The sequence below is a fragment of the Erythrolamprus reginae genome, chromosome 8, assembly GCF_031021105.1.
Source record: "Erythrolamprus reginae isolate rEryReg1 chromosome 8, rEryReg1.hap1, whole genome shotgun sequence".
Classification (NCBI taxonomy): domain Eukaryota; kingdom Metazoa; phylum Chordata; class Lepidosauria; order Squamata; family Dipsadidae; genus Erythrolamprus; species Erythrolamprus reginae.
The window spans coordinates 6,298,982-6,371,070 of NC_091957.1; the positions used below are offsets into that span (position 1 = coordinate 6,298,982).

At 42.9% G+C, this 72,089-nt stretch overlaps 1 protein-coding gene across 1 annotated transcript; it reads left to right on the plus strand.

The window, feature by feature from the left end:
• Window positions 1-9,912: 9,912 nt before the first annotated feature.
• NELFB (negative elongation factor complex member B) lies at window positions 9,913-28,452 on the plus strand. The gene is made up of 13 exons (XM_070758712.1): window positions 9,913-10,177; window positions 11,444-11,607; window positions 11,697-11,796; window positions 14,285-14,515; window positions 17,015-17,200; window positions 18,463-18,575; window positions 20,017-20,119; window positions 21,030-21,125; window positions 21,412-21,554; window positions 22,511-22,617; window positions 25,015-25,156; window positions 26,241-26,349; window positions 27,741-28,452. The coding sequence occupies exons 1-13, from the start codon at window positions 10,076-10,078 to the stop codon at window positions 27,879-27,881; spliced, it is 1,737 nt and encodes a 578-aa protein (XP_070614813.1). The 5' UTR covers window positions 9,913-10,075; the 3' UTR covers window positions 27,882-28,452.
• Window positions 28,453-72,089: the final 43,637 nt, after the last annotated feature.

The following is a 72,089-nucleotide window of genomic DNA, read 5'->3' on the forward strand; positions in this document are numbered from 1 at the left end:
GGGAATTGAAACTTTCCCTTCCCCCTAGGCTTACAGAATTTATACATGGTATGCTTGTATGGATGATTGGTTCTTTAAATTGGTTTTTTTTATATTATTTTTAATATTAGAATTGTTTACATTGTCTTTTTTATTGTTGTTAGCCGCCCCAAGTCTACGGAGATGGACGGCATACAAATCCAATAAATGAATGAATGAATGAATGAATGAATGAATGAATGAACGAACGAACGAACGAACGAACGAACGAACAAACAAACAAACAAACAAACAAACAAACAAACAAATGTCGTAAGCTGCCCTGAGTCTAAGGAGAAGGGTAGCATAAAAATTGAATGAATGAATGAATGAATGAATGAATGAATGAATGAACCTGCGGGCAGGCAGGAGAGCTTTTCTCAAAGCACAGAACGAGGAGAAACCATCCAAACAAAGGGAAAATCAGCCGGAAATTTAGAAAAAAAAATGGCGGCAAGTACAGACCGGCACAGACAGAACCAGATCTATGACGCCAAAATTACATCACCGGCCGGTCACTAACAGTTCGGGCAATGTGGTCCAAACTGGGAGGAACCCCTCCCTGGGCCACCTACCACATTCTTTGCAAAAGAAACCCTGAAGCAACAAATTTAAATCAAGTTGCATTTGGGATCACTCCGTTCTCGGTATCTCGGGACCTTTATATTGTAATCAACATTACACGTGCACCAAAACTGGATCTTACAAGGTCCATTTAATTTTTTTTTTTAATTGTGGGTCAATGACCAGGTTCAATCTCTCGGCTGAGAAGGAAGCAGTAGAAAATCCTTTTAGGTTCTCTTTGCATCCTTTTTAATGCCGCTGTGGGAAGAAATGTCCATCTGGGTTCTGTTCCAAGGGGAGAAAAAGACGCTGGATTCATGGAAGTTGCTTGAAAAGAAGATTTATTGATGAACTTGACTTGAGATCTTGGGCAAAATACTGTCCGTCCATTACCCTGGGGGGGAATCACTAACCCCCCTCAGAGAGGGTCCGCAACTTGGGCGTCCTCCTCGATCCACAGCTCACATTAGAGAAACATCTTTCAGCTGTGGCGAGGGGGGCGTTTGCCCAGGTTCGCCAGGTGCACCAGTTGCGGCCCTATCTAGACCGGGAGTCACTGCTCACAGTCACTCATGCCCTCATCACCTCGAGGCTCGACTACTGTAATGCTCTCTACATGGGGCTACCTTTGAAAGGGGTTCGGAAACTTCAGATCGTGCAGAATGCACCTGCGAGAGCAGTCATGGGCTTCCCTAAATACGCCCATGTCACACCAACACTCCGCAGTCTGCATTGGTTGCCGATCAGTTTCTGGTCACAATTCAAAGTGTTGGTTATGACCTATAAAGCCCTTCATGGCACCGGACCAGAATATCTACGGGACCGCCTTCTGCCGCACGAATCCCAGCGACCAGTTAGGTCCCACAGAGTTGGCCTTCTCCGGGTCCAGTCAATTAAACAATGTCGTTTGGCAGGACCCAGGGGAAGAGCCTTCTCTGTGGCGGCCCCGACCCTTTGGAACCAACTCCCCCCAGATATCAGAGTTTCCCCCACCCTCCTTGCCTTTCGTAAGCTCCTTAAAACCCACCTCTGCCGTCAGGCATGGGAGAATTGAGACTTTCCCTCCCCCTAGGCTTATAAAATTTATGCATGGTATGTTAGTATGTATGATTGGTTGCTGTGAGCCGCCCCGAGTCTGCAAAGAGGGGCGGCATACAAATCTGATTAATAAATAAATAAATAAATAAATGAAAAAGACACATGGGAGACCGAGATAGGGAGGGCGACGGAGAGAGGGAGGGAGGGCGAGGATGAGAGAGAGATGAGTGCATGTTAATAAGGTCAAATGCTTATTTCAGGGTTCACAAAAGTATAAGACAGGGTCTTATTTTGGGGAAACACGGTATCTTTGTCTGTCTGTCTCTCCATCCATTCATCCATCTCCTCTTTTCTGAGAGTGATGCCTTCTTCTTTTTTTCCCCCCAGTAATGTGCAAGCGAGGTTGAAGGTCCACTCTCATTTTGTGCTTCAGTGACCCCAGGAATAACGCTCCGTTAATCCTAAAAGGAGCAGAGAGCGCTCCATAAATGAATGCAAATTGTTTTTTAAAAGCACAACTATATAGAAACACTCCCAAATCTTTCTGGAACCCAGAGAAGGAGGACATCAGCTTGAGTTGTGAGAAAAAGTGACCAGTAACTGCATTATTAGGCACTGCTGCACATCAGTTATTGTTAATCTATTGTTAATCTGGTTTTCCTTCCTTTTCGGAAGGATGGATTACTTAATAAACTCTTGCAGCCATTATGTTTGATGGAGGGTGAGATCCAACAGACAAATGCATCCCCCATGTTGCCAAGGTAACCACCGAACGACAGCTTGATTGGACAATGTCATGGCTGCGGCCACGAGGTTGTATTTATTCTTTAAAAACTCTTGATTTCTTTCCATTCCAGAACTAAAAGCTCTCATTTCTTCCCATTCCAAAAATAAAAACTCTCATTTCTTCCCATTCCAGAAATAAAATACAGTGTTCCCTCGCTTTTCGCGGGGGATGCGTTCCGAGACCGCCCACGAAAGTTGAATTTCCGCGAAGTAGAGATGCGGAAGTAAATACACTATTTTTGGCTATGAACAGTATCCCAAGCCTTCCCTTAACACTTTAAACCCCTAAATTACAATTTCCCATTCCCTTAGCAACCATTCAGATTATTACTCACCATGTTTATTTATTAAAGTTTATTAAAAAATATATTTATTAAAGGCAGATGAAAGTTTGGCGATGACATATGACGTCATCGGGTGGGAAAAACCATGGTGTAGGGAAAAACCCCGCAAAGTATTTGTTAATTAATATTTTTGAAAAACCGTGGTATAGACTTTCCGCAAAGTTCGAACCCGCGAAAATCGAGGGAACACTGTATCTCGTTTCTTGCCATTCCAAAAATAAAACTCTTGTTTCTTCCCATTCCGGAAATTAAATATCTCGTTTCTTCCCATTCCAGAAATATATTTTTAAAAACCCTCTCATTTCTTCCCATTCCAGACCAGGCAGATGGAAATCGGAGGGAGGGGAGAGGTAACAGATGCTTGTACAGTATCAGATAGTGTTAGAATTTTTCTTGTCATATTGGCCCTTATCCAAGTATTAATTAGATCTTGTTTGCTTGTTAGTTTAGATCAGCCCCAGTTGGAAGAGAAAGAGGAAAGCGACAACGATTGAGATCGTTATGATTTTAGGAAGTTGACGAGCTCCTGAAAAACAGGTAAGAGTTTTACAAGAATAAAAAGCGACGTCCGAAACCATTGGTGGATCTGGTTTCCCAGGAACAAAAAATCAATAGAAGCCTGAACAGTGTTGCTGTAAAGTAAGACTTTAGTTATTTTTCTTAATTCCTTTGCTAATGTTCCTTGGCTCGCCACCGCCTTTCTTTCTCTTTCCTTTTTATCCCATGCTTTGCATAACGCGGTTTATCCAGAAAGGAAATAAAAGGATGGGTGGGTTTTTTTGCATACACTCGCCCAGGAATGTTACCAAATGCAGAAGGACAGGTTTAGCACACTGGAAATAAAAGAGGCAATCCAGGTTGTTCTTTCAGCTAAGGAATCTCTCTCTCTTTCTTTCTCCACGTCAGAGGGTTTGAGATCCTGCCGGCCAATCCTAACCGATCCTAACCTAGTTAAAAAGGCTTGGTTTTTCTGAATATTGGGAGTATCCAGGGCTTGGAGACCACCAGAAAAATCCAAGATTGCAAACCAGATTGGAGATTTCCCTTCCAAACACGGTTGTCAAGGAAACTGCCATCACTAACGCTTGATGTAGTAAGACGATTTATTTTCAATGACAATCAGTTCATCTTGCCTTGGTATCTTTATAAATAACTCAAGGCAGCTAACTTGCCTAGTGCCACTTCCTCTTCCTATTTTTTATACAACCACCACCTTGTGAGGTGGGTTGTGCCGAGACTGGTCCAAAGTCGCCCGAATAACATTCCTGCCTAAGGCAGAGCTAGAATTCACCATCTCCTGGCAATTGGCTCAAAATCACCCAGACTTCATGTTTAAGGCCGAACTAGAATTCACCCTCTCATAGAGATTGGCTCAAAGTCACCGGGACGATTTTCATGCCTAAGGCAGAACTATTATTATTATTATTATTATTATTATTATTATTATTATTATTATTATTATTTATTAGATTTATATGCCGCCCCTCTCCGCAGACTCGGGGCGGCTCACAACAGTGATAAAAACAATATACAGTAACAAATCTAATATTAAAGTTTAAAATAACAATTTTACATTAAAAAGCCTAAAAACCTCAGTATATAAAAAAGCATACACACAAACATATCATACATACAGCTACATAGGCTCAGTTCTCCCATGCCTGATGGCAGAGGTGGGTTTTAAGAAGTTTACGAAAGGCAAGGAGGGTGGGGGCAGTCCTGATCTCTGGGGGGAGCTGGTTCCAGAGAGTCGGGGCCTCCACAGAGAAGGCTCTTCCCCTGGGTCCTGCCAGACAACATTGTTTAGTCGACGGGACCCGGAGAAGATCCACTCTGTGGGACCTAACTGGCCACTGGGATTCGTGCGGCAGAAGGCGGTCTCGCAGATATCCTGGTCCGGTGCCATGAAGGGCTTTATAGGTCATAACCAACACTTTGAATTGTGACCGGAAACTGATTGGCAACCAATGCAGACTGCGGAGTGTTGGTGTAACATGGGCATATTTGGGAAAGCCCATGATTGCTCTCGCAGCTGCATTCTGCACGATCTGAAGTTTCCGAACACTCTTCAAAGGTAGCCCCATGCAGAGAGCATTACAGTAGTCGAACCTCGAGGTGATGAGGGCATGATGGAACTAGAATTCACCATCTCGTAGTGACTGGCTCAAAGTCACCTGCTTAAGGCAGATGCCTAAGATGGAACTAGAATTCACCATCTCCTGGTGATTGGCCTACCAGTCACCCAGCTGGTGGGTTTTTTTTGCCTAAGGTGGGACTAGAACTCATTGCCTCCTGGTGTTTGGCCCAAAGTCCACCCGGCCACCTTTCATAGCTAAGGCAAAACTAGAACTCATGGTCTCCTGGCGATTGACCCAAAGTCACCCAGCTGGCTTTCATGGCTAATTTGGGACTATAACTTACCCTTTCGCACTTAGTAGCCTGGTGCCTTAACAATTAGACCATGTTGGCTACCTCTTTATCTTAATGATGGACACATCATTAAGGGTACCTTATTCAGTAGTTAATAATCTCCTGGTTTTAATTCATGTCCGAGGGGTTGATTCTCTCCAGTTCCCGTTACCCAAGTCAGGAGAAAATAAGAACTGTGATTCTATTCATGCTCTAGCCTTCTGCACATATCTGATTCATGATGTTCCCAAGACCTTCCCAACAGTCATGGCGCAATGCCTCTCCCCAGGTGCCCAGGGAGGTGTACTATATGACAGGTTAGAAGACAAGGGGGCGGCTGGTGGAGGCAGGCATTCCCTGACGATAAAGAGACGCATGACGATAAAGAGAGAGGCACATGGCAGGCTCCCTTGAGCGCATAACCTGGCGTCCCCATGGCAACCGCCGGAATGATGGTTTTGCAAACTGACATCCCAAGTACCAAATGTGAACGCATGTGAAAAAATCTCCTAACCAGAGATGTTTTCATACAGTCACTGAAGATCATTCAGGGAACAGGTAGGAACCGAGTAGCAAACACATTTCACGCTGGAAATTATATATACCTCGGTGCTTTCTCTTCAGCATAGAAGAGATCTGAAGCCGAGGTTTTTCCAGCTCGGTGGCCAAACCATCGTTTCCAAAAGCACGCATTTATACTGCTCAAAAAAATGAAGGGAACACTTAAACAACACAATCAAACTTCTGTGAAATCAAAATGTCCACTTAGGAAGCAACCCTGAATGACAATCAATTTCATTTTGTTGTCAGCATATTCAACTTTGTACAGAACAAAGTATTTAATGAGAATATTTCATTTATTCAAATCTAGGATGTGTTATTTGAGTGTTGCCTTTATTTTTTTGAGCAGTGGTTTTTGTTTTTTTTTCAAAATACTGAGAATATTTATTTATTTATTTATTTATTTATTTATTCAATTTTTATGTCGCCCTTCTCCTTAGATTCAGGGCGGCTTACAACATGTTAGCAATAGCACTTTTTAACAGAGAATCAGCCTATTGCCCCCACAATCCGGGTCCTCATTTTACCCACCTCGGAAGGATGGAAGGCTGAGTCAACCTTGAGCCGGTGATGAGATTTGAACCGCTGACCTTCAGATCTACAGTCAGCTTCAGTGGCCTGCAGTACAGCACTCTACCTGCTGCGCCTCCCCGGCTCATATATGTAGCTCAGACTTGTAATGAGGACCCCTTGGTGCCCTCTGAGCTTGATGGTTTCCTTGCGGATGATTTGTTATCCAGCTAATAAACACTGATGAGGTTACGTAGTTGGGTAGTGAAACATTTTCAAGAAAATAACCAAGCACCGAGAAGCTCTCGATTTTTTAAAATCCAAATTTTCCAGCAGTACAGAAAATCACGAGAGACATTATCTGGGTCAGGAAAAAGTAATGGAATTACTGGGCAAAGCTTAGCTCGCTTCTTTTTGCCAGCGGCCAATCCAAATTTCAATCTCTGCGAATCCAAATTTTAATTTTCTACTAATTTCAATCAAAATTGAGCTTGGAGGTCTCCCAGTCCAACCCACTACTCAAGCAGGAGACACTATACCATTTCAGATAGTCTTTTCTTTAAAAGGAGCCGGGGTAGCGCAGCAGGTAGAGTGCTGTACTGCAGGTCACTGAAGCTGACTGTAGATCTGAAGGTCAGCGGTTCAAATCTCATCACATCGGCTCAAGGTTGACTCAGCCTTCCTTCCTTCCAAGGTGGGTAAAATGAGGACCCGGATTGTGGGGGCAATAGGCTGGCTCTGTTCAAAGTGCTATTGCTAACATGTTGTAAGCCGCCCTGAGTCTAAGGAGAAGGGCGGCATCAAAATTGAATGAATGAATGAATGAATGAATGAATGAATGAATGAATAAATAAATAAATAAAAAAAAAGACTTTTTAAAAATCATATCAATTCATAGGTTTCATCTGAAGGACATATTTTTCTTTCTCGATTTCTTTTTCTTATTGCCACAGTCCATTGCCATTGGCAAGGGAACTTATATAATCCTCCTTTTAAATTTCCCCTTGCTTACAACTTTTATTTTATATTTTAATTGGTGGCCTTCATTGACCTAGTTTCAGGAGAGGCTCATTTCTGGTGAACACAACACATCCATCCTGCTCGGCAACCTGTCAGCGATAATCCTACTATTAAACTTTTCCAGGTCAAAGATTCAAATTTCTTGTTGTTCAGGAATGTCCCTGAAAATTTAAAGCATGGGTTATTTTGTTGCAAGAAGGCAATTCCTGGGCCTTCAACATTTGCCTTGAGTGGCTGTTCCTTCAACATCTGTCCAGGCAGAAAAAAACAAATACAAAAATAGCTGCAATCCTTGCACCATAAGACAAGGGTTAGGCTACCCCATGTTCCACCTTAATATAATTCATTAAATCATATACCAAAATGTCCTTCCTGTTAATGACTACTTCATCTTCAACCACAGCAATACACTAGCACGCAATAGATTCAAACAAAATGTAAACCGCTCGAAACTCGACTGCAGAAGATACGACTTCAGCAATCAAGTGATTAACGCCTGGAATGCATTACCTGACTGTGGTTTCTTCCCCAAACTCCAAAAACTTTAACCATAGATTGTTTACAGTCAACCTCTCCCCGTTTCTAAGAGGTCTGTAAGGGGCGTGCATAAGTGCCCCACTGTGCTTGCCGTCCCTGTCCTATTGTCCTCTTTATCGTTACTTTTTACTTATGTTTATAAAAAAACTACTATCCTATACATGTTTGACAAATAAATTAATTTAAAATTAATTAATTAATTAAATAAAATGGGGGATTTATAATAAGTGGCGCGCATAACTGCAACAGAATGCCTTCCGTCCCCTGTCCTAATGTATAAATATTATTATATCTACAAATAAATAAATAAATAAATTTGTAAGAATACATCTGCAGAACAGAGGGGGGGAAATGAGTGGAAAGGGGTCATCGATCAATTAGAACAGATTCACATTCCCCATCCCACACCCTAGATCTCTAAGGAGAAGAAGTGCTCAGAAATTAAATTTAAAGGGTTCTGCTGTAGATTGTAAGACAAGCATTTGGGATATGATTGTCCAAGAAGAGGCAAAGAGTTGCAGACGATAATCAGACAAAGGGCAGTTGGGAGTTGAGAATTGAGTTCTCTCTCTCCTCCCTTTTCCCTTTCAAAGGATCTGCCGCTAAATCCTATGGTTGGTTCAAGAGGCTGGCTCATCAATCCAAAATGCCTGTCCTCCAGGCCCCAGGGTGGAAGAGAGAGAGAGAGAGAGAGAGAGAAAGAGGTGGGCTTGGGGGGGGGGAGAAGATGGAGAAGGGGGCAGGGAGGGAGAGAGGCACTATCTTCTATTGTGTTCCCAGTTCTCTAATTTGTAAATTTCAGCATGAAATATTTAACACTGTTTCTAATCTGCATATAACAGCATGTACTGTATATGCACATAAAGGGTAATGAGAAAGAAAGAAAGAAAGAAAGAAAGAAAGAAAGGGAAGGAAGGAAGGAAGGGAAACAAAAAGAGAAAGAAACAGAAGAGAAAGGGAAAGAGTAAGGAAGAGAGAAAGAAAAAAAGAATGGAGACAGACAGATAGATTAGATAGATAGATAGATAGATAGATAGATAGATAGATAGATAGATAGATAGATAGATAGATAGACAGACAGACAGAGAGAGACAGAGAGATAGATCGATACCAATAGATAGATAGGTAGGTAGGTAGGTTTGGTAGGAAGATAGACAGACAGACAGACAGACAGACAGACAGATAGATGAAGATAGATAAAATAGATAGATATAGATTCTCCCTTAAATGAAGTCACTTTGGCTCTTTAGGAAAGAAAAAGACATATAAGACTAAACATTTTTGTTTTATTTTTAAACTAAACTTTTCAGTAGGAAAAACAAAATTGGAAAAGGAAGAAGAGAAGAGGCAAAAGACAGCCCAGATTAGATTAGATTTGCCAGCCTAACATTAAGTAAACTAAATCCTCATTCTCAGATTATTGTGATTTTTTTGTTCTAAACTCATTGCTTAAACATGAAGGCTTTACAATCCCAAATTTTTTGTTCCACCGAGATGCTTTCCACCATTAATTTCAGGCAGGAAATTTCGAACCACCTCATTTGCTCTCTGGTTTATTGGTCCAGGCAGGCTAATGGAAAGAAAAAGATAATGAAGACACTTGGGGGTGGGGGTGGGGGGCAAGGCAGAGAATGATGATGACGGTGGTGATGATGATGATGATGATGATGATAACAACAACGTTCTCCCAGTTGTCAACCATTTACTGATACAGTACTTCCTTTTTGCAGCATCTCATTGCATGGTGCAAATAATAATAATAATAGTTCACACAATCCTGGACGCTTGGATATTGTGATACGAAATGTAGCATATAAATCTCGTTTGCTGTGTATTACTGTTTTTGTGAATAACAACAACAGAGTTGGAAGGAACCTTCGAGGCCTCACAGTCCAACCCCCTGCTTGTGCTAGAAACCTGCTACACTATATATATCTTCGGAGAGGGGCGGCATACAACAACAACAACAACAACAACAACAACAACAACAACAACAACAACAATTAAAGTTGATTTGAAGTGCTTGACCAGCCTTGGGGGTTAAACCTTCAGACGAAGCCGATGCCGTTTCCCCCAAACAATTATCTTGAGCGTTTTGCCTACTTTTTTCTTTTGACGGAAAGAGAAAATGAACGCGAACCGAAGCGGAACCTTTTACGGCCGGGGCGTGGTTTTCCGGCGGGAAGCCTAAAGCGACGGACCGACGGCTGCTGGGGGGCGCCTTTCGCCGACGCACCGCAGCCGTTACGGGCGGACGGACTCCGCGCGGGCTGCGGAGCTTTGGCATCATGTTCGCCGGCTTGCAAGAGCTCGGCGTGGCCAACGGAGAGGACTTGAAGGAGACGTTGACCAATTGCATGGAGCCTCTGAAGGCCATCGAGCAGTTCCAGGTTGGGGAGGGGGGGTTACCTTCCGCGTTCCGGTTGCCATGGGGACGGGTCCCGGGGTTTAGCATGCAACTTCCCTCTTGGATCTTTCCCACCTTCATAAGGCTTGCAAACCCTGAAAAGTGTGTGTGTGGGGGGGGGGGGGGGGGGGTTGCTCTTAGCACGGTCCAAAACCGCGCAAGTCACGGGGGAGTAGAGAAGATGCTTTGCTCCTTCCCTCCCTCCTTCCTACCTTCCCTCTCTTTCTTTTTCTTCCTTCCCTCCTTCCCTCCCTCTCCTTTCTTTCCTTCCTTCTTTTTTCCTTTCCCTTCTTTGTTTCTTTTTCATCTCTCTCCCATCCTTCCTTTTCTTTCTTTCTTTATCTCTCTCCCCCCCACCCTTCCTTCCTTCTTTCCTCCCTTTTCTTTCTTTCCTTCGTTTGTTTGTTTCTTTTTTCTTTCTGTCCCGTTTTCCTTCCTTATCTACTTCCTTTCCTCTTTTTCCATCTCTCCCTCCCCCCACCCTTCCTTCCTTCCTTTTCTTTCCTTCTTTCTTTCTTTCTTTTTTTCTTTCTTTCCTTTGTTTGTTTGTTAGTTAGTTAGTTTTATCTGTCCTGTTTTCCTTCCTTTTTTATCTTCCTCCCTTCCTTCCTCCCTCTTTTTCAATCTTTCTCTCCTTCCATCTCCCTCCCTCCCAACTTTCTTTTCTCTTTCTCTCTCTTTCCCTTTCTCCTTCCTTCCTTTCTCCTGAATTGCTCCTTAAAATCTCTCTGGGTCTGCTGCAAGCCACTCATTCGGCTATGCATGTATCCATTCACACGCACTGCATCGGGTGCAGGGGGGCTAGCAAGTTTCCCAGCTTGAAAATCTAGGATGAGTTTATGGCCTCCAACTGTCTTCTTCTGCTCTCTCCCCTCCCCACCCCACCATCCCCAATTATTAATAAATAAATAGAGGTTGTCCCTAACTCATAACAGTCCATTTAGTGGTCAAAGGTACAACAGAATGAGTCATTTTTAAATGTTATTAGGATTTTAAATGAATTTTTAGCTAAATTAATTGGATTTTTAGATATATATATTGTATATTGTTTTGTAAGCCGTCCCGAGTCCTTGGAGGGGGGCGGCATATAAATCCAATCAATAGAAAGGGAAAGAAAGAAAGAAAGAAAGAAAGAAAGACTTAGGACTGTTTTCCTACTGTTACAACTGTGGCAGCATCCTGGTGGGTGAGAAATGTGCAAATGATCTGCTTTTAATCTGTTTGAATCCCACCTGTGTTGTGTTGACAGACCGAAAACGGGATCCTGTTGCCCTCTCTTCAGTCCGCCCTCCCTTTCCTGGACCTCCATGGCACCCCTAGGCTGGAGTTCCACCAGTCGGTGTTTGACGAGCTGCGTGAGAAGCTTCTGGAGAGGGTTTCGGCTATCGCCTCGGAAGGAAAGGCCGAAGAAAGGTAGGCCATCTTGACCGCTGTAGAAGGAATCTTTATCTGCACGTGGGGCAAAAAAAATGGACCTCTGGTTTCTGCTTTCTTCTTCCCAGGTACAAAAAGCTGGAAGACCTTCTGGAGAAGAGCTTCCCTCTGGTAAAAATGCCCTCCATCCAGCCGGTGGTGATGTGTGTCATGAAACATCTGCCCAAGGTAGAAACGAAGAAAATCAGTGTTGGTTCTGGATGCCACCTGGGTGATCCGTGGTTTGCTTTGGTTGGAATTTAGGATTATTCTTAGAAGGTTCTGTGACTTCCTCCATCCCTCCCTCCCTCCCTTCCTTTTTTCCTTCCTTTCCTTCCTCCTCTTTTCTCTGTCCCCTCCCTCCATCCCTTCCCCTCTCCTTCTTCCATCCCTTCCTCCTTCCTTTTCTCCTCCTTCTTCCTTCTTTCCCTCTCTCCTTTCTTTCTCCTTCCTTTCCTTTCTCCTCTTTCCTCTATCTCTCCCTCCATCCCTTCCACTGTCCTCCCTCCCTCCTTTATTTCCTCCTCCTTTCTTCATCTTAGTATGATTGTTGAATGAATGTTAATTAGAATTTTAAGGATTGTTTTTTTATGTATATTAATTGGAGTGATCCACTATTGTCTTTTGTATATGCTGTGAGCTACCCCGAATCCTCGGAGAGGGGTGGCATACAAATCCAATTAAACTTAAAACTTGAAACTTCCTTCCTTCCTCCTTCCCTACTTCTCTCTCACTCCTCACTCCCTTTCTTTCTACTTCCTTTCCTTCCTACACATTCCTGTTCTTTCCTGCATCCCTCCTTCCTTCCTTCCTTCCTTCCTCCTTCCTTCCCTTTTATGTAGAAGTCAATTTCCTCCGTTTCTGTTTTTTTTAAACCCTTTACTAAGAACTTCATGTCTTAAATGCAATCATGGCCAGAGGACGTATTTTGCATACAAGAGATTTCTTTTAGGGGCTGCATTCTAAGACCAAGAAGGACTGACATTCTGAATTATGCTTGCTTGGCTCAAACTCATCCTGTGTCAACATCTCTACAGATTGCGCACATCTTTTTGTTAAGGTCTTGACAGGGAAGAGTGAGCTACGGGACTCCGATAGCTCTGCTCCTCTCTAGCTTTAGAAACAGTTTTATCAAGCTCTTTATTGCAGAGAGGCCTAGAAAATGGCGAAGTTTGCATATATTGTGTCAATGATTGATATGGCTGGGTTTAATTTGGCATGTTGTCGGAAGCCAGACATCAACTGGGCTTCATGGGTTAGCAGAAGGTAAACCATGCAGGAACTCGGCCAGTGTGAATGGTGCAAGAAACCATGTTTTTAAAAGGACGTGGCTTGGAACAATGAGATAATCAGTCCAATGTCTACCCACGAAGTTGGTTTTTGGAAGTGGCTGCTTGTTGGGACAAGGAATAAGTGATCCTGGAGTTCTGAACAATGTGGTGTTGTGAAAACATCCTAAGAGTCCTTCTCAAATAGTGGGGTGCTTCCGGGGGGGGACATGGAACAATGCCAGGGGGGGCATGTGTGATCCTGGGGAACATGCATGGTCCCTCTTGATTGATTCCAGTGCGTCTTACAGTCCGAAAAAAAATACAGTAATGGTGTTTGTCTCTTTGATCAAAGCATCAGCTTTTGTAACCGTTCATCCACGGTGGAGATCGAAGTATCATTCGGTTTTGTAATTTACGTGTAATTTTATTTATTTATTTACTTACTTACTTACTTACTTACTTACTTACTTACTTACTTACTTACTTACTTACTTACTTACTTATTAGATTTGTATGCCGCCCCTCTCCGAAGACCCAGGGCGGCTAACAACAGTATAAAAAGACAATGTAAACAAATCTAATATTAAAAAGAATCTAACCCCCCCCCCCATTTAAAGAACCACTCATACATACAAGCATACCATGTATACATTCTATAAGCCTAGGGGGAAGGGAAATTTCAATTCCCCCATGCCTGACGACAGAGGTGGGTTTTAAGGAGCTTGCGAAAGGCAAGGAGGGTGGGGGCCATAGTTCCCTCTAAGCTGAGCAGTGAGCAATCGCTCACTTAAAAATCATCAACTCAGAGTTTTTCAAACCTGCCCAGAAGCCGAGAGGGAAGGAGAGAGAGAGGAAGAGAGAGAAACAGATAGAAAAAAGAGAGGAAGGAAAAGAGAAAGAAAAAGAATTGGAGTAAGGAAGAGAGAAAGAAAATCAAAATCTAGTTTGAAACTAGCTCAACTATTTAAGTGGCATTTTGATATTGATAGAGTTGCCCTATTATGAGCTCACTGTTATAGACACACAGTACAGTATTTTATTTTGAAATTCTCTGAGGCAAAACAGGGTGGGTTTTTTGTTTGTTTGTTTGTTCGTTCATTCATTCATTCATTTATTTATTTAACATTTCTGTGCCGCCCAGTCCCGAAGGGACTGCCGCTCAGACACTATACTTTTCCGCCCACCCCCCAAAAAAATTAGAGGGAATACTGGTGGGGGCAACTCTGATATCTGGGGGGAGCTGGTTCCAGAGGGCCGGGGCCACCACAGAGAAGGCTCTTCTCCTGGGCCCCGCCAAACAACATTGCTTAGTCGACGGGACCCCGAGAAGGCCAACTCTGTGGGACCTAACCGGTCGCTGCCATCCACAGATATAACGCTCCATTTTCTCCCCCATTCAACCCAAGGTTCCCGAAAAAAAGCTAAAGCTCGTGATGGCGGACAAGGACCTCTATAAAGCCTGTGCGGTGGAAGTGAAACGCCAGATCTGGCAAGACAACCAGGCTCTGTTTGGAGACGAGGTCTCCCCGTTGCTGAAGCAGTACATCCTGGAGAAGGAAAATGCCCTGTTCAGTAACGACCTCTCGGTGCTGCAGAACTTCTTCAGCCCTTCCCCTAAGATGAGGCGGCAGGGAGAGGTAAGTGCCAGACGGGATGACCCAGAGTGGTGGTTGTAAGTAATTGGGCCCCTAGTATTCCAGCATGATATCGTGGTTCGTGCACTGCACGGATAAATAACTATGTTGTCCTTCGTATATTGTTGAATGAGGTATAGTGGCCTAGAGGTGGAAGAGCTTGCCTCGCAATCAGGAGGCTGTGAGTTCGATCCTAGGTAGAGGCAGATATTTATATGTAATGAACAAAACTCCGCATTGGCAACAGGGAAGGGCAGTGAGCCAGTAAAACGGTAGCTCCATTCAGTTGCCCAGACTCCACCGAACAAGGGATTATGGGCAGGGGCAGATTGCCATTACCGGTGTGTGTTTAATAATAATAATAATAATAATATATAATGGAATGTAACAGGTAAAAATCTATTATAAGAATTTTAATAGAGATGGTTTATAATCTGTAAAACAGAATAATGTATGATTTGAACTATATGTGAAAACTCAATAAAGAAATTTAAAAATAATAATAATAATAATAATAATAATAATAATAATAATTTATTATTAGATTTGTATGCCGCCCCTCTCTGAGGACTCGGAGCGGCTCACAACAATAAAACATCATATACAAATCCAATGTTAAAACAGTCTTTAAAAAAAACCTATTAAAACAGTCATACAGCCCAAACACACCATCCATAAAGTCAAAGGCAGCTAAGGATATATCAATTCTTCCATGCCTGGTGACATAGATGAGTTTTCAAAAGTTTGCGAAAGGCAAGGAGGGTGGGGACAGTCCTAATCTCCGGGGGGAGCTGATTCCAGAGGGCCAGGGCCGCCACAGAGAAGGCTCTTGACAAAAAAGTGTTTGACAAAAAAGTGTTTGTCATTATCCCAGCACGTTTTTGCTTCTGTGCATGTGCAGGTAGCAAAAACAGGCTGAAATATCACGGCCCAAACTGTGGGGGGGGGGGGGGTGTTTTACGTGTGCATATGCAGAAGCATGAGGGAGGTGCATGAGGCAAGCTCTGCCCGTCACTTCGACCGGGGAGGGGGCTTCACAATCGATCCCAAAGGAACGGGGAGCTTTGGACTCTTCCAGAGCTCTTCATTACACACGGAGTGGCAGAGAAAAGGAAGGGGCGGCTTTAGAGATACAGCAGAAGTGCCCCACATTAAACCAGGGATTCCTACCAAATTCCCATCCGAGTGGGCTTCTTGCATGGCCCCAGACTTCCCTGAAGCCTCCTGGAACTAAAAAATGGGCCGTGTGACTTCCCTACCCCGCGCATGCGTGTGCCTCTCACACCAGGGTGGCGCAGAGTGCAACACTGCAGGCCACTTCACCTAACCTGCTGAGCCGGGGTGGCGCAGCAGGTAGAGTGCTGTACTGCAGGCCACTGAAGATGACTGAAGCAGTTCAAATCTCATCATCTCATCACCGACTCAAGGTTGACTCAGCCTTCCATCCTTCCGAGGTGGGTCAACTGAGGACCCAGACTGTTGGGCGTAATAGGCTGGCTCTGTAAACCGCTTAGAGAGGGCTGTAAAAGCACTACGAAGCGGTATGTAAGTCTAAATGCTAATGCTACATGCTAATCAGCTGGCCGGCAGGAGGCACGCATGCATGCGCTGTAGACCTGACCTGGATGTCGGCTCGTGTCCCCAGAGATGGCCCTGTATGCCACCTGTGGCACGCATTATTATTATTATTATTATTATTATTATTATTATTATTATTATTATTATTATTTATTTGATTTGTATGCCGCCCCTCTCTGTAGACTCGGGGCAGCTTACAGCAATGATAAAAACAATATATAATAACAAATCTAATAGTTGGAATCTAAAATAACAATAATACATTTAAAAAGTCTAAAAAACAAGAAACCCCAATATATAAAAACATACATACAGTCATCATACACAAAAAAACTACATAGGCAGGGGGAGATGTTTCTGTTCCCCCACGCTTGACGGCAGAGGTGGGTTTTAAGGAGTTTACGAAAGGCAAGGAGGGTGGGGGCAGTTCTAATCTCTGGAGGGAGCTGATTCCAGAGGGTCGGAGCTGCCACAGAGAAGGCTCTTCGCCTGGGTCCTGCCAAACGACTTTGTTTAGTTGACGGGACCCGGAGGAGACCAATTCTGTGGGACCTAACCGGTCGCTGGGATTCGCATACCATAGGTTCGCCATCTGGTGATCTAGGGCAGTGTTTCTCAACCGTGGCAACCTGAAGATATTTGGACTTCAACGCTGGCTGGGGAATTCTGGGAGTTGAAGTCCAGATATCTCCAAGTTGCCAAGGTTGGGAAACACTGGTCTTGGGAGACAATAATAGCAGTGTTCCAATATTTGAGGGACTTCTACAAAGACAAGGAAGTTGGCCACTGGGAATTAGCCAATGTGAAATGCCCCTGGCGAGTAGATGCATGGTGATTTGGCCACGGTGAGTTGGCCATGGCAAGTTGGCCGTAGTTAATTGTCCAAGGCCACACTCAGAACCTCGCTCTTCTTTTTTGGCCCAGGTGGTTCAGAAGCTGACCCAGATGATCGGGAAGAACGTGAAGCTGTACGACATGGTACTCCAGTTCCTCCGGACGCTCTTCCTTCGGACACGGAACGTCCACTATTGCACGCTAAGGGCGGAGCTCCTCATGTCCCTCCACGACCTGGACATCAGCGAGATCTGCACGGTGGACCCCTGCCACAAGGTACAACCTCAAGAAACGGTTGTTGTAGCCGTCCAACCCCTTCCGCAGCTGTAGAGTTTTGTTACCATCAGAACATTCCCAGCTGAGAGAAACCTTGTTTGCATCCCAGATCGTTCCCTTCCAAACTAAGTTAGACCACTATAATTTGAAAACAAGCCACTCTATCTAAAGAAACCTTGTTTCCTAAATATTTACCTATGGGTCATTCTTTGTCAAGTGGACCAAGTGAAATTGAAGCCTTATTTGAAAAGAAGCCATCATAAAAGCAACATATATAATAGAAAACAAAGAGCGATAGAAAAAACGTGCTCTTTCTAATGAAGATGATTGAAGGTGATGAAACAGAGCTCTCCGTTTTCTCAGCTTCAATCATCTTCATTTTTATTTCATTAGAGGGAGCACATTTTTTTCCTATCATATATGTTGTTTTTCTGATGGTTTCTTTTCAAATAAGGCTGCAACAATCAGTCAAGTGGACACCGGGTCCACTTGACAAAGAACGACCCTTATTTGTATCCCATCTGTCTTATTTTTAAAAACTCAAGGTGACTGACATATCCAGCACAAAGTCCCCCTCCTATTTTCTGCTCAACAACAACCCTCTGAAATGGGTCAGGCGGTAAAATATATATATATATATTTTTTAAAAGATTTTTTTAAAATAAATTTTAAAAAAGATATACACATTTCGGCTGGCCAGGAAGGACGTCTCCGTGATATCAAAGCTCCGCCCATGCAATTCCCTATTGGGATTCCCCACCTCCGTTTGAGCCTCCCGACTGGCCGACAGCTCCACGGCTCTTTTGCAAAGCTGACAGCCGGGCGGTGGAGCTTCTTGGCGTTCTCCTGAACGCGAACACTGAACCCGAACTTTTGCCGAACTTCTGGGTTCGGCATTCGGGAGAACACCGAGAAGCCCCCTGGCTGTTTCAAAAGGCGACAGCCGGGCGGCGGGGCTTCTCGGCGGCCTCCTGAACGCCGAACCCGGAAGTTCAGCAAAAGTTCGGGTTTGGCGTTCAGGTTCGGGAGGATGCCGAGAAGTCCCCCGGCTGTTTCAAAAGGCGACAGCCAGGCAGCGGGGCTTCTCGGCGGCCACCCGAACCCGAACTTTTGCCGAACCTCCGGGTTCGTAAGGCGGAAAATGTTCGTAAGAAGGGGCAAAAAATTTCTGAACCCCAGGTTCGTATCTCGGAAAGTTCGTATCATGAGGGGTTCGTATCACGAGGTACTACTGTATATATATTTGTTTGCTCCCTTGGCAGTTTACATGGTGCCTTGATGCTTGTATTCGGGAAAGGTTTGTCGACAACAAGCGGGCGCGGGAGCTCCAAGGTTTTCTCGACGGAGTGAAAAAAGGCCAAGAGCAAGTGCTGGGGTGAGTGCGGATGTTTGTGTGGAGGCAGGTTGGGCTTTTGCTGCCACGCAAAAACGCCTAGAGTTCAAGCCATTCACAAAGCACGATGCCGTCAGCAGTGAGGAATCTGCTGTTGCTTTTCATTTTTTTGGGGGGGGGGGGCTTTGTTCTAAACTGCCTGGAGTTGAACGGGGGTTGGATCTTTTCTATGCTGGCACGGATGCCTGAATAAACCCCAAAGCCCTTTACATTCCTAGTCTGTATATATATCAGTCAGGCGTGGCTAACCTTTTTTTTGGTCATGTGCCAAAAGCGTGCCGGCGGCGGAGCGCGCATAATGCAATGCATGTGCGATACCCACATGCACCCCTGCATAAAACCCCCCTGCATACACACGTGACCCCCATCTAGCAGGGCTTCATGCAGCTTCCTGGGCCACAGGTGCGCATGCGCACATAACCCCAACACACACATGCACGTCAGGGGGGCGTTGCTACTTAATGCTGCTACTGGCGCGCTGCTGCGTGCAGCTTTGGGTCACCAGTGTGCAGGCACACATCCCAGTGAGATTTTGCTTCTACACATGTGCAGGAAAGCAAAAGATGCGCTCGAGAGAGACTTCAACGATTTCTTTTGCTTCTGCATATGCGCAGCAGCAAAAAATAGCCAAAATCTCACACGTGCACGCATCCCCCTCGGTGAAATGTTGCTTCCTGCGCATGCACAGAAGCAAAATCTCGCTGGGACACCCTCGCGCACACGCCGGCACCCCGAAGCTACGCGAGCATCTCCCATTTTACTACCGGTGCGCAGTGTGGCCCGTACCAGGTAGGAACCCAATATTGATGCATGCACATCTCCCTCATGCGCCTTGCGCATGCCCAAAACAATTCTTCAGATAGTCCAATTATGGCTTGGTTTGGCTGCCTGGTGACATCACTCCACCTTCCTCTGTCCAGTTGTGAGAATATCCTTGGTTCTCAAGAGAAAGTATTTTGCTTCGCCTACAAAACCCTAGTTATCTAAAATCCCCCATTCCTACCTTTTGGCTCCAGTATGGCAATGCTGAAGCGTCCTAGATGGCTTCGGTCAGGTCAGCTTCAAGGTTGACACATGATTCAGGACCATTTTTCACCCTTAATGACCATTGCCAGCATCCCGCGGTTATGTGATTTGCATTCAGATGCTTGACAATGGACTCACAACTACGACGGTTGTGTTTTGTGACCTTCTGACAAGCAAAGTCAGTGGCGGGATTCAGTTCCCTTACACAACTGCGCTACTCATTTGAGAACTGACGCTATTCACTGAACCAATGCGGTAGGAAAGTCGCAAAGCGAGGCAGAATTCACTTAGCAGCTCATGCGTTGGGCTCGACTGTGGTCGTACGTTGAGGAGCACCCCTAAGGTTGATGCCAAGGTGCATTGGGCGTGTCTCTTTGTTTCTTCTCTCTTTCCTTAGGGACCTGTCGATGATCTTGTGCGATCCGTTTGCCATTAACACCTTGGCTTTGAGTACCATGCGGAATTTGCAGGAGCTGATTGGGCAGGAAGTGTTACCCAGGGTAAGTTAAGGATGGACCTTTCGAATCGTAGATTTTGGCAATCAACTGTTAGTTCTGGATGCCAACAGGACCCTTAAGTAGCTTCATTCCCACTTGTTCGTTGAGCATATAAGAAGCTAAGAAGAGCCATGCTGAATCAGGCCAAAGCCCATCGAGTCCAGCATTCTGTGTCCCACAGTGGCCCACCAATTGTCCATGGGGATCTTGAGCAGAAAGAGAAGGCAAGACCCTCCCTTTCCCTTGACCCCCCAACAAATGGGACCCAAGGGAATCCTGCCTGCCTCAACCAACGTAGAGGCGGCACTTGGATATCTGTTTCAATAAGGGAGACACAGAAGGGATGAAAGGGAGGGAGGGAGGGAGGGAGGAAGGAAGGAAGGAAGGCGGCACTTGGACATCCGTTTCAATCACCACCGATACACTTGGCATCCATGAATCCATCTAATCCTTGAAGCTATCCAGGCTGACAGCTGTCACGACCTCTTCTGGAAGGGAATTCCATAAACCAACGACCCTCTGGGTGAAGAAATATTTCCCTTTATTTGTCCTCTCTTTCTTACCTATGAGCTTTAGGGAGTGCCCCCTTCTCCTAGTATTGTGTGATAAAGAATTTTTCTCTATCCACCTTTTCTATCCCATGCATGATTTTATCCACTTCGATTGAGTCACTTCTTAAACGCCGTCTTTCAAAGGCTGAAGAGACCAAGGCGTTGCAACCTGGTTTCATAAAGGAGATGGTGCATTTCCTTGATCATTCTTGTTGCCCTTTTTTGCACCTTTTCCAGTTCCATTATATCCTTCTTGAGGTGCGGTGACCAGGATAGTTGAACCCAAGCAATTTTAGCATCCGGAGAATTCACTCGTGTGTGTGTGTGTGTTTCCGTGCTCCATGTTGTTGAATTTTTTTCAGGAGAGCCCAGAGCTCTTGTTACTTCTAAGGATGCTGTCACTGGGACAAGGAGCCTGGGATGTGATTGACAGCCAGATCTTCAAAGAACCCAAACTGGTAAGGGGTCAGCATGAAGGTTAATCGCTTACGGCACTGGTCCTTTGCAGATGGGCATCTCGGCCAGGCGCACATGTGGGTGGACGGGTGACAGGCGTGGGAGTGCATGTGTCCTTTGCAAGTGGACCTTCAGGTGTGCGCCTATGTCCATCTCCCCATGGCCCGGTTCCGCACAGATGCGGCCCAGGGGCTGGTGATCTCTGGCTTGTGGTCTTGAAAGTCTGATTCTCGCTAGCCGTTAAGGATAATGTTAGGCGACTCTCGGCTGCCTTTCTCTGTATCCCAGGAAGTGGATTTGATCACCAAATTTTTGCCGATGCTGATGGCCTTCGTGGTGGACGACTACACCTTCATCGTGGACCAGAAGCTGCCCACGGAAGAGAAAGGACCAGCGTCCTACCCCAGCGCCATCCCTGAGATGTTTCCAAAGTAAGTCATTTTCAGAGGGCGGGAAACTTTTGCCCGTCGGTGAAAACCTTCCGGTCAGCAAGACTGAGGAAGCTGGGCTTCTGCCAAAATGTAGGTAGTCCTCGAGTTATGACAACTGGGTCCAGAATGTCCATTGTTAACAAACAAGGCTGCTGTTTTACCCACCAGGCTACACTGAGAATTGTGAGTTACCAAAAAAAAAGTCATTAAGTGGAGGATGAAAGTAATAAAGGCACCTGGCTGGAAAGCAGGAGTCAGTGAATTCTAGTCCCACCTTAGCCATGAAAGCCAGGATGGTGACTTTGGGTCAGTCAAGAGGAGCTGGTGAGTTCTAGTCGTGCCTTAGACATGAAAGCTGACTAGGTGACTGGGCCAATCACCAGGAGACGGTGAGTCCTAGTCCCACCTTAGGCATGAAAGCTGATTAGGTGATCTTGGGCCAATTACCCAAGAGACGGTGAGTCCTTGGGCCAATCACTAGGAGACGGTGAGTCCTAGTCCTGCCTTAGGCATGAAATTCGTCCCGGTGACTTTGAGCCAATCACCAGGAGACGGTGAGTTCTAGTCCCGCCTTAGGCATTAAAGCTGACTAGGTGATCTTGGGCCAATCACCAGGTGATGGTGAGTTTTAGTCCTGCCTTATGTACAAAAGCTGACTGGGTGATTTTGGGTCAGTCATTAGGAGACAAAAATTCTAGTTCTGCCTTAGGCGTGAAAGCCAGCTGGGAGACTTTGGGCCAGCCCCTTTCTATTAGCCCCGCCCACCTCCCAAGGTTGTTGTTGTGGGGAAAGTAGGAGAAGGGAGGTGTGTTGGAGATCTTTGCCGCCTTGAGATAGTCATAAAAGCAATAAAGGCGACTCATTGATGAATGAACGAATGAGCAAAGCAGGGAGTGAACGGACAAACGAATGAACAGACACAGCGACTGAAACCCTTCTCTCCGTCCGGGTCCCAGGTTTCTGCAAGAGCAGCGTCTCGCTTGTGAGATCGGCCTTTACTACGTGCTTCACATCACCAAGCAAAGGAACAAGAACGCCCTGCTCCGTTTGGTCCCCACCCTGGGTAAGCCCCCTTCATCCTTCCCATCACCCATCTCCTCCCACTTAGGACTGTGGCTTGTTGCTTGTAGAAACATAGAAACATAGAAGACTGACGGCAGAAAAAGACCTCCTGGTCCATCTAGTCTGCCCTTATACTATTTCCTGTGTTTTATCTTAGGATGGATCTATGTTTATCCCAGGCATGTTTAAATTCAGTTACTGTGGATTTACCAACCACGTCTGCTGGAAGTTTGTTCCAAGGATCTACTCTTTCAGTGAAATAATATTTCCTCACGTTGCTTTTGATCTTTCCCCCAACTAACTTCAGATTGTGTCCCTTTGTTCTTGTGTTCACTTTCCTATTAAAAACATTTCCCTCCTGAACCTTATTTAACCCTTTAACATATTTAAATGTTTCGATCATGTCCCCCCTTTTTCTTCTGTCCTCCAGACCAGTGTTTTTCAACCAGTGTGCCGTGGCACACTAGTGTGCCGTGAGACATGGTCAGGTGTGCCGCGAAGCTCAGAGAGAGAAAGAAAGCAAGAGAGAGAGAAAGCAGAGAGAAAGAGAGAGAGAGAGAAAGAGAAAGCAAGATAGAGAGAAAGAGAACAAGAGAAAGAAAGCAAGAGAGAGAGAAAGAGAGAAAGAAAGCAAGAGAGAGAGAGAAAGAGGGAGGGAAGGAGAGAGAGAGAAAGACATAGAGGGAGGTACGGAGGGAGAGAGAAAGAGCAAAAAAGAGGAAGGAAGAGAAAGAAAGAGGGATGGAGAGAGAAATAGAGCGAAAGGAAGAGAGAGAATTTTTGTCCAAACTTTTTTTAGCCCCCACCCTCCCCCTGCTCAATGTGCCCCAGGGTTTTGTAAATGTAAAAAATGTGCCGCGGCTCAAAAAAGGTTGAAAATCACTGCTCCAGACTATACAGATTGAGTTCATTGTATCCTTATGATTTGTATTAATATTGATTGTTTCCTGATTGCTTATTTGTACCCTGTGACAATCATTAAGTGTTGTAGCTCGACAAATGCATCTTTTATTTACACTGAGAGTTTATGCACCAAAAACAAATTCCTTGTGTGTCCAATCACACTTGGCCAATAAATAATTCTATTCTATTCTAGTCTCTTTATTTTCTATTCTATTCTATATTCTTATTCTATATTCTATTCTATTCTATATTCTACTCTATTCTATATTTATTATAGCTATATAGAGCGCTGGTGAGACCACATTTGGAATACTGTGTTCAGTTCTGGAGGCCTCACCTACAAAAAGAGATTGACAAAATTGAACAAATCCAAAGACGGGCTACAAGAATGGTGGAAGGCCTTAAACACAAAACTGATCAGGAAAGACTTAATGAACTCAATCTTTATAGTCTGGAGGACAGAAGGGAAAGGGGGGACATGATCGAAACATTTAAATATGTTAAAGGGTTAAATAAGGTTCAGGAGGGAAGTGTTTTTAATAGGAAAGTGAACCCAAGAACAAGGGGGCACAATCTGAAGTTAGTTGGGGGAAAGATCAAAGGCAACATGAGAAAATATTATTTCACTGAAAGAGTAGTAGATCCTTGGAACAAACTTCCAGCAGACGTGGTTGGTAAATCCACAGTCACTGAATTTAAACATGCGTGGGATAAACATAGATCCATCCTAAGATAAAATACAGGAAATGGGGGAGTTAAGTTATTCTTTCCCCCTAGGCCATTACAAGTTATGCATGGTATGTTTGTGTGTATGTTTGATTTTTTATAATAAGGGTTTTTAGTTGTTTTATTAAATTGGATTGTTACATGTTGTTTTACCATTGTTGTTAGCCGCTCCGAGTCTGCAGAGAGGGGCGGCATACAAATCCAATAAATAAATAAATAATAAATAAATAAACAAATAAATAAATAAATAGTATAAGAGCAGACTAGATGGCTCATGAGGTCTTTTTCTGCCGTCAGACTTCTATGTTTCTATATTCTCTATTCTATTCTATATTCTCTGTTATATTCTCTATTCTATTCTCTATTCTATTCTATACTCTCTAATTATATTCTACAAAAATTACAGCGAAGACATTGTTGAGTCATGTACCGTGGAGCCCATCACACACATATTCTCTCCTCCTCTCTCCCTCCCACTTTTTAAAGTCAACCTGTTGGGTGAAATGCTACCGGTTTGGCCCGGTTTGGGCATACCGGTAGCCGCAGCAGCCGGTGTTTCGGAGAACCGGTAGCGGTGGCGGCACGAGGCTCCGCCTACCTGCCTGGGCATCGCCGTTTTGCTGTTTTGCACTCTGTACATGCACAGAGGGTGAAAAAGCACATGAGAGGAGTGGGGTGGGGTGGGGAAATCTCAGTCACTTTTGAACCGGTAGGGGAGGTCAGTAGATTTCACTGCTGCCCTAAAGTATCTCTCTGGGGCATTTTGTAGCGGAGACCTTCAACGACCTGGCCTTCGGTGACATTTTCCTGCACCTGTTCACCGGCAACCTCACCTTGCTGGGCGACGAATTTGGGCAAGACGATTTCTGCGCTGTGCTTTTCGACCGCTTCTTCCTGACCGCCTGCCCCAGGTAACACTCGCCTCCTTTCCAGAAGGTGAACACTGGAAATGTTTCTTGTGCTTTCTCAGGAAGCGAGGGGAAGGGAAAGGAAGAGATAGAAAAAGAGAAGGAAGGGAAGGGAAGGGGGGAAGGGAGAATGGGGAAGGGAAGGAAGGAAAGAGATGGAAGAAAGAGAAGGAAGGGAAGATGGAAAGGAAAGGGGAAGAGGAGGAAGAAAAAAGGAAAAGAGTGGGAAGGGAAAAGGGACAGGAAGGGAAGAGATGGAAAAGAGAAGGAAGGGAAGGTGGAAGCAAAAGGAAAGGGGAGAGAAGGTGGGAGAGAAGGTGGAAAGAGGGAAGGGAACAGAATAGATGGAGAAAGAGAAGGAAGGGAAAGGGAAAAGGGAAGAGAAGGAAGAAAAGGAAAGGCAAGAGAAGAGAAGGAAATAGGAAGAGAAAAGGGAAGGAAGGGGGAGGGAAATGGGAAGAACGAAAAGGGAGGGAAGGAAAAAGGAAGAAAGAAGAGGAAAAAGAGGGCAAGAGAAGCAAAAAGGGAAAAGAAAGAAATAGGAAGAGGAAAGGAGAGGGAAATGGGAAGAACGAAAAGGGAGGGAAGGAAAAAGGAAGAAAGATGAAAGGGAGGGCAATGGAAGCGAAAAGGGAAGAGAAGGAAGAAAAAAGGGAAGAGAAAAGAAAAAAACGGAAGAGAAGAGAAGGAAAAAGGAAGAGGGAAGGAAGGGGAAGAGAAACAGGAAGAATGAAAGGGGAGGGAAGGGAAGAGAAGGAAGAAAAAAGGACGATAAAGAAGAGGGAAAGGAGGGGAAGGGAAAAGGGAAGAGAAGGAAGAAAAAAGCCAAAGGGAAGAGAAGAGAAGGAAAAAGGAAGAGGGAAGGAAGGAAAATGGGGAGGGAAGGGAAAAGGGAAGAGAAGGAAGGAAAAGAAAGAAGAAGGAAGGGAAAAGGGAAGGGAAGGGAGGAACAAAAAAAAGGAAGGGAAGAAGGAATGAAAAAAGAGGGGAGGGGAGGGCCGCCACTTATTCTGAGGCAGGTAGTCAGGAGTACCAATAGAGAGACGCTGCTGGGCTTCCATGCAGTCTCGTTCCAACCCCTTGCCAGGAAGGACAATGTCCACCGACACCTGCTCAGGATGCTCCTTCACCTCCATCACAAAGTGCTCCCCGCCAAGCTGGAGTCGCTGCAGAAGTCCTTGGAACCCACCAAGCAGGTAAGTGGAGGAGGAGGAGCGGGCGGGGCGAAGGGAAGATCCCCTACATCTTCCACACGCGAGTTCCACCAGGGACCGAGGTTGCGGGGTGAGGGGGTTCTGGTAGTAGTTGGGGAGGGCGAGAACCCACCGTTTGGGGCGCCCCCTTCCTCTGCCCACAACTCTTGTGGGGCTGCCCTTTAAAGCAGAGGAGATGGAAGAGGTGCTGGCGCAGGTGTGAAACAATGGGTGCCTGCGAAACGCACAGGTACTCCTCGACTTAACGACCGGAATTGGGAACGGAGCTTCCATCACTAAACGGGGGGCACATGTGGACTTCAACTCCCAGAATTCCTGAGCTAGCAAGACTGGTTAGCTCAGGAGTCCACAAGTCCACAAGTCATAGAAGAGCCAACTTTGCCTACCCTTGCCCTAGGTCAGTGGTTCTCAACCTGGGGGTCGGGACCCCTTTGGGGGATCGAATGACCATTTCACAGGGGTCACCTAAGACCACGGGAAAAGACAAATTTCCCATGGTGTTAGAAACTAAAGCTTTTATGTCGCTTGGCGGGACCCAGGGGAAGAGCCTTCTCTGTGGCGGCCCCGGCCCTCTGGAACCAACTCTCCCCAGAGATTAGAATTGCCCCCACCCTCCTTGCCTTTCGTAAACTTCTTAAGACCCACCTCTGCCGCCAGGCATGGGGGAATTAAGATTTCTTTTCCCCCTAGGCCGTTACAATGGTATGCATGGTATGTTTGTATGTGTGTTTGATTTTCTATATTAAGGGGTTTTAATTTGCTTTTAGTATTGGATTATTATTGTATATTGTCCATGATTGCTGTTAGCCGCCCCGAGTTTTCAGAGAGGGGCGGCATATAAATCCAATAAAACTTGAAACATGAAACTTTATTCTGATGCCTTAGAAATTTTACAATCCAACCAATCAGGCGTTTACAGTGTGGAGGTCCCTCTGACCTTCCTACCAATCAGTTTAAAGCTCTGTTGGGAGAACTGGCGCTAGACTTATGGTTGGGGGTCACCATAACATGAGGAATTGTATTAAGGGGTCACGGCATTATTAAGGTTGAGAACCACTGCCCTAGGTGATCAAAATTCAGGCGCCCGGCAAATGATGGGATTCCCCTGTGGGTCCCTTTAAACAAGCAGAGTTAAGGGGGGGGGGGGGAGTGGGAAAGCCTGATTTACTTAACGACCAGGTTGCTAACTTAACAACGGCAGCGGTTCGCTTCACGACCGCGGCGAGAAAGGTGGTAAAAGCGAGGCAGGGCTCCCTTTAATAACCCTCTGGCTTGACCCCAGGAATTTGGGGGGGCACGGGGGTCACGTTTCGAGGACCGGCTGTATCCCCAGGGCGTCCGTTGACCATGTTTTAAAATCTCCTTGAAAACAGAGCAGCGAAGCAGTGAAAGAACTTTTCAACCAACTGGGCGAGAAACTGGAAGTCCGCAAACCCAGCCCTGTGCCAGAACCCGAAGCTCCGCCGATGGATTTGCCCCTCCCAACAGTATCCTCTACCCCGGTTGCACCATAGTTAGCCCACCTCCCCTTATTCCTTCTGGGGAGAGTGGGGGGGTGACCCAGGCTATTTCCCAGCCTTGGGCACAAAAGTGGAGACATTTTTTGGTTCCTAGGCCACCCGGCCAACCTTGAAGGAAGCTTCTCAAATGCCTGCTCAGCCTCTCATCTCATGGCGTGGGTGCCTGCCCTTAGAAGGGGGCTATGCAATTAAGGGTAAGGTTTGGCTGGGGTGTGTGTGTTAAAGGGGAAGATCATTTAGGACAGGGGAGTCTCCAACCTTGGCGGCTTTTCTGAAACTTTTGTGAACTTCGACTCTGAGAATTTTTCAAGCCACTCTACAAGTTTTCAAGTGGCCACGGTTTGGGGGGGGGGACCCCTGATTTAGAGTGTGGATTAGCCCTCAGAGGGGTAGGTAGGGCAGGTTTAAATCCAGATGTTTATTTTTGTTTAAAAAAATAAAATTTAAAAAATTGTGTGTGTAGGAAACACAGTAAGGAATGATAGAAGTTGGGAATAATTTGTTAATGCTTCCCCACCCACCCCTTTCTTTCTAATGTAGGAAAAATAAAACTTTCCAAGCTGTTGCCTCTGGTTTGACATTTGTTGTTTTTTCCCCCTTTTGGTGGTTGTGGTTGATTTACTTCCCATAACTGGACCCACCTCTGCCGGCGGTCAAGGGAGCCGTGAGTGTTGAGATTGTCTCCGGCCGATATTTTGGAATGATTGAATTGGATGAATGTGTATGACTGTATATGGGGTTTTCTAACACTTTTAGTAACTTTGCATAATTCTTTCAAAAGTAATTTAGATTTCTTTATATATATTGTTGCATTTATAGTGTTGTACGCCGCCCTGAGTTGCCTCAAGAAATCTAATGAATAAGTAATAAATAAATGAATCATTATTTGGAGGTATTTTAAGAAACATAGAAACATAGAAGACTGACGGCAGAAAAAGACCTCATGGTCCATCTAGTCTGCCCTTATACTATTTTCTGTATTTTATCTTAGGATGGATATATGTTTATCCCAAGCATGTTTAAGAGATTGGACAATCGTTTGTCAGAAATTTATAGGTCCTCCTGCTTGAGCAGGGGGCTGGACTAGAAGACCTCCCAAGGCCCCTTCCAACTCGGTCCTTTGGTTATAAATTGGACCCAGAGAAGTTGACCTTCTCCGGGTCCCGTCGACTAAACAATGTCGTCTGGCGGGACCCAGGGGAAGAGCCTTCTCTGTGGTGGCCCCGACCCTCTGGAACCAGCTCCCCCCAGGGATCAGGACTGCTCCCACCCTCCTTGCCTTTTGTAAACTTCTTAAAACCCACCTCTCTCATCAGGCATGGGGGAACTGAGACACACACACCCCTTGCCTATGTAGCTGTATGTATGATATTTGTGTGTATGCTTTTTTATATATTGGGGTTTTTAGGCTTTTTAATGTAAAATTGTTATTTTAATATTAGATTTGTTACTGTATATTTTTTTATCATTGCTGTGAGCCGCCCTGAGTCTACGGAGAGGGGCGGCATACAAATCTAATAAATACAAATATACAAATACCTTTTCCTTCTCAAATGCACAGCCTTGTGTGTTTGGAGGAACAATTTGGAAGCCTTGCTGTGCACCACACAAGAGAAAATGTGTTTGTTTTCTGCAGAGATTCTCAATCCTCCAAGTCACAGGAACATAGAAGATTGACGGCAGAAAAAGACCTCACGGTCCATCTAGTCTGCCCTTATACTATTTCCTGTATTTTTATCTCAGGATGGATCTATGTTTATCCCAGGCATGTTTAAATTCAGTGACTGTGGATTTATCAACCACGTCTGCTGGAAGTTTGTTCCGAACATCTACGACTCTTTCAGTCAAGTAATATTTTCTCACGTTGCTTCCGATCTTTCTCCCAACTAACCTCAGATTGTGCATTGCATTGCAGCACTTCTTTTGATTGTGCATTGCATTGCAGCACTTCCTTAGATTCATTTTTCTACCATGGTGAGGCTGTCTCTTCAGTTATGCTTAGGGTACCTGCCTCATGAGCTTTCGCTCAGTCGGGAAATGTAGAGTTCAGCTATGAGATTTTTAATTGCAAAATCCCATGTGCACCATTGCCAAATCCACTTCCCCACCTTGGGCAACCATCGGCCTGGGGTGAAATAAGATCCCCTACCTTGGACAAGGAGTTGGACTAGGAGACCTCTGCTGGTTCCTTCCAGCCCCAGTTGTTTGTTTAGCTTAGGGCAAATACATGGACATTCAAATGTTAAATGGCCAGTCCATTCAGCCATTCAAGGACAGAATGGTCTATGTTGAAAAAAAATCAGAAACTGGGCCAATATAAGTGTCAATCCGGTGATAAATTAATGGCTTGCTACTCTATCTATAAAAGGCCTGAAGTTTATGGGAACATGGGAGGGGGGATTTCATGATGCAGCCATAAAGCATTCTTTCGAGTGGTTCAAGGCCAACCTATGCCCACTCACCTGGACGGAAGCGGAAGGAGGACTTGCCACGCTGGCACAATCTGAGTGGGCCACGTGACAAGTTTGTGAGTGGGGGGGACAAGGGATGTGAACTTTCAACTGAGTGGGAAACTGAAATAAATTGGAGCTTTGAGGAATACTTTGATTTAGTTCAGATGTTATCTGGAACCTGGACATTTTTAACTCGGAACCTTGACAAAGGCTTTCCAAACTTGGCAAAGACACGGAGAGAAAGGAGGGCAGCCTCAGGGTGCTGAAAGCTTTAATGTCTCCAAACCAAGCCCAAACGGAGCCCGAAGAGACCACAGAGGGCCCTCGGTCACCGGGAGATTCCCAAAGTCCCCCCCGCAGACTCTTTAATTTCCAGCAAAAGAAGCTATCATCAGCAATTTTCACCACTCTCCTCTCTTTTTTCCCCCCTCCCCTTTCTTTGGTTAACAACCTAGTGTCCTCTGCTACCGTACAGTCTCTGTATAGTCTGCTACAGTCTTTAACTATAGCTGAAGGACTCCGGTTTTAAAACTCCATAGGGGAAGGCTTCTTTGTTCCAACAGGAACCATCCACTCCAACGTGGGAAAACAGAAAGTTTTTTTCCCAAGCTCTGCATTCCGGGAACCTTAGCATGCATTCCCGGGAGGAAAAGACAAAAGAAGCCCGATCCATTCTTTTCCCCCTTTAAAACAAAAAACAAAAAATAGTGTTGCAGAATAAACCCTTTTTTTTCCCGAAGGGGAATCATTCCATCGCATTGGATACTGGTTCGAGGTCTCCAGCACCCTCAACGTTGACAGCTCCGTCTGGCTCAGCTCGGTCTGGCTCGACACCCACCGACGTATTGGAGTTTTCATCTTTCGGGCTAGGGGTGGGGCTGGTGGGGCCGGAGCCTGGAGAAAAGGACCTTGATCCTAGTTCCCCCTGCGAACCATTGACCGGATTCCCTTCGGGCATATTTTTCTCGGCTAGGAACGGAGTAGGGGCCTTCCATCCCAAGGGAGTGCCTTTGGCGCTTAGGTTTTCGCTGGAGAGGTACCGTCCGACAGTTGGGATGATGATGGCGCTTTTGGTTTGAGGGATGCCCTCGGTATCGACCCCGGGCCTGTTTGGGCCTCCCCTTCCTTTCCTGGCCAGCTTTTCATTCGGGTTCCTTTTCCTGGCGAGCATCTGATCCGTCGCTTTCTCGTGGTGTTCCTTGGCCGACACGGGCCTCAACCTTGGGGAGTTCCTCAAAGGAGCTGGGAACCCTCTGAGTTTACTCCAGGCCTCTGCGGGCGGCTGTAGTTCGACTCGGTCTTCTCTCTTCGCCGAGCGACGTTTCGATCTCTGGAAAGCTTCGGTTAAGGGCCCGGTCTTGTCGGGGACAGGGTGATGCTGCAGGTGAGGGAAGTAAGAGTTCACCACGGGGGCGGACGGGGCGTTTCGAGCAGACGCGACGTTGCTTTCATTCGCCAGGACCAGTTTGTTGATCTTGTAGGTCAGGCCTCTCAAATCCTGCGTCGGATTCTTTCTCAAGAAGTCGCTGCCGACTGGGCAGTTGGCATCCGGGCTGGCATTTCCCCTGGGTGCGAAAGAAGAGTGGGGTGGGGAATTGATTGATTGATTGATTGATTGGATTTTTATGCCGCCCCTCTCCATGGACTCAGGGCGGCTCACAGCATATCGACAATAAAAACAGTATAAAAAAAACAATTGGATCCAATTAATTAAATGCCCCATAGATTCTCTATGTGGTTCAGGTCAGGAGTTTGCCGGCCAATCAAGGACAGTAATCCTACGGTCATTGAAGCAGGTTTGGGTGCTTTGGGCAGTGTGGGCAGTCAGCAAACATCCCCAGAAAGCTCAGCTGCGGAAGGAAGTATGGAGCGTTCAAAAATCTGGTAGACGGCTGTGTTGACCCTGGGTTTAATGAATCACAGTGGACCAACACCAGCAAATGACATGGCTCCCCAAATCAACACAGACTGTGGAAACTTCAGACTGGACTTCAAGAATCTTGCACTGTGTGTCTCTCCGTTCTTCCTCCATACTCTGGGTCCTCGGTTTCCACAGTCTGTCGATGTGGGCACCTGCCCACACTGCCCAAAGCACCAAAACCTGCTTCAATGACCGTGGGATTACTGTGCTTCATTGGCCAGCAAACTCGCCTGACCTGAACCAAAGAAAGATGAAAGACATAAGACCAAACAATGCAGAAGAGCTGAAGGCCACTATTGAAGCATAAATATAAAAATAGATATAGTAACTTACACCTTTTAAGTTGCGTTACTGAAATAAGTGAACGTTTGCACGACATTCTAATTTTTCGAGTTTCACCTGTAGGTCAGGCAGGTCCTGGATATACTGGTGAGGAGGAACACTAGAAAAGCTACTCAACAATCCCAAGCTTAAGGGGCCAGGATTAGACTAAAAAAACCCCCCCAGGGCTGGAGGATCTGATACCTTTGGGATCTGCGTACGTCCCACTGATGGTGAGGCGTCCAGACCGACAGCTGAGTGGACTTTGGTGGCTTCGGTTCTACCTTCCCTTGGTAGATGGAGCGCAAATTCTGCTTCGTGTTTTCTTGAGGGGAGTGCAAATTGGTTTTCCCTGAGGGGCAAGAAAAAGAAGCAGGGGAAATTCTGCAAGGTTAGGCCGATTGTTGGACTTTCCTAAATCTCTTTGATCCCTTCCTGCCTTTCGCAGGGAACAGGCACAACGGCGCGCAAAGCATTTCTTGTTCCCTCCCCATGCACCAAATTCATCCACAATTCTTGAGAGCGCAAAGGAGAGCAACCAGGACAGTAAGAGGACTGGAAACTAAAACATATCGAAACAGAATGCCCTACGAAAGCAGACTTTCAATCCTGGGTCTAGAAAGCTTAGAACTACGACGTCTAAAACACGATCTAAGTATTGCCCACAAAATCATATGCTGCAACGTCCTGCCTGTCAATGACTACTTCAGCTTCAACCGCAACAGCACAAGAGCACGCAACAAATTCAAACTTAATATTAATCGCTCCAAGCTTGACTGTAAAAAATAGGACTTTAGCAATCGAGTTGTCGAAGCGTGGAACTCATTACCGGACTCAGTAGTGTCAACCCCTAAACCCCAACATTTCTCCCTTAGACTATCCACGATTGACCTATCCAGATTCCTAAGAGGTCAGTAAGAGGCGTACATGAGTGCACCAGTGTGCCTTTCGTCCCCTGTCCAATTGACTCTCCTTATCTCATATATCATATATCTTTTCTTCCTTCATATATCTTCTCCTCTGTTTTTATATCTTCTCTTTATATATAATACTTCATGTCTATTCTCTTCAATATGTATTGTGTATTGGACAAAATAAATAAATAAATAAAATATAAAAAGCAGTTGCAGGAATTGAGCATGGCCAGTGTAACGAACAGAAGGATCAGGGGAGACATGATAGCAGTCTTCCAATATTTGAGGGGGTGAGGCTGTTTTCCAAAGCACCTGAAGGCCAAACAAAGAACAATGGATGGAAACTGACCAAAGAGAGATGGAAATAAGGAGGAATTCTCTGACGCTGAGAGCGGTCAACCAGTGGAACAGAAGTTCCCTTCAGAAGTTATGAGAGCTCCAACAGTTGAGATTTTCAAAGGAAGATTGGACGGCCATTTGTCCGAAATGGTATAGGGACTCCTGCTTAAGTGGGAGGGTTGGACTAGATGACCTACAAGGTCCCTTCCAACTCTAGCTTTGTTAAAGTGGAAGGTCTATAGATCTACAGCCACGAAAGGACAACAGGAGAAATAATGTTATAGGATGAGCTGGCAGCTCCACTAAACTGAATGCGGAGGCCACCAAGAACGGTTCTTTTTTGGAAAGAAAGAAGGCAGGACAATCTTAAGAAATCTTTTTTGACTTACCTGGGTATACAAACTGGAATTCCGAAACGGTTTGGTATTTCTTCTTGTCCACAACATTGGGGTATTTTATTTTTCTGTTCAGGGAGACAGAAGGCAAAGAAGAGATGGGTTTCCAAATCAGTTGTCTCCTCTGTTTAATGCATGGTTCTCAAATCTCATGTCATCCTTGGCGGCTTCTGGGTGATGGGCCCATGAATCCTTCCTATCACATTTGTGCCACAATCTAGGCAGCTTTGGTGGCTTGCATAAGTATAAAAGTCAAGAGGAGTTTGGTAGAACAAATGACAAATGACAACTCCAGCTGACAAATATTCTTAAAGGGCTAATAATTTATTAATTTCCCTCCTCCCCATAACATAGACACAGCTAGCTGTCTTTCATTGCCTATAAATACCAAACAAAATATGGGATTTCTTAATTATCTGTCTACATTTTAACTTTAGATTTATATTACTATTTACCTTTCTGTTTTATCTCCATCTATCATCTGTTCTTCCATCCTTTCTTTTCCTCTTTCTTTTCCTCTTCCCTCCCTCCCTTCTTCCTCCCTTCTTTTCTCCCTTCTCCCGTCCTTCCTTTCCATCCCTCCTTTCTCTTTTCCTCCCTCCCTCCCTTCTTTTCCAACCCTCCTTTCTCTTTTCCTTCCTTTCCCCTTCTTTCTTTTCCATCCCTAATTTCTCTTTATCTTCCTTCCCCTTTCCTTCCTCCCTTTCTCCTTCCCTCCCTCCCTTTCTTCTTTTCCATCCCTCCTTTCTCTTTTCCTTCCTTCCCCTTTCCTTCCTCCCTCCCTTTCTCCTTTCCTCCCTCCCTTCCTTTCTTCTTCTCCATCCCTCCTTTTCCTTTTCCTTCCCCTTCCTTCTTTCCTTCCTTCTTGCCTGCCTGCCTGCCTTTTTCTCAAAAAATGTGGTAGGTGCTGCCCCCTGGCCGGGCATTTTAAAAAAGGCTAGGAAACAATTCTTTCAGTAAGCTGATGGAAATGAAACGTCTAGCTTTTCCTCCAGGTTGTATTACTTTTTGTTTTCTCTGCTGGGGCTTAGATCCTTAGGTTTTTCTGATGACTCCGTTCTCTCTTTCCTGGGCGTTTTTTTCTTTTCAGTTTCCGGCTTGGCATTAATGGTCACACCCTGTATTTTGAAAATAAAAATAAAGAGTGGTCCAGGAGCACTACATGAGCTACCTCGGCTTCAATAGTCTTCGATAACCATGGTTACCTAGGAACTGAATACCAACTCGCATTGAGCAAGGCTTGCTTTAAAAGGATGCTGAAATAGCAAGACGTTACCCAGGTTCTTGCCCCACTTACCAAGTTGTCTGTCCCCGAAGATGCGTTTCCTGCACCCTCATTGCTGCAACACAACTCGGTGGTGCACTCTTGACTGTCCGATGGCAAACTGGGTGAGAAAAGCATGGACAATGTGTCAGAAATGTCACATCGACTCAAACCGAAAGTCGATCACCCGCTCCTTGCCCGCAGCTCAGCCACGCTTTCTCAAAGCATCTCCTCCAAAAGACCTCCAGAAATTTAGGAAGCCTGCAACCTCAGAAATGGTATAGCCTAACAAGCTATCATCTTCTTTTGATGACCCCATAATAATTCCTTGCGGGGTGGATTACTGGGTAACTGAATGGAGCATTTACTGGCCGGATTCCTTTCCCTGTTGCCATTGCGGAGTTTTTGTTCAGCGGATACATTCTCATGGTACCCAGAGAGAGAACTATCTGCCTCTACCTAGGGTCGATCTCACAGCCTCCTGATTGTGAGGCGAGAGATCCGCCTCTAGCCATCGCACCATTCATAGTCTAACAAGCTATACTACATTCCTTCCTCACTCAAGGGGGAAGGATACTGCAAAATCTCCATTCCCTCTCCACTCCAGGGGAAGGATACTGCAAAATCTCCATTCCCACCCCATTCCAGGGGAAGGATACTGCACAATCTCCATTCCCTCTCCACTCCAGAAGAAGGATACTGCAAAATCTCCATTCCCTCTCCACTCCAGGGGAAGGATACTGCAAAATCTCCATTCCCTCTCCACTCCAAGGGAAGGATACTGCAAAATCCCCCTTCCCTCTCCACTCCAGGGGAAGGAAACTGCAAAATCCCCCTTCCCTCTCCACTCCAAGGGAAGGATACTGCAAAATCCCCCTTCCCTCTCCACTCCAGGGGAAGGAAACTGCAAAATCCCCCTTCCCTCTCCACTCCATGGGAAGCATACTGCAAAATCTCCATTCCCTCTCCACTCCAGGGGAAGGTTACTGCAAAATCCCCCTTCCCTCTCCACTCCAGGGGAAGGATACTGCAAAATCCCCCTTCCCTCTCCACTTCAGGGGAAGGATACTGCAAAATCTCCATTCCCTCCCTACTCCAGAGGTGGTATTTGCCTCTTCTCTGAACTACCCAAAATTTCCACTACCAATTCTCCAGAGCCTGCTGTATTTCACCCCTGTTTGGGATCCTTTTCTAAGCCTTCCATCCACTGCTTTTCTGAAACCAGTTGGCGCTTCCAGCCTTGTCCTCCCTTTGCAAACCTCAGCCCGTACCCTTTGGAGTCGAGGCTATGAATGGAGCAGCTCCTGCCATGTACAGTAAGGTGGGGCCGCTGGTATTTGCTCCTTTTTTTCTTGCTACGCTTTCTCTTCTTCTGTCGAGGCTGCTTAATGATCTGGGCGGAGTTGGACTCCACGGCGGAAGGCTTCTTGTCCTTCATCAGGGCAATCTTGGATGGGCTTTTCGGCCGTGCCTTGGTTCCCATGAGCCTGTTGACACACAAGGGAGGAAGGAACGAACCAGAGTTTAAGATTTTCGATGGCCCGTATGATTCCAACGTACTTCATCTGAAGCAGAGCCCCGAAGGGGGAGCAGCCTTAGGAGCTGCTGCTGAAGGATAATAATAATAATAATAATAATAATAATAATAATAATAATAATAATATCGATTGATTGTTTGATTGGATTTCTATGCCGCCCCTCTCCGAAGACTCGGGCTGACTTACAACATATAAAAACAGTAAGTTACAAATAAAAATAAATCCAATTAAATTAAAAATTACATAACTATCTAAAATAAATTAATTGTATTAAAATCAATCACACCCATTATTATTATTTGTACCAATATTATTATTATTATTAATAATAATAATAATAATATCAATTGATTGTTTGATTGGATTTGTATGCCGCCCCTCTCCAAAGACTGGGGCCGACTTACAACATATAAAAACAGTAAGTTACAAATAAAAATAAATCCAATTAAATTAAAAATTACATAATATCTAAAATAAATTAATTGTATTAAAATCAATCACACCCATTATTATTATTTGTACCAATATTATTATTATTAATAATAATAATAATAATAATAATATCAATTGATTGTTTGATTGGATTTCTATGCCGCCCCTCTCCAAAGACTCGGGCCGACTTACAACATATAAAAACAGGAAGTTACAAATAAAAATAAATCCAATGAAATTAAAAATTACATAACTATCTAAAATAAATTAATTGTATTAAAATCAATCACACCCGTTATTATTATTTGTACCAATATTATTATTATTAATAATAATAATAATAATAATAATTAATAATAATAATAATATCAATTGATTGATTGGATTTCTATGCCGCCCCTCTCCAAAGACTCGGGCCGACTTACAACATATAAAAACAGGAAATTACAAATAAAAATAAATCCAATGAAATTAAAAATTACATAACTATCTAAAATAAATTAATTGTATTAAAATCAATCACACCCGTTATTATTATTTGTACCAATATTATTATTATTAATAATAATAATAATAATAATAATATCAATTGATTGTTTGATTGGATTTCTATGCCGCCCCTCTCCAAAGACTCGGGCCGACTTACAACATATAAAAACAGGAAGTTACAAATAAAAATAAATCCAATGAAATTAAAAATTACATAACTATCTAAAATAAATTAATTGTATTAAAATCAATCACATCCGTTATTATTATTTGTACCAATATTATTATTAATAATAATAACAATAATAACAACAACAATAACAAACAACAACAATACAGTTGGAAGAGACCTTGGAGGTCTTTTAGTCCAACAACAACAACAACAAGAGAGCTGGGAGGGACCTTGGAGGTCTTCTAGTCCAACCCCCTGCTTAGGCATGAAACCCTACACTTCTTCAGACAAATGGTTATCCAACATCTTCTTCAAAGCATCCAGTGATGGAGCATTCATAACTTCTGGAGGCAAGCTGTTCCACTGATTAATTGTTCTCACTGTCAGGAAATTCGAACTGCCCCCACCCTCCTTGCCTTCCGCAAGAGCCTTAAGACCTATCTATGTCGCCAGGCATGGGTAACTAGTATACCCCCCCTCCTGACCATTGAAAGTTATGTGTGGTTATGATTGTGTAGTATCAATTGTTTTTAAGGTACAGTAATAGGTTTTAGTTACAATTTTTAATTATTAGATTTGTATCTGTATTGTTCCATAGTTGTTGTGAGCCGCCCCGATTCTTTGGAGAGAGGCGGCATACAAGTCTAATAAATTATTATTATTATTATTATTATTATTATTATTATTACTACTACTACTACTACTACTACTACTATTACTACTACTATGACTGTTGTTGTTGTTGTTGTTACTTCATTATTATTATTATTATTATTATTATTATTAATATTATTATTATTATTATTATTTATTACTCCACCTAGAATTTCGACGATCAGAACTGAACTAGATTAGCAAAAATTAGGTTTTGCTTCCGTGTTGGTGATAGACTAGCATATTCAGCTACAACCAAGACTTTAACAGTGAGATAGAGGGGGAACCACAGAAGAATTGTGGTTTTCCCGACAGGCCTAGGGCCATTGACCAAATGAGATGCCATCTAGAATAGATCCAGCCATGAGAGGTATACATGGCTTTTATTAGGGTTTTGTAATTATTATTTTTAAATTGTTCTTTTAAATATTGTTTTTATTTGTTGTGAGCCGCCCAGAGTCCTTGACGAATTGGGCAGCATATAAATTAGATTAATAATAAATAAACTGTTCATTCAACCCATCCTGGTTTGTTGTTCCCCAAACCTTCAAAGTTCTTGACCTTACCGCCATGTTACCCATCAAAAGTTTCAAGGGCCAAGGAGTGAAATGTCAATTGTTAAGAAATATTCTTTGTTTTCCTGAATGCTCTGGTGGTAGTAGTAGAAAGAATGGTTCCCTTGCTTCGTTTTTCTCCATTCCCAAGACCTTAGACCTCAACAAAGATATTTCACCAGAAGAGCCCTTCACTCCTCCACTCGAAACAGAATATCCTACGAAAATAGACTAACAATCCTGGGCCTAGAAAGCCTAGAACTACGGCGCCTAAAACATGATTTGAGTATTGCCCACAAGATCATACGCTGCAATGTCCTACCGGTCAATGACTACTTCAGCTTCAACCGCAATAACACAAGAGCAGGCAACAGATTCAAACTTAATACGAACCGCTTCAAACTTGACTGTAAAAAATATGATTTCAACAATCGAGTTATCGAAGTGTGGAACTCATTACCGGACTCAATTGTGTCAACCTCTAACTCCCAACACTTCTCCCTTAGACTCTCCACGATTGACCTCTCCAGGTTCCTAAGAGGCCAGTAAGGGGCGTACATAGTGCCTTTCGTCCCCTGTCCAATTGTCTTTCCTTTGTTTCACCTTTCTTATATATTCTCTTCCTTTCATATATCCTCTCCTCTAAGTTCACTTTCACCCTCTTTTATATTATCACATGTCTATTTTTCTTCCTATGTATTTGTGTATTGGACAAATGATTTTTTTTAAAAAAAAACTTACTTAAACCTTACGTACATCAGGTGAAAAGGCTTTGTGAAATTGTGTGCTGGCTCCTGAGTTCATTAAATAATACCCATTTGATCGGTTTTATCTAAAATTGAATTATTCTGCTCCCCAACATAAAAATTCTGTATAACCTGGATTTTTTTTTGAAAGAAACTGGTTTCTTACTTTTGGCAAAATCAGGATTTTTAAACATTGTAGGTAAAAATGATCTCAGTGGCCGGATTGACAGTACTCTCACCCCAAACCAATCAACTCATTTAAAATACAGATGAAATGACCATTTCTGATCTTAAATAAGTTCTTTTAAGATCCCCATAATCGAATCCTTTCACGTCATATCTTGAAAACACCCCCAACGCTTATAACTCCCTAAGATGAATCTCCATCCACAAGATCAACAGAGGTTTTGTGAGAACTCGAAGTAGGAAAATTTCAGATAGACCCACAGACCCACGACTTACTTGTTGTGACTTATTGCTGGTTTCACAGCCGAGGCACAACGGGACACTCAACAACAAGAGCAAAAGCCTTGGGTAAAATAGGGCCATGGGGGAAATCATTGGGCACTCGAGATCCAAAGATGGGCTGTAAGGTGGAGCTTTTCCTTGGATCTCAGCAACTGCCTCTGTTGCTATGGAAACAGGATTCCGCCACCTTCTCTGGTCCTCCCTTTGATTTTTGCATCTATATCAGGATTTCTAACTATGCATCACTCAGATATCCCTAATGGTTCTTTTTATTTACACTTATTTATTTGAAAAACACTTTTTATTTACTGCAATCTTGCAAGTTAAAAACAAGACAACGCACAAAACAAACCCGTGTACATAAAATATCATTCCACCCCAATACAGCTTTCCGCCTTCGGAATTGTCTTCCCGGTTCTACATTTTCCTAATTATGGCTATTGTTTTGTCCTTAAACGTTTGTTTGATTGTTTGTTTGTTTGTTTGTTTAGTTATTTGTTTATTTGTTTATTTGTTTATTTGTTTATTTGTTTATTTGTTTATTTAGTTATTTAGTCATTTAGTCATTTAGTCATTTAGTCATTTAGTCATTTAGTCATTTAGTCATTTAGTCATTTAGTCATTTAGTTATGTAGTTATTTAGTTATTTAGTTATTTAGTTATTTAGTTATTTAGTTATTTAGTTATTTAGTTATTTAGTTATTTAGTTATTTAGTTATTTAGTTATTTAGTTATTTAGTTATTTAGTTATTTAGTTATTTAGTTATTTAGTTATTTAGTTATTTAGTTATTTAGTTATTTAGTTATTTAGTTATTTAGTTATTTAGTTAAAAGGGACCTTGCAGGTCATCAAGTCCAACCCCCTGCTCAAGCAGGAAATCCTACACCACCCCAGCCAGATGGCAGTCCAATTTCCTTTTGAATGTGTCGAGTGATGGGACGTTCACAACCTCCGCTGGCAGGCTGTTCCACTGGTTGATCGCTCTCACCGTCAGAAAGTTCTTCCTTATTTCCAGGTTGAATCTCTTTGGTCAGTTTCCATCCTTTGCTCCTGGTCTGGCCCTCTGGTGCCCTGGAAAATAGTGTGACTCCCTCTGTTCTGTGGCAACCCCTCAAATATCTGTATACTACTATCATGTCCCCTCTGGCCCTCCTATTTGTTAGACTATCCTTGCCCAGTTCCAGCAACCTCTCTTTGTATGTCTTGGTTTCCAGTCCCCTTATCATTCTGGTTGCTCTTTTCTGTACATTCTCAAGAGTCTCAATGTCCTTTTTTATTTTATTTTATTTATTTATTCATTTGTCCAATACACAATACATATGGAAGAGAATAGACATGAAGTAATAAAGATAGTAAGAAAATAGAGGAGAAGATATATGAAAGGAAGAAAATATATATGATAAATGAGATAAAGGAAAGACAATTGGACAGGGGACGAAAGGCACCCTAGTGCACTTATGTACGCCCCTTACTGACCTCTTAGGAATCTGGAGAGGTCAATCGTGGATAGTCTAAGGGAGAAATGTTGGGGCTTAGGGGTTGACACTATTGAGTCCGGTAATGAGTTCCACGCTTCGACAACTCGATTGTGAAAGTCATATTTTTTACAGTCAAGTTTGGAGCGGTTAATATTAAGTTTGAATCTGTTGCGTGCTCTTGTGTTGTTGCGGTTGAAGCTGAAGTAGTCGTTGACCAGTAGGACATTGCAGCATATGATCTTGTGGGCAATACTTAAATCGTGTTTTAGGCGCCGTAGTTCTAAGCTTTCTAGACCCAGGATTGTTAGTCTATTTTCGTAGGATATTCTGTTTCGAGTGGAGGAGTGAAGGGCTCTTCTGATGAAGTATCTTTGGACGTTTTCAAGGGTGTGGATGTCTGAGATGTGGTATGGGTTCCAGACAGATGAGCTGTATTCAAGAATGGGTCTGGCATAAGTTTTGTAAGCACACCCCTTACTGGCCTCTTAGGAATCGGGAGAGACCAACTGTGGATAGTCTAGGGGTAAAATGTTGGGGGTTAGAGGATGACACTACAGAGCCTGGTAATGAGTTCCATGCTTCAACAACTCTTAAAGTTATATTTTTTACAGTCAAGTTTGGAGCGGTTAATATTAAATTTGAAACTGTTGCGTGCTCTTGTGTTGTTGTGGTTGAAACTGAAGTAGTCGTTGACAGGGAGGACGTTATAGCATATGGTCTTGTGGGCAATGCTCAGGTCATGTTTAATGCATCGTAGTTCTAAGCTTTCAAGACCTAGGATTGTGAGTCTGGTTTCGTAGGGTATTCTGTTTCGAGTGGAGGAGTGAAGGGCTCTTCTGCTGAAGTATCTTTGGACATTTTCAAGGGTGTTAATGTCTGAGATGCAATATTCCGGCAGCCTCTTCTTGGCAACCCAGCGTAGATCCAAGTTAGACGCATTATTCCACTTATTCTCTCTTTCCCCCCCCCCTGAAGGTGGGGCGAGCCTCCCTCGTTTTGCAAAAAAGGGGGAGCGAATCAGATTTTTTTCCTCTCTCCTTCCCTCTCTCCCTCCCTTTCTCGAGGAAAGAGCAGAGCAAGAAAAATGCTTTGTCTCGTGGGCGTTCATCTCCTGCGAAGCGTAAATGCATAAGACACCACCAGGGAAGGATGGAGGCAGCGGAGAGAGCTTGCGGCAGCTTGGAGGGCTGAGGAGAAACCGCAGATGAGCCGAGCAAACCATGGCCTCCCGACGCACAATTTCGTGCACCGGCTTCACCACTAGCCAGCATCACAGCCAGGGGCTGAGTTTGGGGGCGGGAAGGAGAAATTGCTAGCCACGATCGTCCTTCTCTGGCCTGCCAGCATCCATGACCGCCCGGCCCGATGAAGCGGGCTCTGAGATGCCACAAATGGACCCAGCTGTCCTTATCTTCCTCCTGTATTTAATGATCATCCACGAACTGGTGAGTGGATGGATGGAGTACCAGAAGCAGATCACCAAGCCGAAGAAACAGGCTGGTCCTCCTTGGTCAGGCAGGTAAGGTGTCAATGTGTTTGTGGGTCTGTGTGCACCAAAGGGGGCTCTCCGCTGAGTGCGCCATTGTTGTACCAGTGTGGCTTGGCATGTTTTGATGAGGGCAGAAAGAAAGGTGCCAGCTTTGGCTACAAGCCTCTTCCCAGACTTTCCTTGGAGATGCTGCAGATTTGGACTTCTTACACCCGAGCAGTGTGTTTTCCGACTGAGCTATGGCTCTGCTGCTGCTGCTCCCTCAAAACAAGCAGAGATTCTAGTCCTCAGGTTTTGGGAGAAAGGGCGTAATAATCATAATAATCCTAATAGAAACATAGAAACATAGAAGACTGATGGCAGAAAAAGACCTCATGGTCCATCTAGTCTGCCCTTATACTATTTCCTGTATTTTATCTTACATTGGATATATGTTTATCCCAGGCATGTTTAAATTCAGTTACTGTGGATTTGCCAACCACGTCTGCTGGAAGTTTGTTCCAAGGATCTACTACTCTGTCAGTAAAATAATATTTTCTCATGTTGCCTTTGATCTTTCCCCCAACTAACTTCAGATTGTGTCCCCTTGTTCTTGTGTTCACTTTCCTATTAAAAACACTTCCCTCCTGGACCTTATTTAACCCTTTAACATATTTAAATGTTTCGATCATGTCCCCCCTTTTCCTTCTGTCTTCCAGACTATACAGATTGAGTTCATTAAGTCTTTCCTGATACGTTTTATACTTAAGACCTTCCACCATTCTTGTAGCCTGTCTTTGGACCCGTTCAATTTTGTCAATATCTTTTTGTAGGTGAGGTCTCCAGAACTGAACACAGTACTCCAAATAATCATAATAATCATAATAATCATAATAATCATAATAATCATAATAATCATAATAATAATCATAGTAATCATCGTAATCATCGTAATCATCGTAATCATCGTAATCATCGTAATCATCGTAATCATCGTAATCATCGTAATCATCGTAATCATCGTAATCATCGTAATCATCATAATCATCATAATCATCATAATAATCATAATAATCATAATAATCATAATAATCATAATAATCATAATAATCATAATAATCATAATAATCATAATAATGCCAGTGAAAGTGATCCCAGTGGTACTTGGCACGCTGGGCGCAGTGCCAAAGGATCTCAGCGGACACTTGAAAACCATCGGAATTGACAAAATCTCCATCTGTCAATTGCAAAAGGCCACTTTACTGGGATCGGCACACATAATTCGCCGCTACATCACGCAGTCCTAGGTGCTTGGAAAGAGCCCAACCAGTGATGAAATACGAAATCCAGCATAGTGATCTCGTTTGCTGTGTTGTGTTGACATAATAATAATAATAATAATAATAATAATAATAATAATAATAATAATAATAATAATAATAATAATGCCCTTCATGGCACCGGAACAGAATATCTCTGGGACCGCCTTCTGCCGCACAAATCCCAGCGACCAGTTAGGTCCCACAGAGTTGGCCTTCTCCGGGTCCCGTCGACTAAACAATGTCGTCTGGCGGGACCCAGGGGAAGAGCCTTCCCTGTGGTGACTCCAACCCTCTGGAACCAGCTCCCCCCAGAGATTAGGATTGCCCCCCACTCTCCTTGCCTTTCGTAAACTCCTTAAAACCCACCTCTGCCATCAGGCATGGGGGAATTGAAACATCTCCTCCTTGCCCATGTAGTTTTTGTGTATGATTGATTGTGTGCTTGTTTTTTATATATATTGGGGTTGCTTTTATGGACTTTTTAACCTAAAACTGTAATTTAGATTGCTAAATATTAGATTTGTTACTATTTACTGTTTTTGCCATTGTTGTGAGCCGCCCCGAGTCTGCGGAGAGGGGCGGCATATAAATCCAATAAATCTAATCTAATCTAATAATTATTACTATTACTATTACTATTACTGTTACTATTACTATTACTATTACTATTATTATTTTAGATGTGTAGGGTTTCACTTTACAATTCCTGTGCCACTTCACCTAGGTGTTAAGGTATTACTACCGAGTGGCTTGCACCTTCTAGCTTGTGAGGTGTTTCTGAACTGTAGCACACACACCCCACCCCAGTAGCTGATGAAAACACACAACCTCTCTCACTCACACACACATATACACTTGCATTCGCACATTATCACCTTATTCTGCACCAGCTAGGACAGAACAGTGATATCAGTTCAGGCACATGTAGTTTCGTTCACATGCAGAAAGGGTGCTAATGAATGTTGAACCTTTCATTCAAATCCCTAGAAAGTGTGCGGAGCAGAGCCACAAAAATAATAATAACAGAGTTGGAAGGGACCTTGGAGGTCTTCTCATCCAACCCTCTCTTGTGGCAAGAAACCCTACACTAGACAAATGGATCCAATATCTTAAAAACTTCCAGTGTTGGAGCATTCACAACTTCTGGAGGCACTAAATTCATGGTTCTAACTGTTAGGAAATTTCTCCTTAGTTCTAAGTTGCTTCTCTCCTTGTTTAGTTTCCACCCATTGCTTCTTGTTCTCCTCTCCTCTCCCCTTCCCTCCCCTCCCATTCATTTTAATGCTTGCTAAAATTATTTAATCCCCAGACATTAACACCCTTGAAAATGTCCAAAGATACTTCACCAGAAGAGCCCTTCACTCCTCCACTCGAAATAGAATACCCTATGAGACTAGACTTTCAATCCTGGCCCTAGAAAGTTTAGAACTAAGACGCCTTAAACAAGATCTAAGTATTGCCCACAAGATCATATGCTGCAACGTCCTGCCTGTCGGTGACTGCTTCAGCTTCAGCCACAACAACACAAGAGCACACAACAGATTTAAACTTAATATTAACAGCTCAAACTTGACTGTAAAAAATATGACTTCAGTAACCGAGTTGTCGAAGCGTGGAACTCATTACCGGACTCCATAGTGTCATTCCCCAACCCCCCAACACTTTACCCTTAGATTATCTACGGTTGACCTATCCAGATTCCTAAGAGGTCAGTAAGGGGCGAGTACAAGTGCACTAGAGTGCCTTCCGTCCCCTGTCCTATTGCTCTCCTATATCTCCTATACCTTTCTTCTATTCCTATATCTCTTCTTCTATTCTTTCATTGATATGTTCTATTACTATATCTTCTTTTCTATTATTTCTTAGATATATTTTCCTATGAGTATCTCCTCTATAACCTTCATCATGTATTTTACTATGTGTATATAGATATATACCCACTAAAACCCTCATTGTGTATTGGACTAACTAACTAACTAACTAACTAACTAACTAACTAACTAACTAACTAAATAAATAAATAAATAAATAAATAAATAAATAAATAAATAATCTTTATATTTGGTGCCTTTTTCAGCGGCTCTTCCCAAGGAAACCGTTCAAGTCTGTCCCACTCGTTGCCTTACCCGGTGCCACGAGAGCGAACAAAGGATTGGAGGAAGCCGGGACGAATCGTTCGGAAAGCATAAAACCAACTTCAATGATCTCAATCCACCAGATTTAGCTAAGGAAGCTGTTGAGAACATGGCCGATTGGAGATCTTCACTTTGATCCTGTGCCGTGTGATTGTTCGGTTTGGCTGTGATTGAACTCAGAGCATCTTCCAAACAGATTAGCCTTGTAGGTCCAAGATCGGACAGCGCACCTTGAGTTCCACCGAACGAAACAGGTATCTTTAAAGAGTAGAGCACAATTGACATGGTCCTTTTTAGCATCATTTGGAGGAACATAGAAACATAGAAGATTGATGGCAGAAAAAGACCTCATGGTCCATCTAGTCTGCCCTTATACTATTTCCTGCAGTTTATCTTAGGATGGATCTATGTTTATCCCAGGCATGTTTAAATTCAGCTACTGTGGATTGACCAAACACGTCTGCTGGAAGTTTGTTCCAAGCATCTACGACTCTTTCAGTCAAATAATATTTTCTCATGTAATTCTTTTCCCCAACTAACCTCAGATTTTGCCCCCTTGTTCTTGGGTTCACTTTCCTATTAAAAACCCTTCCCTCCTGATCCTTATTTAACCCTTTAACATATTTAAATGTTTTGATCATGTCCCCCCTTTTCCTTCTGTCCTCCAGACTATACAGATTGAGTTCATGAAGTCTTTCCTGATGAGTTTTATGCTTAAGACCTTCCACCATTTTTGTAGCCCATCTTTGGAACCATTCAATTTTATCAATATCTCTTTGTAGGTGAGATCTCCAGAACGGAACACAATATTGAGGTCTCCAGAACTGAACACAGAACCAATGAACCGATCCTCACAGTGGATATATAAGTATTGTACCTTCACAAGTTTGGGGCAGAATGGAGAAGATTGAATGGATGAAACATGGAACAGACGGAAGTGGACAAAGAAAGGGATGTAAGAAAGCACTAATGTCCCAGAAGGAATTAAAGTATTAAAACATTGGGAGGCAGCAGTGGTAATTGAGGTACAAGGAGGTGACCTCCAGATATAGGTGACCCAGGGATTGTCCAGGAGATGAAGAACATAGGTCATTCTTTGTCAAGTGGACCAGGTGTCCTCACTCGACCGCCTTCAATTTCAATGAAACTTTGCACATATATTCCTTATGGTATAAAACTGAGGTGTGCAAAATTTTAGGTCCATATTCCAAACAAAATTTCAGAGTCCTTTAAGTTCAGGGTGACAAAATGAAATTGAAGGTGGTCGAATGGGGAAGATTCTGAAAATTGACCCACATGTGAATTAACATAGTGCTAGGGAAGGGGTTTATGGAGAAGTCTGCTAGGATAAAAACAGCACTATCTATCTATCTATCTATCTATCTATCTATCTATCTATCTATCTATCTATCTATCTATCTATCTATCTACCTATCTACCTACCTACCTATCTACCTACCTACCTACCTAGCCATCCATCCATCCATCCATCCATCCATCCATCCATCTATCTATCTATCTATTTAGCTAGCTAGCTAGCTAGCTAGCTATTCGACTTCTTACAATAATAATATACCATAAATACAAATACAGTGGTACCTCTACTTAAGAACTTAACTCATTCTGTGACCAGGTTCTTAAGCAGAAAAGTTTATAAGTAAAAGTTGTCTAAGCCCAGAATTTCTAGTCTGGTGGCATAAGGTATTTTGTTACAAGCAGAGGGGTGGAGTGTTCTCGTGAAATATCTCTGGACACACTCAATTGTATTAATGTCCAATATGCAGTGCGGGTTCCAAACAGATGAGCTGTATTCAAGAATTGGTCTAGCAAATATTTTGTATGCTCTGGTTAGTAGTGTAATATTACCAGAGGAGAAGCTTAGGTTTAGCAAGATTGGGTTTACAACTCTTAATGCCTTGGTTTGGACAAGCATCAACCTCTGCAGCAATTCCAAGCTTCTCTACTTAGCACTCTTTCTACCTGGTAGCAACTTCTTCTGATCCTCCTCAACTTAGAAACATAGAAGACTGATGACAGAAAAAGACCTCATGGTCTATCTAGTCTGCCCTTATACTATTTCCTGTATTTTATCTTAGGATGGAACTTTCCTTCTTGTCCTTCTTGAAGAAACTCCTATTGGATATCCCAACCTTTCTTTGTTTCCAAGACTTGCTATTCTTCTCCACCCTCAAGACCTCAACCATTGATGACTTGCTGATGTGCTTTTTGAGTACTCACATGTCAGCGCTGTCCATCACGTCCTTGATCCACAGACTTGTCCCTGATATCTTTTGCTTCTTTCATTTAACATCTCCTTGACTTCCTATCGAGAAAGCAACGTCGCCGAAAGTCTGTTTTCAATACCAGCCATTGTCACACTGGTGACTTTTACTGTGTGCTTCATTCTGCTTGCAGTGGTGAGATAATTCTTGACGTCATGCGGAGAAGGTCCAAGTTGGTACATCTTTCATTTTTGCGATGGCCAACCGTTGACTTGGCCTCCTCTTTATACAATCTCATCCTGGGAAAACCGAACACATATTGTTGAGCTTTTCTATAAAGAACATTTGTTTCTAAGTGTTAGAAAATCTTTCAGTGAGAAGAACAAATAGCATGAGAATTGATGCTTAGTAAATCATGCTTTGAAAGGCGAGTTAAAAAAATCTCAAATGTATTTACTTATTTATTTATTGGATTTATATGCCGCCCCTCTCCGAGGACCAATGCTTTGACTGTTGCATCTTCAGTTTTGTTTCTGTCCGACTTTGGGGTGGGGTGGTGGTGGAATAAGACCGTTGCCAGTGAGATATGTGGTTGCAGAAATGATGCATCCAGGTGATCTGAGCCTTTACTAAGATATTTTTAAAAATCCTGTTAGGTTTTTAAAAAATATATGTATGGAGTCATGGAGGCCAAAGTCAAATTCTTGGACGTTAGTTAATTTAGTAAAGTTTAAAGTTAAGAAAAAAACCCATGGATTAGCAGTGGTCCACTATCTAACGGGTTGCCACAAAGAAGAGGGAGTCAACCTATTCTCCAAAGCATCTGAAGGTAGGACAAGAACCAATAGGTGGAAACTAATCAAGAAGAGAAGCAACCTGGAATTAAATAGAAGTTCCCTAATAGGGAGAACAATCAACCAGTGGAACAACTTGCCACCAGAAGTTGTGGGTGCTCCATCGCTGGAGGTTTTCAAGGAGAGATTGGACAACCATTTGCCTGGAATGGTAGAGGGTCTCCTCATTGAGCAGAGGGTTGGATTAGATGACCTCCAAGGTCCCTTCCAACTCTGTTATTCTGTTGATATGAATTTAGACACCAGGGGGTGCTCCAAGTTATCCACTGTGAACTAGGTTGAGGAAATTTCAGCAACAGGGTTTCTATCTAATGGTGTCCAAAAAAAATATACTGCTCAAAAAAATAAAGGGAACATTCAAAGAACACATCCTAGATCTGAATGAATGAAATATTCTCATTGAATCCTTTGTTCTGTACAAAGTTGAATGTGCACAACAGCATGTGAAATGGATTGTCAATCAGCGTTCCTTCCTAAGTGGACAGTTTGATTTCACAGAAGTGTGATTTACTTGAGTTATATTGTGTTGTTTAAGTGTTCCCTTTTTTTTTTGAGCAGTGTATATTGTCATGCTCTTCTACGCAACAGGGCTGCGCCTGCGAACATTCTTGGTTGGGTTGGTACATTCCCTCAATCCTTATGGTTTGCTTATTCTTTGCTGACCTGGACAATCTTAAAGAGATGACATCATATTGTTGATGTTCCAGGATCCCATTTCAGATTTTAAATGAATTGCTAGATCAGGGATGGGTAAATTTGGGCTCCCTAGAGTGACAGTTAACATTTGAGGGAGGGGGGGCAAAGAAATCACTCTAGAATCAGGAGACAACATTTGTGTACAGTTGGGATTATGAACTTCCTTCCTTCCTTCCTTCCCTCCCTCCCTCCTTCCTCCCTTTCCCTTCCTCCTTCCCACTTTCTCTCTTCCCCCACCCTCCCTTTCTTTCTCCTTCCTTTCTTCCCTCCTCTTCCCTCCCTCCTTCCCCCCTGTCCTCTTTCCCTCCTTTCTTTCTCCTTCCTTTTCTCCCTCCTCCTTCCTTCCTTCCTTCCCCTCCCTTTTCTCCTTCCATTCCTCCCCTCCTCCCTCCTTCCTTTCCTCCCTCCCCGTCTCTCTCCCTCCATTTTCTCCTCCCTCTTTTCTTTCTTCCTTTTCTCCCTCCTCCTTCCTTCCCCTCCTTCTGTTTCTATCTCCTCCCTTTCTTTGCCTCCTCCTCTCTCCCTTCTTCCCTGTCTCTCTCCTCTTTTCACCTTTGTTTCCTCCCTCCCTCCTTTCTTTCCTTTCCTCCCTCCTCTCCCTCCCTGCTTTCCTCCCTCCCTCCCTTCTCTCACATTTGTTTCCTCCTCCCTCCTTTCTTTCTCCTTCCTTCCTTCCCTCCCTTTCTCCCCCCATCTTCCTCCCTCCTTTCTTTCTTTCTTTCTTTCTTTCTTCCTTTCCTTCCTCCTCCTCCCTTCCCCCATTGGATGGCTGGCTGGATAGATGGCTGGATGGATGGATGGATAGAAGATAGTGAGGATGGATATACAGATGGATATCTCTTGTTTGATTCAGCCAAATCTCCAATCAGAAAATGTCTCCTACGACCTTCAATTACTTCTTAGGACATTGTCACTTCCTTAAATTGTTGAGCTGCCCAGGTTGTCCTGCTAACTCTCAAATCCACCTACCACCTGTAAACAACTTCTTCCACTGCTCTCAAGAAGTCCAGCCGCACATGAGGGAAGTAGGGACAGGTTGCTCAACTCAAAGGCAACCTTTAATTATTATTATTATTATTATTATTACGTAGGAGGTTTAATCCCATTTTCAGGAAGCTCGTTTCAACACTCCAGATCCAGATCTTTGCCTGCTGTGACGTAGACAGCAAGGAAACCTCTTGGCCAGAAGGGAAGAACCCACAGGAACACCGATGAACATTTGATAAAGAATCACCTGATAGGAAAATAGGAGGCGTGAAAATTTAATAAATAACACTTACAGGGGTCACGCGAATCAAAGGTAGAAAGGATAGCAGGCTCCATATCCAACAAAGCATTCGTCAGAGTCATCTTTTCTGTTTTCAGTTTTCTGGACTGAGTGAGATTCCACTTGGGAATTAGGGGATAACTTATTTATTATTTTATACATCACGTAAATATTTGACCAGTGCCCTGGAGCAGATTAGGGAGATCAAGGGGAAGGATTGAAAGGACAGGACATAGTTCAGTGGAGAGAATTGGAGGGGAAAAGATACGCGTGGGTGAAAAAGCGTGTGAAAATTGCACTTCCAAACTGGTAGGGAAGGTAAGTAGATTTCACCGCTCATACATACATACATACATACATACATACATACATACATACATACATACTGTATTTTTTGAAACCGTCTCTCAAATGGAGCTTTGCAAGGCTGAAAACAGCCTCTCAGATGGAGCTTTGCAAGGCTGAAAACAGCCTCTCAAATGGAGCTTTGCAAGGGTGAAAACAGCCTCTCAAATGGAGCCTTTCAAACAGAGCTTTGCAATGGTGAAAACAGCCTCTCAAACGGAGCTTTGCAATGGTGAAAACAGCCTCTCAAACAGAGCTTTGCAATGGTGAAAACAGCCTCTCAAACGGAGCTTTGCAATGGTGAAAACAGCCTTTCAAACGGAGCTTTGCAATGGTGAAAACAGCCTTTCAAACGGAGCTTTGCAATGGTGAAAACAGCCTCTCAAATGGAGCTTTGCAATGGTGAAAACAGCCTCTCAAACAGAGCTTTGCAATGGTGAAAACAGCCTCTCAAACGGAGCTTTGCTAGGGTTAAAACAGCCTTTCAAACGGAGCTTTGCAATGGTGAAAACAGCCTCTCAAATGGAGCTTTGCAATGGTGAAAACAGCCTCTCAAACAGAGCTTTGCAATGGTGAAAACAGCCTCTCAAACGGAGCTTTGCTAGGGTTAAAACAGCCTTTCAAACGGAGCTTTGCAATGGTGAAAACAGCCTCTCAAACGGAGCTTTGCAAGGCTGAAAAAAACAGCCTCTCAAAAAGGAGCTTTGCAAGGCTGAACACAGCCTCTCAAATGAAAGTTTGCAAGGATGAAAAAACAACCTTTCAAACAGAGCTTTGCAAGGCCAATATACCTGTTCCAGGCTGTTTGCTAAGAATGCTAGCCTGATGGATGCTGGTAGACAGATTTTATTTTCTTATTTTCCTCCCCAAAAACTAAGGCGCATCTTATAATCCGAAAAATACGATACATAATAAAACATTCCAGGGATAGAAATGATTGGGAGGCGGTAAGGTGCTTCTTCCTGGCTCTGTTTAAAGCAGAACTTAGTCATCCTGGTGGGAAATTTTGATCCAGATTTCTGCAACCGATGAACGGGTGAGGCTCAATAACTTTCTAAGTCCCTCTTTGACAATCTGCAGGTTTCAAACCCTGCTGAAATTGGCCGCATGACTCAAGAGCTTTGACAGCTAAGGGCGGTGCAAAAGCAACAACACAGGTGGTGTTGCAAGCTTTGAAGGCTGTCTGTGGTTTCGGCGGGGTTTTCGGTGTTTCGAAACCATCCCACAGATCTTGAAATGGGGAAAAAAAAACCCGAGAAATGTTCATTTGGTTGCCAAGCTTTGCAGCAGGAACCTCCAGAGGAACAACAACAACAAACAAACAAGGTCAATGGCCCCAGGTCTTTGCAGTTTTCCGGAAGGCCAATAAGGTGGGGGTAGTGCAGATCTCAGGAGGTAGCTGATTCCAGAAAGGTGGGGCAATCACAAAGAAGGCTCTTCCCTGCGGATCCAAAGAAGATCAACTCTGCGGGATCTAACTGGTCACTGGGAGATATGTGGTAGAAGGTGGTCTCACAGATACTGTGGTCCTGAGCCATGTAAGGCTTTAAAGGTAATAACCAACACCTTGAATTGTGACCGGAGACCAATAGGAAGCCAGTGCAGCTTGTGAAGAATTGATTTAGTGTGGGTTTATCTGGGCGTACCCACAACAGCTCATGCAGTTGCATTCTGGACCAACTGTAATAAATAAATAGAAACGTAGAAACATAGAAGATTGACCGCAGAAAAAGACGTCATGGTGCATCTAGTCTGCCCTTATATTATTTCCTATATTTTATCTTAGGATGGATATATATTTATCCCAGGCATGTTTAAATTCAGTGACTGTGGATTTATCAACTACATCTGCTGGAAGTTTGTTCCAAGCATCTACTACTCTTTCAGTCAAATAATATTATCTCACGTTGCTTCTGATCTTTTCCCCAACTAACCTCAGATTGTGCCCCCTTGTTCTTGTGTTCACTTTCCTATTGAAAACACTTCCCTCCTGAACCTTATTTAACCCTTTAACATATTTAAATGTTTCGATCATGTCCCCCCCTTTTCCTTCTGTCCTCCAGACTATACAGATTGAGTTCATGAAGTCTTTCCTGAAACGTTTTATGCTTAGGACCTTCCACCATTCTTGTAGCCCGTCTTTGGACCCGTTCAATTTGATCAATCTCTTTTTATAGGTAATAAATAAATAAATACTTTATTGTCATTGTATGTATATACACAGTATACAATATACCCAGGGGTGGGCTACTGCCCGGATTTTGGGGAGGGGGGGTGAAACGCAGTGGGGTAGCGAAAATGGAGCTCCACCCAAGAGCACCCAATTTGCACTGAAAGAAGTTGAAAGAAAATGCAGGGTGTCCTGCATAAGCCATGCCCACAGTGTGGTAGTAAAGAGTTTGGTAGCCCTTCACTGAGTATACCCATGCAGTGAAATTCGTTTGAAGCCAAAGACCAATCTCAACATACATAACAATCCGAAAGAACATGCTCAACCTGCCACTATTTCCCACCATCCACACAACAGATAAGTAGTATTGTCTAGCAGTTCACGGATGCTGGCACCCCCCCTCCCCAGTACAGTGATGGCGAATCTATGGCACACCAGTAGGGGCGGTAAGCAGGAACCCCATGCCTGTAGATGATAGATTGATAGGTTGATAGATGAGAGATAGATAGATTTATGGATGAGAAATAGATAGATAGATAGATAGATAGATAGATAGATAGATAGATGAAAAATAGGTAGGTAGGTAGGTAGGTAGGTAGGTAGGTAGATAGATAGATAGATAGATAGATAGATAGATATAGATAGATGAGAGAGATAATGATAGATTGATTGATTGATAGATAAATAGATTGATAGATTGATAGATGAGAGAGATTGATAGATTGATAGATGAGAGATAAATTATAGATAGATAGATAGATAGATAGATAGATAGATAGATAGATAGATAGATAGATAGATAGATAGAGATGGATGGATGGATAGATAGATAGATAGATAGATAGATAGATAGATAGATAGATAGATAGATTGGATTTGTTACTATGTATTGTTTTTACCTTGTTGTGAGACACCCCGAGTTTGCGGAGAGGGGCGGCATATAAATCCAATAAATCTAAATCTAGATAGATAGATAGATAGATAGATAGATAGATAGATAGATAGATAGATAGATAGATAGATAGATAGATAAATAGATTGATAGATTGATAGATGAGAACGATTGATAGATTGATAGATGAGAGATTGATAGATGAGAGATTGATAGATGAGAGATAAATTATAGATTGATAGATAGATAGATAGATTGATAGATAGATGAGAAATAGATTGATAGATTGATGAGAGATTGATAGATAGATGATAGATAGATAGATAGATAGATAGATGATAGATAGATAGATAAGAGATAGATAGATGAATAGATAGATAGATAGATAGATGAATAGATAGATAGATAGATAGATAGATAGATAGATAGATAGATAGATAGATAGATAGATAGATAGATGAGAGTGAGAATGAAATTCAGAAAACTATCTTGGAGATTTTTCTCTGAATTGACCAGGATTCGGACACACTTCCTCTTAGCGCTTTGTAACCGTGTATTGTGTTTTTCCACTGTTTTTCCAGTTAGCCTAACTTTGTAAAGTTGTAAACATCTTTACTGCTACTGTTGCTGACGCTGTTTATTAGTCCATCCAGTTTTGCAAGGAGAGGTGGGGGAAGAGCGAAAAAGAATAAGATCCCGCTTAGTTGTGACTTTTTTCAGAGAGACAGGAGGAAACACCACCAGCACAAACAGACACTTCCCCACCCCTTAAAAAGGAAAAAAAGGAGGGGGGAAGTGGATTTAACTGGGGCAAAAGGTTATCTAGTCCCACAAAACCAAACCTGTTTTTTATTTCCCCTGTCAAGTCAAAACAACCCAAGCAAGCCCTAAACTTTAATTTCTTGCTGCAACAACACACACAAAGCTACAATAACACAAGAGCACGCAACAGATTCAAACTGAATACGAACCGCTCCAAACTTGACTGTAAAAAATATGATTTCAACAATCGAGTTATCGAAGCGTGGAACTCATTGCTGGACTCAATTGTGTCAACCCCTAACCACCAACATTTCTCCCTTAGACTCTCCATGACTGACCTCTCCAGGTTCCTAAGAGGCCAGTAAGGGGCGTATATAAGTGCACTGGTGTGCCTTTCGTCCCCTGTCCAATTGTCTTTCCGTTCTTTCACCTATCATATATATTCTCTTCCTTTCATATATCTTAATTTCATTTTATTGGATTTGTATGCCGCCCCTCTCCGTAGACTCGGGGCGGCGAACAACAGTGGTAAAAACAACATGCGACAATCCAATACTAAAGTAGCTAAAAACCCTTATTTTAAAGCCAATCATACATACAAACGTACCATACATAAATTGTAGAAGCCTAGGGGGAAAGAATATCTTAATTCCCCCATGCCTGATGACAGAGGTGGGTTTTAAGAAGCTTAAGAAGCTTGCTGATGTTCTCCTCTAAGTTCACTTATATATATTACTACATGTCTATTTTTCTTCCTATGTATTTGTGTATTGGATGAATGAATGAATGAATGAATGAATGAATGAATGAATGAATGAATAAATAAAAAATCAAAGGGTCCCCCACCCCCAACAAAGAGTAAGAGAGTGCGCGGAGTAAAAGAGTGCGTGGAGGTGAGAAGAAGAGTTTACATGACTTGTTTGCTCGGTTTCTGTGACGCAAGAGTACAAGGAAGGACGGAATGGAAAAAACGCCCAGAGGGAGAAATATTTCCTAGCTCAAAAACAGCAGAATGGGGACAGAGCAAGGATCTTACCCACCGGGCATTTGTAGCACAATGATTACACACACACACAAATGACACAAGGCTGCTGCCCCCACAGGGGGAGGAAATGGAGTGGGGATAGTTTATGCACTATTTATTGAATACTTAATAGTTTCTTTATTGTCCTTCCTTTTCTAGTATCTTAGTAGGATCGTTCGTTCGTTCATTCATTCATTCATTCATTCACTCATTTATTTATTGGATTTGTATGCCGCCCCTCTCCGTAGACTCGGGGCGGCTAACAACAATGATAAAAACAACATGTAACAATCCAATCCAATATTAAAATAACTAAAAAAAAAACTTATTGTAAAAACCAAACATACATACAGACATACCATGCGTAAATTATTATTATTATTATTATTATTATTATTATTATTATTATTATTATTATTATTATTAAATAGATTTGTATGCCGCCCCTCTCCGTAGACTCGGGGCGGCTCACAACAATAACAAGAACAATGTAAAAAACAAATCTAATAATTTAAAAAAACACTAAAAAACCCATTATTAAAAGCAAACACACGCACAAACATTCCATGTATAAATTGTAAAGGCCTAGGGGGAAAGAATATTTCAGTTTCCCCATGCCTGACGGCAGAGGTGGATTTTAAGAAGCTTACGAAAGGCGAGGAGGGTGGGGGCAATTCTAATCTCTGGGGGGAGTTGGTTCCAAAGGGCCGGGGCCGCCACAGAGAAGGCTCTTCCCCTGGGTCCCGCCAAGCGACATTGTTTAGTTGACGGGACCCGAAGAAGGCCAACTCTGTGGGACCTAACTGGTCGCTGGGATTCGTGCAGCAGAAGGCGGTCCCTGAGATAATCTGGTCCGGTGCCATTACTTTTAATTACTTTTAAAATAGGAAATAATTATGGTATGTTTTATACCCATAAACGCTTTAATCGTTTTAATCATGATCCAGAACTGAACTTTTATAGCAATGAAAGAAAATTGAGCTACTTGCCTAATCTGTTATCATACTGAACCTTGTGGGTTTCAGGACAAAACCTGAAAATGTGACTGTGCTCCTCAACAAATAATGCTGTCTATCGTTTGTCCTTTTTGTGGCTATTCAAATAATGTGCCTAAATCAACCGAAAAAAGAATCCACCTATTTGAAAACTTATCTTAGACGGTAAGCCACTCCCACCCAGTCACATGACCTTTAAGCCACCTGGGTCACATGATTGTCAAGCCACTCCCACTTGGTCACAGGGCCGGCAAGCCACTCCTATCTGGTCACATGACCATCAAGCCACACCCAGAAAATAAACCATGCTCACAGTGTGGCAGTAAAAATATTGGCAGCCCATCACTGCTCGCAGGAGAGGGTACGAAACAAAGGTGATTTCCTCCCAGTTCAAATCAGTTCGCGCAAACCAGTAGCACCCTACTGGTGACATCACAACGACATCATAGAACCTGTTTGGTTGGTGCTGGCCAGTGGGCGCTGCCATATTTTTGGGGAAATTTTTTTTGAATTTTTAAATTTAAAAATATATTAATTTTGATTTTAAAATATTTTAATTATTTTTTTTTCTTCTGAGCATGCGGAGAAGCCAGGTTTCTGCCACTGAGCATGCAGTCGCCATTTTATCTTCGGCTTTTAAAAAAAAAAAAATTATTCAGATTTTTGGGTACTGCGCATACGCGTGCGCGCAGCCACGCAGCAGAGGAGGAAGCCAATCGGCAGCGAGGTAAGTTAGAACCCACCCCTGGCGCGAGACCATCTTCCTCCTCCTTCCGTTTTCATGTGCCCTCTTTGCAATTTCTTAATTTCTCAACTGCCTTCTATAATTAACTGGGCAAACAAGTCGTCTAATGACAGAGCAAAAAATATCTGCAGTTCGTGGTGGGGGTTTTTTTCCATTGCTGTGCAATCTCCGAAGAAACTTTTGCTGGAGAATGTTTCCAGAAAAATTCTGACACAGCAAGAGTTAAAAATGTATTATAACTCTATGCTGCCCTGAGTCGCTTTGAGAAGGGCAGCATAGAAATCTAATTTATTGATTTATTTTGTCCAATGCACAATAATACACAATGAAGGTAATAGAGGACACCTTCGAGGAAATAGAATTAGAGAAAGAATAGAAGAGAGAGTATAGGATAAAATAATCAATGAGAGAATAGAAGAAAGATATAGGGATAGAAGAAAGGTACGTATAGGAGATATAGGAGAGCAATAGGACAGGGGACGGAAGGCACTCTAGTGCACTTGTACTCGCCCCTTACTGACCTCTTAGGAACATGGAGAGGTCAAGCGTGGACAGTCTAAGGGTAAAATGTTGGGGGTTAGAGGATGATACTACGGAGTATGGTAATGAGTTCCACGCTTCAGCAACTCGATTACTAAAGTTGTACTTTTTACAGTCAAGTTTGGAACGGTTAATATTGAGCTTGAATCTGTTATGTGCTCATGTGTTGTTGTGGTTGAAGCTGAAGTAGTCATTGACAGGCAGGACATTGCAGCATATAATCTTGTGGGTAGTGATGGGTGAACCGAACTCGCACAATTCGGGTCCGTACCGAATTTTACAGTGTTCGGTATGCTCGGGTTTGTAAGCAGAAAATGGTTCTTGAGAAGAGGCAAAAAAAAAAATCTTGAACACCCAGTTCTTACCTAGAAAAGTTCGTAAGTAGAGGCATTCTTAGGTAGAGGTACCACTATACTTGTTATGTCGTACGCGTTCGGCAAACTAAATAAAATAAAATAAACAAGAATAAATTTGACCCCTGCTTGAAAATGCTGTCTGGACGATGCTACCCAGTTCTCCGAGAGCGGTTTGGTCAATAACCACTGATAATAACCATCATTAAGTGCTTATTATGTGGTTATTACTGGTGGTCCGATAATAACCATCTTTAATTTATTTATTTATTTATTTATTTATTAGTTGGACTTGTATGCTGCCCCTCTCCGAAGACTCGGGGCGGCTCACAACAAGTAAAACAGTCACAACAATGCAATTAATTAAAATATTTAACGATTTAAGAAAAACCCCATGTAATAGCAAACACACTCATAAGCATACCATGTATAAATTAGCGTGCCCAGGGGAGATGTTTAGTTTCCCCATGCCTGACGACAAAGGTGGGTCTTAAGGAGTTTTCGGAAGGCAGGAAGAGTAGGGGCAGTTCTAATCTCCGGGGGGAGTTGGTTCCAGAGAGCCGGTGCCGCCACAGAGAAGGCTCTTCCCCTGGGACCCGCCAACCGGCATTGTTTAGTTGACGGGACCCGGAGAAGGCCCACTCTGTTATGCGACATCAGACAAAGGTTCCTTTTTCCCCAGCTTCTCAAATTCTCTTTCTGAGAACGAAACCTGTAACTTTCCACATATCTACATGCTTTTCTTTACTTCTTCTGTGTCCTGAACCCTGCATTTGGGGTTTGGTTACTCCGGTGTTTGTTCTTGCCGAAGAAAAATGCGGTAAATAGCAGAGCACTGACCTTGCTTTTGAGAATCTCCCGAACTAAGCTTCTCATCTTGATCTCTAGGGTTAGGGGGGTGCGGGGATTTTTAAAAGGCTGTGTTTGTCGAAGGATGTAAGAAGCCCGCAACAGAATACCCTACGCAGCTAGATTTACAATCCTAGGTTTGGAAAGCTTAGAACTACGTCGCCTTAAACACGACTTAAGCACAGCCCATAAAATCATCTGTCACAATGTCCTTCTTGTCAACAACTACTTCCACTTCAACCACAACAACACACGAGCACACAACAGATACAAACTCAAAGTAAACCGCTCCAAACTCCACTGCAGGCAATACGACTTTAGTAACCAAGTAGTTGATGCCGGGAACTCGCTATCAGACTGTAGCATCATCACCTAACCCCAAAAATTTTACCCTTATCCTATCCACTGCTGACCTCACCTGATTCCTTTTTTTAAAAAAAATGTATTGATTTTTCTTTAGACAAACAACACAAACAACATTTAACATTTAAAGGAGCTACAGTTGCTCCGCTGGTCATAGAAGTCTAACTAATACAGAAAGAAAAAAGTCTAACTGTGATCAGATCCATACAGAAAAACAATTAATAATGTTCTACTTCTATGTTTCCATGTTGATATTATGATTCATTTAGTTAAAATCAGTTCTAATATCAATATAATACTAAAATATAACATTCAATTTTATATTTTCATTTTAATAATATAATTAAACTAATTAAAGTCAATTAATTAAACACAAAAAGCTTATACTTAAAATTTCTTAAAATACTGCAATACTATCCAGCTGCTGTGTATTATACACTTATAATTATACACTTTAAAATCTACTTCTTTATATCTAATTTAACAATATGCCTTTCATCCCCTGTCCTCAGGTTTCTCTCTTACTATTATCATGTACAGTATGTAAACATTGTTATATTTTTGTATGCCACCAATACATACCTGACAAAACAAAACAATAAATAATATAAATTAATTAATTAATTATGCAGAGTGGAATGAGAAATTGGTCGGTCGGAGACCCCAAGAGGAATAGAAATAGCATTTGGACATATGCCACTTCATAGTGCTTTGAAAGCCCTCTCTAAGTGGTTTTACAGAATCAGCATGTTGCCTCCAACAATCTGGGTCCTCATTTGACCCCCCTCGGAAGGATGGAAGGCTGAGTCCACCATGATGTGGTGGTGAGATTTGAACTGCTGAAACTACAGCTAGCAGTTAGCTGAAGGCGGAAGTCAAAAGGATCTTGGATGCAACCACGCCTTCTGCTGTCTCCCTTAGAATAACGGAGAGTTGGAAGGGACCTTGGAGGTCTTCTAGTCCAACCCCCTGCTCAAGCAGACGATCCCGTTTCAGACAATTTCCCTCCTTGCTGGCTCCAGATTGAACTGCATAGCATTAAGGAAGCTTTGCAGTGACTCGAAAATGGCATTTACAGGCAGGAAGGGGACCAAGTGGTGTGTTATTGCCGGTTCAAACCAGTTCACCGGTACCAGTGGCAGAAATCCACACACACACACAGAGGGGGTCATTTGCGCAATGTGATGGGGGCCCATGCACACAAAACTCACCCTTGCAATACGATGTGAACCGGCAGGGAAGTAAGTAGAACCCAACCCTGGAGGGGGCAAATGCTTGTGTGTGTGTCTTTTCAACTGATTTTGGGGGTTCCTATTGCAAGCCAAGCTACAATTCCCTCAGTGCCGTTCCTTATCTCAAACCCTAAAAAACATCCCAGCGAAGTCAAAGTCCGACATGAAAGACCAGAGCGATACCTTTGTTTAGCCAAGGAGATAGGGAAACAAAGTGCAAAGCTTTTGAAGTTCTCCAGAAGTTTCCAAGGAGCGAAATATCTTTTCTGACTCGCTAATAATTTTTTAATTTAAATATGCACACACACACAAACAAACACACTACAAGCTTTTCTGAGATGTAGCATGTACGGGTGATGAAAGGAAGGACGGCTCAGGAAGCCGGCGCATTTAAAAAAATAAAATTGGAGACTGGAAAAGTAGTGCCGGATCCTTCCTGATTATTTTGTCTTTTGCCAAGATAGGTTTCTTCTAGATTCCAATGAGAAGGATGCTGTTGCTGTCTAGATGGATGGATGGGTAGATGGGTGGGTGGATGGATGGATGGATGGACGGACCAGATAGAGAGATAGATAGATAAAGATAGAGAGAGAGAGAAATACAAATAGAGAATGGATGAATGGATGGAGACAGAGATAGAGAACAGACAGATAGATAAAAGGTAAATAGGTAGATAGGTGGGTGGGTGGATGGATGGATGATAGGTAGGTAGGTAGGTAGATAGGTAGAGATGGATGGAGGGCTGAATAGGTAGGTAGGTATGGGGGAGTTAAGTTATCCTTTCCACCTAGGCTACTACAAGTTATGCATGGTATGTTTGTGTGTATGTTTGGTTTTTTATAATAAGGGTTTTTAAATTGTTTTTATTAGTTGGATTGTTCATGTTGTTTTACCACTGTTGTTAGCCGCCTCGAGCCTGCGGAGAGGGGCAGCATACAAATCTAATTAATAATAATAATAATAATAATGTTATAGAGAGAGATAGGTAGGTATATACAGATAGATAGATGATATATAGGTTAATAGGTAGATAGGTACAGACAGATAGATAGAAGATAGAGATGGTGGATGGATGGATGGATGGATGGATGGATGGATGGATGGATGGATGGATATGATGACAGACAGACAGACAGACAGACAGACAGACAGAGGCTCCCCCAGAGATGAAGGACTAAATTTATTCTCCAAAGCCCCCCAAGGGCAGGACAAGAAGCAACGGGTGGAAACCCCTCCATGGAAGATCCGTCCTGGAACGGAGGAGAAATTTCCTGATAGTGGGAACAATTCACTAATGGAACGTCTTGCCTCCAAAATTTGTGGGTCCTCCATCACTGGAAGTTTTCAAGAAAAGATTAGAAAACCATTTGTCTGGGGTGGAATAAGGTCTCCTGCCTTGAGTAGAGGGTTGGACTAGAGGGACCTCCAAGATCCCTCCCAGTTCTATGATATATATATCTTTCTGGATGCCCTTGCCTAAGAGTTTTCAAGCTCAAGTGCTCCATTTGTGAAAATGATTTCATCGAAGGGGCTGGGAAGTTGCACAAGCTCAAACCACCACAGGTTGCAAGTCACAGCTGATGCGTTGTCCTCATTTGGCCAAAGTTGTTTCAGCCAACGAAGCAAGTGGAAGAAAACATAGTTTAGCAAAACTTCCAAGTCTTAAGCAACAGAACCATCACTTCTTCTGACTCATCGACTGATGGAAAAAAACACACAGGGTTGCTAGCTAACCTAGGCACCGGGTGGCATATATGTCAAATGAATGAATGAGTCAGTCTAGTTGACTAGTCAATTCAAGATTGACTCAGCTTTCCATTTGAAGCGGTATATAAATCTAAATGCTATTGCTCTCGTGGGTGACGTCAGAGTTTGACTCAAAAGCTTCTCAAGAGATGATCTAACCATAGTTAGATCAGTTCCTCAAGGAAGCATCCAGGGTTGGTCAGCTGAGGCACTTGGTCCATGTGAGGTTCCTCTTCCAAGTTTCAATGCCAGCAAGTTGGTTGAGTGAACCTCATGCCATTTGGTTAGAAAACAACAGGACCATTTGTATTTGTCGGAGTAAAAGACACACCTTAATTAAAAATTAATACTAAAACAAAAATAAAATCTATTACTATTAAAACTAAAAAAAATCAGCAAAACTAAAAACACAACTATTAATAAATCCATACTTTTAAATCTTCATTTCTTAAGTATTAATCATAATATTATAATAATCTAATAATAGAGGATGAAAACGTATAAACTGAATGTGTTGTGAGTAGTCTATGTCCAGCTCAGTTGGTCACAGAGTTTGAAGATCAAGAGATGGATGAGTACTGGCATCGCAGGCCAGTGTTCTTGCCATCTGAGTCCAAGTGTGAGAATGAAGGGGATTTAAGGACTGAGGAACCACCAAAGACTGTAGCACCCCCAATTATGGGATTGAGGGAGCCAGAGGACGATGGGGAATTAGAGGAGCAGGACCCCCTGGTAGATACAAGAGTCAGGAAGAAGTGGTCTAGGTATGTGTATCTGAAAAGAAGGGGTTCTTGGTGTTAATAGTTCTAGGTAACACATGGGCCACGCCTTGTCAGTTTATAAGGGGCCGTCTGCAGGAAGTGAGCATGGTGAACGCTATCATCATGGCGGTTGGTGAATCGAAGCTGAGAGAGTTTTCTGCTTTCATACAACTTTCTTCATTTCAGTTTCATGTGGTGCTGAGTTTCATTGAACTGTAAGTTTTGTCAAGCTGCCAGAAACACTTCAAGGACTGAGATTTATGACTCTCTCTGGCTCTGAGCCTGGTCTTCTCTTATCTCCGGCTCATTAGAAAGGAACTCTGCCAGCATGATATTCTTTAGAGTTAACCACTTTATTGCACGAACTTGTTTCACCAATGGATTTTGTCTACGGTCAAATTTTGGACAGTGTGTGTGGCTTTTTATTTCTGATCGTTGACCCGTCTGGACAGAACAGAATGTAGCCCTACCCAGCCACGCCCAACCTTTGGCCTCTGCCTCCCAGCAATTTACCTCCTTGCAGCAAACAAAACTGAGCCTGTTAAGCCAAGCAACTTATTATTGGCCTCCCAACCAGCAGCTGATTTGAGGCCACGTGCCAAACTGAGAGTGAAACTAGCTGCAAGGAGGCAAATTGCTGGGGAGGAGAGGCAGAGGCAGAATTTTATTTTCTTGCACTAATTGGTTACTTAAACTGGATGCGAGGAGCTAAGTCAATAACTATAAATGTCTGTAGAATGTTCAAATGATTAGACTTTTTTTTTTTTTAAAGACTGCTTTATTATTGTTCCAGACAACTTTAAAAAATGAAGTATTTTCATTTTCCTTTGTATTTTATATCTTGATCAGCAGATACGAATTTGAAGCGGGGTTAAAAAAAAACCCAAAAGAAACTCTGGATATCGGTGGCTGGTTGGACTGCTGCTGAACTATCGTTGACTTAGATAAGGAGGATTAGCTAAGGAAAGGTAAGATTCATTCATTTCACCTTTCCAGGAAAACAAAACGCTGTAATCTTTGCGCCTTGGGGCTAAGTTCCACCCTTAGTATATTATGTTATGTTATGTTATGTTATGTTATGCTATGCTATGCTATGCTATGCTATGCTATGATGTTATGTTATGTTATATTATATTATTATTATATTATATTATTATTCTATTCCATCAGTAACTATGATTTATTTATTTATTATATTATATTATATTAATTATATTATGCTATACTATACTATACTATACTATACTATACTAAATATTATATCATATTATGTTATGTTATATTATTATTATATTATATTAGTATTCTATTCCATCAGTAACTATGATTTATTTATTTATATATTATATTATATTGTATTGTATTGTATTGTATTTATTATATTATATTATATTATATTATATTATATTATATTATATTGTTATGTTATGTTATGTTATGTTATATTAGTATTATTTTATATTAGTATTCTATTCCATCAGTAACTATGATTTATTTATTTATTTATTTTGTCAAACAATTATAGGGTAATAATTTGTAGAAATAAAACATTAGATAAGTAATGATAAAAAGTAACAAAAGGAGACAATAGGACAGGGACGGTAGGCCCAGTGTTGCGCTTATGCACGCCCCTTACAGACCTCTTAGAAAGGGGGAGAGGTCAACTGTAGATAGTCTAAGGCTAAAGGTTTTGGGGTTAGGAGTAGAAACCACAGAATCAGGTAGTGCATTCCAGTCGTTGATTACTCTGTTGCTGAAGTCGTATTTTTTGCAGTCAAGTTTGGAGCGGCTGACATTTAGATTTAATCGATTTCGTGCTCGTGTGTTGTTGCAGTTGAAGGTGAAGTAGTCGTTAACAGATAGGACATTTTGGTATATGATTTTATGAACTATAATTAAATCGGAACGGAGACGATGGAGTTGTAAGTTGTCTAAACCAAGAATTTCATGTCCGGCGGAGTAAGGTATTTTGTCGTGAGAAGAGGAATGAAGGACTCGTCTTGTGAAATATTTCTGGATTCTCTCAATTGTGTTGATGTCAGATATGCAATGAGGGTTCCATGCAGGCGAGCTGTATTCTAGGATTGGTCTGACAAATGTTTTGTAAGCTCTTGTTATGATATCCCTTACACTCAAAGTCTGGTCAACTGCCTCTACTCAACTGACTTAAAATACCCTTAAAATAACTCACTCACTTAAAATACCCTTTAAGGTATATTTCTTTTACAAAGATATTCAAGTTTTTAAGCAGACGTTGGATAACCATCTGTCTGAAGTAGTGTAGAGTTTCCTGCCTAAGCAGGGGATTGGACTAGAAGACCTCTAAGGTCCCTTCCAATTCTGTTATTGTTATTATTATTATTGCTGTTGTTGCTATTGTTATTATAATTATTATTACTATTATTACTTGGGCAGAGGGGTGGACTAGAAGACCTCCAGAGGTCCCATCCACCTCTGCTATCCTTTTATTAACAGCATCTCTTTGGATACCCCTCACCCAGTTCTGACACCCTTTCTCCTTAAAGGCCATGCCTATATTTGGGACTGTTGCGAAAGCATCCCCGCTCTTTGGAAATGTAATCTCACTGAACTTTTGCCAATATCAGAGATTGCCGTTTACTTTGCTTGGGGCTCCTTCCTCCTGCTGTTCCTTGGTGTATCCTTGGAGGTGACCCCCTCCAAACCCAGGCTTCCAATATTTGTCGTACCTGCCCTCAAGGGGTACAGGATGAAGGCGGAACCACACTTCTACTTCTTACCCTTCAGGAGTTCTTTGATTGGGGCTGGGAGGACAAAGATTTTGAAGACCATTGGATCTGGGGAGAGAGAAATCCACCGAGGACAGGCTCCAGAACAGCTCAAAAACCTGGAAGAATAAACCTTTGCGCCCCCCCCCCCCGACTGAATCAAACTGGATTTGATTCAACTGAGACCACATTTGGAATACTGTGTTCAGTTCTGGAGACCTCACCTACAAAAAGATATTGACAAAATTGAATGGGTCCAAAGACGGGCTACAAGAATAGTGGAAGGTCTTAAGCATAAAACGTATCAGGAAAGACTTAATTAACTCAATCTGTATAGTCTGGAGGACAGAAGGAAAAGGGGGGACATGATCGAAACATTTAAATATGTTAAAGGGTTAAATAAGGTTCAGGAGGGAAGTGTTTTTAATAGGAAAGTGAACACAAGAACAAGGGGACACAATCTGAAGTTAATTGGGGGAAAGATCAAAAGCAACGTGAGAAAATATTATTTCACTGAAAGAGTAGTAGATCCTTGGAACAAACTTCCAGCAGACGTGGTTGGTAAATCCACAGTAACTGAATTTAAACATGCCTGGGATAAACATATATCCATCCTAAGATAAAATACAGGAAATAGTATAAGGGCAGACTAGATGGATCATGAGGTCTTTTTCTGCCGTCAGTCTTCTATGTTTCTATGATTTGATGTTCCGAGATTCAAAAGTGACTCGCTTCCAACAAAGGGCTGGCGTTCTGCAGAACGGTTTGATCTTCCTTCTGCTCTGCCTCTCAAAAGCAGTTTGCAAAAAAAATCCACCAACATCATTTCCTGAAAGCGGTTCATCATGAAAAGTGAACTGGTGGGAATTTATCATATTTTTGGAAGCAATAACAATAGCATTTAGACTTATATACTGTTTTGTAGTGCTTTTACAGCCCTCTCTAAGTGGCTTACAGAACCAGCCTCTTGCCCCCAACAATCTGTGTCCTCATTTGACCCACCTCAGAAGGATGGAAGGGCTGAGTTAACCTTGAAGTATAAGACGTATCTTAGTTTTGGGGGGAGGAAAATAGGGGGGTGGGAATCTAACTAGCAGGTCTTCATCTGGCTAGCATCCTTAGTCTGGTCAGCTTCAGCACATTATTTTATCCCCTGGTCAGGGCTAGAAAAAAAACATTATTTGGAGCGAGTAGCAATGAAAAAAGCCTGAAAAGACCTAGAGCTGGAAAAAACATTCTTCGGATTGAGGAGTAATGAAAAAAAAGCTTGCAAAGTCTTGGGGTTGTAAAAAAATTATCCAGAGGGAGTATCAATGAAAAAAAAGCCTGCAAAGACTTAGAGCTGGAAAAACATTATTTGGAGGGAGTATCAATGAAAAAAAGCCTGCAAAGACTTAGGGCTGGGGAAAAAAAGATTGTTAGCAGCTTGTTAGGGCTGGAAAAATAACATTTTTTGGAGCGATTAGCAATGAAAAAAGCCTGCAAGCCTGGGGAGGGCGAAAAATGGCCCAACAGGCCTACTGGAAGTCCAGAGGCTTCAGTGAGGCCTGCGAACATGCACAGGGTGGGGGAGAGCAGGGGGTTTGTGCACGAATGCATGGGGGTAGGGCATTGCATTATGAGTGTGGGCATGCCCTTTTGGCACCTGACCAAAAAAATATTTGCCATCACAGGTAGAAGATTTATTTATTTATTTATTTATTTATTTATTTATTTATTTATTCATTTATTTATTCATTTATTCATTCATTCATTCATTCATTCATTTTTTTAAAAAATTGGATTCGTATGCCGCCCCTCTCCGCAGACTCGGGGTGGCTAACAACAGTAATAAAACAGCATATAACAATAATCCAATACTAAAAACAGTTAAAAACCCATCATTATAAAAACCAATCATACATACATACATACCATGCATAAAATTGTAAAGGCCTAGGGGGAAAGAGTATCTCAGTTCCCCCATGCCTGGCGGCAGAGGTGGGTTTTAAGCAGCTTACAAAAGGCAAGGAGGGTGGGGACAATTCTAATCTCTGGGGGGAGTTGGTTCCAGAGGGCCGGGGCCACCACAGAGAAGGCTCTTCCCCTGGACCCCGCCAAGTGACATTGTTTGGTTGATGGGACCCGGAGAAGACCCACTCTGTGGGACCTAACTGGTCGCTGGGATTCGTGCAGCAGAAGGCGGTCCCTGAGGTAATCTGGTCCGGTGCCATGAAGAGCTTTATAGGTCATAACCAACACTTTGAAGATCTGCCGCTTGTGCAGGGGGTTGGACTAAAAAAACCTCTGAGGTCTGTCCCAACACTCTTATTCTGTTATCTCTCCAATAAGCACTATAAAGGAGGGGTATTGTAGTCCAAACCACTAGGTCCTCTGGATTAGCCATTTCACCCAAACCCTTGGGGCTTTCCTTCTAAATTATGGGATGTCCTTTCTGCTAAATGAAACGCTTAGAAGGGACGGTAAGAATTCGGATAGCAAAGAAATTCAGGAGACACGAACCCCATTCTTCGATATAAAAGGTACAAATTGGTGTGAAGGAGGGAGAGAATTCGATTCAAAAACGGTTCAAAAAATTCAAGGACATTGAGAATATTTTAGAAAAGTCCTTTTAAGGAGTCTTGCAGTTGGAAACGTCAGTGGAAACGTTATCGCCAAATGCATTTTATCAGCTGTCCATGGCTAGAAATCGAGTCGATTTGCTCTTTCGGTATTGTTCAATAGTTTTCTGAACTCCGTGTTCTTGATATGCTGATAACTTCTCTTGCCCTGGCAACTCAGAGGGAGGGGAGGAAATACATGCGGAGCCACAAAAACACAGCGAAGGCATTGACACCACACATCCGACTGATTACGGACTTAGCTGGTCTGGGTTAGATGTGCGCAATATGTTGGAGGTTACATGAACCAAGCCCAGAAGATATAAAGCCACAGAGAATGCTAACCTAGGTTAATAGGGCAGTGGAGCTCTTGCCTCATAACCAGGAGGTTGTGAGTTCAATCCTAGGCAGAGGCAGATATAGCCCTCCCAACTCTGTTAATCTGAATTGCCCGGCTTGAAGGACAGCATAGCATTTAGACTTTTATTTATTTATTCATTCATTCATTCATTCATTCATTCATTCATTCATTCATTCAATTTTTATGCCGCCCTTCTCCTTAGACTCAGGGCGGCTTACAACATGTTAGCAATAGCACTTTTTAACAGAGCTCACAACAATAAAAAAACAGTGTACAGTGAACAAATCTAATATTTTAAAAAATCAAAAACCCCATTATTTTAAAAACATAAAACACAAGCATACCATACATAAAACTATATAAGCCTGGGGGAGATGTCTCAACTCCCCCATGCAAAGGTGGGTTTTAAGGAGTTTGCAAAAGGCAAGGAGGGTGGAGGCAATCCTAATCTCCGGGGGGAGTTGGTTCCAGAGGGTCGGGGCCGCCACAGAGAAGGCTCTTCCTCTGGGTCCCACCAGACGACATAGTTTAGTCGACGGGACCCGGAGAAGGCCAACTCTGTGGGACCGGTCGCTTGGATTCGTGCGGCAGAAGGCGGTCTCGGAGATAATCTGACCCGATGCCATGAAGGGCTTTATAGGTCATAACCAACACTTTGAATTGTGACCGGAAACTGATCGGCAACCAATTCAGACTGCAGACTGCAACAGCTCGCATGCCAGCAGATATAGCTCCATGTGCCACCTGTGGCACCCATGCCCTAGGCTCATCATCACTGCCCTATACCATGGCAGACAAATAATTGTCCAACCGCCTCTTAAAAACCTCCATTGATGGGACGCCCAAAACTTCTAGAGGGAAATCCTTCCACGGATTGTTCCTCTGATCAAAAAGTCATCCAAGTTGGACCAAAGAGGATCAAACAGCAGTCAGATAATTCTTATCAGGATGTCGATATTTCAGATGGGCTTTAAAAGACAACTGACGAAGCGCTTGCTTCTAGCGAAGGCAACCCGCCTACTGCGTCAGCCCATTGTTTCATTGAACAATCGCTTCGGAATCTAAGCGTTTGTGATGTCATCGGTTCCCCAGCCCTTTTTCCTTTGCTCTCTGCTGTTCAGCTGAGCTCACAAGTTGACCAGACACCCATCCTAACATCACCCAACCTACCATGAGGGAAGCTGATTAGAAACCCTGGTTGTCTGAATGACTGCCCTTTTATAGGCAGGGAACATTTTATTTCTGGATTTCGGATATTGTGAACAAGAAGTGAGTCGATTCGCGGGTGAGGTTGGGGCGAGGTGATGGAAGGGGACGAGAAGGTGAATATCTTTGTAAAAAGAAAGATGCTTTAATTTTAAGTGTCAGTTGAGTAGAGGCGGTTGACCAAACTTTGAGGGTAAGGGGTATCATTGTTACTGATGGAATAGGATATTTATTTATTTATTTATTTATTTATTTATTCATTCATTCATTCATTCATTCATTCATTCATTCATTCATTTATTTATTTATTGTTAGAGTTGGAAGGGACCATGCGGGTCATCAAGTCCAACCCCCTGCCTAAGCAGGAACCCTAGCCAAATGGCAGTCCAATTTCCTCTTTAAAATGTC

Coding starts and splice junctions, on each gene's coding strand:
- NELFB (XM_070758712.1), top strand. CDS start 10,076: ATGTTCGCCGGCTTGCAAGAGCTCGGCGTGGCCAACGGAGAGGACTTG. Junction 11,797..14,284: donor TCATGAAACATCTGCCCAAG/GTAGAAACGAAG, acceptor ATTCAACCCAAG/GTTCCCGAAAAAAAGCTAAA. Junction 14,516..17,014: donor AGATGAGGCGGCAGGGAGAG/GTAAGTGCCAGA, acceptor TTTTTGGCCCAG/GTGGTTCAGAAGCTGACCCA.